The following is a 72089-nucleotide window of genomic DNA, read 5'->3' as shown; positions in this document are numbered from 1 at the left end:
AGGAAAAAGGAGGTGACTTAATACCACGCATCTTGTGCTGTTGGGATTGAGACAAGACAAACTTTAAATTTCAACAGCTTTGATGTGGAAAGAACATTTCAGCTTGAAAATACCAAGTTGAAGCAAGGTAATTTCAGTTCTGCAGACCTCTTTGACCATAAACAAAACAGCAAAGAGTGACATGGCATTGAAATTCTTTGCAAGTCCATGGGGAGGAGCGAATGCCACCTGAACACGTCGTGGTCTGATCAACCACGGCTGGGTCGCCTGGGTGAGGGTGTCTGATGTTGAAAGCCCCGAAACACCCAATGACCCCAGGTTACATCATTGATGATGTGTTCAGGAGCATCTATAGATGTATTTGTATCAAAAATGGACAATCGAGTCTAACTTCCATTGTTACCCAGATCTGGAAAAGGGAGACATAAAGAACTACAGATGCTGGTTTACAAAAAAAATACGGAGCGCTGGAGGAACTCAGTGGGTGCAGGACATGGATTGGTGATGTCGGGACCCTTCTTCAGACCGATGATAAGTGATGTTTTGGGTCGGGACCTTACTTCGGACTGAATAAAGGGCCCTGACCCAAATCATCACCTATCCATGTCCTCCAGAGATGCTGCCTGACCCGCTGAGATTTCCAGCATGTTGTGGGGGGGTTTCTGAAACCTAGACGATCTTACCAATAATTGAATACATTTTGTACCAGCCATTCTGGAGATTCTACTTTGAATAAATTCTACGCTAATAAATTCTACTTTGAATATTGGCATTGGATATTTTTACACACAATGCATCTGACAATCTGACACTGGGCGGCACAGTGGTGCAGCGATAGATTACAGCACCAGATCCCCAGGTTCGATCCTGAGTATGGGTGCTGTATATATGGAGTTTGTATGTTCTCCCTGTGACCACATGGGTTTTCTCTGGATGCTCTGGTTTCCTCCCACATTTCAAAGACGTGCCGGTTTGTAGGTTAATTGATTTCTGTAAATTGTCCCCAGTGTGTTGGATAGAACTAGTGTGTGGATGATTGCTGGTTGGCATAGACTCAGTGGGCCGTGGGACCTGTTTCCATGCTGTATCTCTAAAGTAAACTAAACTTATAACTTAACTAAAACCTTAAACCTCTATTGCATTACACAGACAGGTCACCCAATATTCATCCTGTCCTATCGTCTAAAGAAAGGTCAAGACCTGAAACATCACCTATCCATGTTCTCCAGAGATGCTGCCTGACCTGTTGAGTTACTCCACCACTTTGTGCCCTTTTGTGCATTAACCAGCATCTGCAGATCTTTGTTTCTGCATTCATCCTGAGATGTCCGGAAATAAGGTTCAGGCCTCAAGCTCCTGCCATCCCTTATTTTGGCCTGAGTATGGTATTACCATGCAATACATTTCTTACATCCTAGGAACCACTTTAATTCTGTCAAATACTGAACCCTCTGTAGAATGGATAGTGATGACAATATCTGAGTCAGCATTGTAAAATGAGTCAGTGAAATCACATTGTCGAGTTACAGTAATGCTATTAACTTAAAAGCCATTTGGCAACAAACAAATCCTGATAGATTGTAAGAAATACACAATACATTTGCAGCAGTGACTTGTACACGGCTTCTGAAATTTAGTTCCATTGAAACCAAGGCTCTCAGTCAAGATTAATATGTCAGATATTGATAAGGGAATCAAGGGGTCAGAGTATCAGGCAGCAAACGTTTTTTTTAATTGAAGAATGAAGCAGATTAGAGAAGTCACAACTGGATGTCCTTGCTGGCTGATGCTGCTACCTCTATAAACAGCAAGCTGCCACTGGACAAATGGCCACAACCTCTGGGTTGCCATGGCCAGGGCGTGGTGGCCACGCATAACGATCGTCGGTTGGCTGGACCGGGAACCTGCCCGAAGGCTCGTTGGGGCCGACCCAAAGATCATCGGTGGCGTAACCGAGTACATCGAGTGCGTGGGCCGACCGGGCTTTGGACTTTGAATAATGACGCCAAAACTTGTGTAATACATGCAAAATGAATTTCACTGTACAGTTGCATATGTGACAAATAAAGCACCATTGCACGATTGAACAGCTTTACTATAAATATATGTATGAGAGCAATGGAGTGATTTTCTATCATTCTATCTTACGCTTGATAGGAAGCAATGCACTGCTTTTCACATATTTTCCTATATCTAGCCCTCTTAATCAAACCCAAAGTTAATTTCCAAAGCATTTTCCCCCTTAAACAATCTTCCCATCATAAAATCTAATTGCTTCCCATTGTTTCTTTAGTTATTCCCATTGACTAACTCAGTGTTTCAATGGAATAATTTGATTGAGAGGAAAAAAGATGTTTTCACAATGGTGCTGCACATTTTGCCTCCTCACAGAACCTGAGGCTATGTTGAGCCTCAGCCAGGGCCGGATTTACCTATAAGCTTCACAAGCTTAAGCTTAGGGCCTCGAGATCTAGGGGGGCCTCGGCAGGGCCGGATTTACCTACAGGCCTCATAGGTTGAAGCCTAGGGCCTCAAAATCTAGGGGCCTCTGGACAAGGAGTTAAAAAAATTCTGAGAAAAAAAAAATTGGAGCACTATAAGCGTTTCCACTTTGACGGAAATTACCCGAAATTCTGGTTCCGGCCACTGGATGTTTTGGGGGAAAAAATTGCGATCATCCGCGCCTGCGAAGTTGGGGGAAGCTGGTGACGCAGCAGCAACGCAAAATGATGCTGTCTCTCCGCGTGTGCGCAGTGGGCCCAGGCAGGTTCAGATCTCCATTTGCACTCCACACAATCACCTCGATGCCTCGTATCTACTCCAGGTAAGTAGTGGAAAATTGTGTTGCGGGAGTGCACGTTTCTCTGGGCCGGGGGGGGCTGCGGTGTCTGCGGCGCGGAGTCGGAGCCTCGCTGTGTGGGAGGGAGAGAGAGGGGGGGGATCTGAGAGGGGGAAACGGGGGGTTGAGACAGAGGGGGGGAGAGAGAGGGAGGGGACGGGGAGAGAGAGAGGGAGGTGGAGGGGGGGAGAGAGAGGAGAAGGGGGGGAGGGGGAGAGAGAGGTGGGGAGGGTGAGAGAGGTAGAGGGAGAGGGAGGGGGAAGGAGGAGGGGGAGAGGGAAAGGGGGGTTCTCTTAAGTGAGATTGCAAAATTAAGGTAGGTTTTAGAGCAATTATATTTTCTCCTCCATATGAATAATAAGCAATTGGAACAGTTTTCTTTTCCTTGATAACAATACTTAAAAATATGAATTCCATAATTTGCGACTTTCATTTTGCATCATATTTTTAATGTGCACACACAATAATACCGTCGAACAGTAACAAGCAATCAAATCAACACACGAAACATTTTCTAAAAAAAGGTTTTATTTACTGCAAAAACTTACAGTATTTTATTTGCAGTGTTTGCATGCTCCTTTATAACATTTTACATAACATTTTACAGTACAACTTGATTATTAAAACAAGAACAGCTTCAATTCTTGATTTTATAAAATGTATACAACAATGATCCCAATCATCCCATTCCAACCACTCATTAGTCTTGACTCAACCAAAATTATTTCTGAAATATTGGTCATAAATTTGGTGCAAAAATGCTCCAAAATAAGACTCAGAATGCACCAGAGAGTATCTAAAACCCCGGCCGCAAGGGTCTTTCAGCTTCGCGCTTGTGATATGCGCTGTGTGCACTTATTTCGCATAAAAGTTTTGTAATCCTGCCATGCCAACCCCCTTATTGAAAAGCTTCATACGGGCCTGGTGTATAATATTTTTGACACGGTCATAGGTCTTTCTTACATATGCTGTCACAAAGCACTGTAGTCTCTAAACAACAATTCAGTAATTTTCCTTGCTGAACAATATTTCAGAATAATAGTGTTTTAAGCTGATAACTCGACACTAGCACTGGCAATAAATAAAAAGCGCAGCTTTCCAGTCCTTATCTCATTGGCCACACTCGGCTGCACATCGGTGTCAATCTGGTGGACTCTTCCATCTTCCTCTCATCGTGGGGGTGGCGGATTAGGAGGGGCCTCACAAGTGGAAAAGCCTAGGGCCTCTCTTCATCTAAATCCGGCCCTGGCCTCAGTAGCGATTGACGTCTTTGCCTGTGGCAAGCAATGGGATCTTTTCAACAAGGATCCATAAAGTTTAGGCTGCAAGGAAAATTGATGGGGGAAAGGAGATTGCTCTGTGAGTTTGCATAGACTTGAGGTGCTCCAGGCAACTGTGATCCTCACTCTCCCATGTTTCTAAGACCTGGAATAACTACCACAGATAATTCAAAGCATTGGAAAAGTACCACAAATCTGTCTCTGTAAAAATCTCTATACTTACTGACGGGCCAAGTGAACCAATGTCACTGTCCTGTGTCCAGCCAATATCCCCAGCAATAAATTATTAATCACACTCAGTTGTTCAGTCTACAGTACATCTGTTCTTTGCCCTTGGGTGTTTTGGTGTGCTGGAGGAAATGTGCATGTCCTGATGATCAGCGAATGCTGCCTCTCCTTTCTAAATATCTTTTTTTTTTTAAGTCTCCGGTTTTATTTTGGACAGTCTTCAGGGCCACAATGGTGCAGCTGGTAGGGTTACTATCTTGCAGCATCAGAGACCCAGGTTCTATCCTGAACTCAGGTGCTGTCTGCGTGGAGTTTGCACGTTCTCCCTGTCATCGCGTGGCTTTCCTCTGAGTGCTCCGGTTTCCCCCCAGATCCTACATCTGGGTGTGGGTTTGTAGGTTAATTGGTGCTGTAAATTTCTCCTAGAGTGTAAGGTGTGGATACGAATGAGGGATAACATATAACTAGTGTGAATGGGCGATCGATGGTCTGCATGGACTCGGTGTGCCTTAGGGTCTGTTTCAATGCTCTATCTTTCAAAAAATTCTATCAATCAAAACTACAAACACAAAGCATTGATGACTTAGAGGTCCCATTGCACCTCAAGGAAATGAAATAACTTATGTGCCCCTGAAGACAGGTCCAAAGAAAAACCTGAAACAAAAAAATAAATGATACTTAGAAAGGAGAGGCAGGACATGCACATTTTCATCAGCACTAGACCCAAACACCCAAGGGCAAAGAACAGATGTAGACTTATCATGGACAGCAATGGAGGCAGCATCTGCTGGAAGGAACACATCAAAGAATTCCCCAAACACTGAGCTCTGTCCCTGATATGAGCGCCCTTGTTTCCACAGCAAACTCTGCTACCAATCTCATCAGCGCCCCAACCGATATGATGATGAAAAGTCCAGTAGCCGCAATGAATTAGCTTGGGAGATCAGGACTTCACTCTTGGCTTCGCCCTTTTAAGAGGTTTTTGGATAGACATATAGATATTCACGGAGCGGTGGGACATGGATTATGCACAGGTAGATAAGAGATGGTCTTGGAATCATGTTCGTTGCAGACATTGGAGGACGAAGGGCCTGTTCTTGTGCTGTACTGTTTTCTGTTCTATCCGTTCAGTAATCTGATAACAGTGGAAGAGGGACCTCTCTTGTCTCAGGACTGAGATTCGAACCTTCGGGGGAAGAATCCACAAGAGGAAAACTGCCTATACCTCAAGTCACAGATGGAATGGTCAAGGTGACCTCTTTCTGTACTGCCAGGTTGAAAGTTGTTCCATTAGGCCCATTAGGTCTGTCAAAATATTGCAGCGCAATGAATTTAGAGAAGTAGGAACTATAAAGGCATGTACAGTTGGTTAACACATCAGTTCACTGACACAGCAGTTAATGCTGCTGCCACATGTCTCAAGGGACCTGAGTTGAATTCTGACCTACTGTCTGTGTGGTGTTCACATGTTCTCCCTGTGAATCGCATAGGTTCCCCTCGGGGTGCTTTGGTTTCCTCCCACACCCTGAAGATGAGCAGACTGGTAGGTTAACTGACCACTGTAAAATACCCATGATGAGGGTGGAAGGCAAGAGAATGGGGGAATGGGGGGGTTGGTGGCCCTGTGAGAAAGAAAAGATCACAGGGAAATAAGTAGAGGAATCTGAGAGCCAGCGTAGTCTCAGTGAACAGAGCTGCCTCCCTTCACATAACCTGAGGTGGGAAGTTAATAGAAAGTAATAGTTGTTTTTTGTCATTAAATTAAATGCCTGTTTCATGTTTGACATTTGCTCTTCAGGAGTAGCCAACAAAAATAAATGTATCATTACATTTAATGAGTGTCGTGCACATATCAGAACCTCTCAAATCTCTTCACATGAGTTTTTAAGTGCTGTCACTGAGACTGAGCTTTTCATTAGCCTTTCATTTCATATGGGGCTTTTGAGCAAATACAATGCTAGGGATGTAATGCTGAGGCTTAATAAGACACTGGTCAGACAGCCAAGTTAGTAGATATTTTTAAGGCGAAGATTGACAGATTCTTGATTAGTGCGGGTGCGGGTGCCAGGGGTTATGAGGAGAAGGTAGGCGAATGGGGTTGAGAGGGAAAGATAGATCAGCCATGACCGAATGGTGGAGGAGACTTGATGGGCTTAATGACCTAATTGTGCTCCTGTAACTTATGAACTTATGAACTTTCATCCTCGAAAACAAACAGCTTCGACATAATTCTAAAGATTTAGGTAAGAATACACAAAATCTACACAATTTAAATCCAGAAAATTGTTTTCAATTTAATTTTAGGACAGGATCAAGCTAGTAAAAGGAAAACTTAAGAGTTCACATTAAAAAATAATAATTTCTCAGCCAACTGATGATCTGTGCAGAGATCTGTCCAGGTAAAACAAAGGTCTTAGTCCTGGCATCATTCCAAAGTCAAATGAATGTTGTAAAATGGTCACGCAAAGGTATTTTTAGTTGGATGAACCAATGTGGGTCAAGAAACTGTAGATTTATTAAGAACTATATCATCCTGCCTTATGGAATGGTGGCTGATACAGCCAAATGCCTTAACAAGTCCAACCAATGCCTTAAACAGCAAGAACATCAATCTTATTGATTGTTAGTTTAAGTAAGACATTTGTCTTACTTAGAAAAGTCACAGCCTGCTGTTACCCTGATAGATCATAAAATAAAAGGTCTGTGGACTGAGTGTTTTGTAAACCATTCAGGTCCAGAATCTGATGGAATCCTAAACGTTGCAATCTTTAGGACGTCAACACTTGGTATAATTGTTGCTAAATAATATATTGAAGATAAATGTTTCAGATGACACTGTGATTAGAGAGAAACTAAATACATGCATAATTTAGCTTGGTAGATCTATTTAAATCCTTGACCATAGGATGACAACTGTTTTAGTTAAATAGAAATACTGCCAGAAGGATGTTTTGTGCACAGAATCATTGTTCCTTGAGCAGTCTGCATATCAGAGGCAGTTGATGTGTTAAATTTCTTTCATATTTTCAGCTAAAAAAATCTCCACGCTTTGTGATTTCAAGACCGTAACAAAATCTTAGGCCACATCGGTCCCCTTGGAGTGAGATACTGTACATAATCCCATGACAGCAGGGGAGTTGTCACCATGTCTGCCACACCCCCTATTTCACATCCAATTTGACTGAAACAGATTAGCAGATTATTGTAGGTGGAAGTTACTTTTGCAGAAAACTGCTGCTTCATTTTCTACTCTACAACAGCAATTTTTGGATGTCTTGAGTTTGTTAAAAGCATCGCTTAAGTGCATTTTGCATTTTTATAAGGCTAACCTGTAAGTCTGAAATAAAAAATAAAATTCTGGAAATATTTTGCAGGCCAGGTGGCATCATTAGGTTAGTTTTGATGAGAGATACAGCATGACAACAGGTCCTTCGGCCCACCAAGTCCACGCCAACCAACGATCACCAGTATACCAGTTACATGTTATCACAGTTTTGCATCCTACACACTAGGGGCAATATATAGAGGCCAATTAGCCAACAAACCTACATGTCTTTGTAATGTGGGAGAAAACCGGCGCACCTGGAGAATCATTCTGACTTGGATAAAATATTGAACCCGTCAGCATTGAGAATTGGCATGAGAATTTGTCGCTCTATGAACTCTGTTGACTCTAATACAACAATAGACCTTTTACCCTCTATAGACACAAAATGCTGGAGTAACTCAGCGGGACAGACTGAAGAAGGGTTTCGACCCAAAACGTCACCCATTCCTTCTCTCCAGAGATGCTGCCTGTCTCGCTGAGTTACTCCAGCACTTTATGTCTATCTTTGATTTAAACCAGCATCTGCGGTTCTTTCCTACGACCTATTACCCTCTTCCTTGCTGATTTACATTGGCCTCCATTAAAACATTACCTTGATATTAAAGTTCTGAGTCTTATATACAAATTTCATTTCTTGTTTTCATTATGACCTCCAACAGCTCTAATGACTTCTGTGCAGCCCTCGTTTATGGTCTCTTGTCCATCCAGAATTTAAACTTTCTACCTTATCTCCAACTGTTTTATTCAAGCTGTGAATTTCCTTCCCAAAACCTTTCCACTCCCCCAATTCTCTCTTGGCTTTGAAAAGCTCCCTTAAATATACACCTTTATCAAAGCTTTTGGGCCCGAAAGCTCTTCTAGCTTCAGCCCTTCGAGACAGCCATTCAATATGATCATGGCTGATCATCCAAAATCTATACCTTGTTCCTGCTGTTTCCCCATATCCCTTGATTCCATTCGCACTAAGAGCTGAATCTAACTCCCTCTTGAAAACATCCAGTGAATTGGCCTCCACTGCCTTCTGTGGCAGAGAATTCCACCGGCAGATAATGGCAGAGAATGTTCTCCAGAGATGCTGCCTAACCTGTTGAGTTAATCCAGCATTTTCAATTGATAATCTTCTCAGACATTTTGCATCATTGCTGGTCTAAATAAATGGAAAAAGTTGCAGAAGACAGACACAAAAAGCTGGAGAAAGTCAGTGGGTCAGGCAGCATCACTGGAGAAAAGGAGCAGGTGCCGTTTCAGGTCGGAACCCTTCTTCAAACTGAAAGTCAAAAAGTCAGAAAGTAGAAAAAGTTGCTGTTGTTTTGATATTTTGGTTAAGCAATATGCATCTCATTTCCCTTCTAAATATCACAGCTTCAATCTGAGGACATAAGATTAGAAACAGGCCCTTCAGTCCAACAAGTCTTAGCCAAGAAAGGACACAAAGTGCTGGAGTGACTCAATAGGTCAGGCAGCATCTCTGGAGAATGTGGATAGGTGTTAGGTCCAGGGCAGAAAGGTCAGTATGAGAATGGGAAGGGGAATTAACATAGTTATCAACCAGGAGATCCATCAGGCCTTGGCAGACTGAGCACGTTCATTTTAACTCCCCCTTCCCTTTCCCATACTGTCCTTTTAGTCCTAGGCTTCCTCCATTGCTAGAGTGAAGCCCCATGAAATTGGAGGAACAGCACCTCATATTCCACTTGATTAGCTTACAACCTAGTGGTATGAACATTGAATTCTCTGATTTTAGGTAACTAACCAACAAAATAATGCCCCTTTTCCCCACCCCGTCTCCCTTCCCCCCTTCTCCCCTTCTCCCCCCAATCATTCAAAAGGATCACAACCCAAAACGACACATATAATTATTCTCCAGACATGTTTCGTGTGTTTGCTTTTAGATGCCTTGAATTTGGATCATGCAGTTCACAATTTTGCGTGCCATAAAAAATAAAACATAACAGAAAACCGGTGATATTCACAATCTGCAATCCTCAATATGCTGACAGTGAATTCCAAACACATATACAATAGGAGTCCATCAGTATGTAATACAAGTACTGACATTACATTCATGAGCCATAGCTTTTCAGGTACCTCGGTACACGTGACATTAAACTAAAGTTCTGGTGTGCATAGATTTGTGGGTTACCCGTGCAAAAACCTCTGACACACTTGCTTCTACACAACATATAGGTTTCCCGGGCCACAGCTAGGCTTCTGACAGATAGATCCTCTATCACCATATGAACTTAATTGGTTCTCCCTTGTGTTTCCTCCTGCCACCAACATTCTAAAATCATTCAATAGTTTCCCAACACCACCAAGCTGCCCCTTCCCCCAGATAAGAATCAACCCCCCAGTGCTCACTCACAAGTCTTCCGAATAGATTCAACCTCACCTGACATCCTTCCTCAATACCAACTACTTCCAGCCACTCTCTTCAATCAATACTCACCTCCCCACACTGATCACTAATTGCATTCCACAACCACTGCAAACTCTCACCCTGAGCCGTCTGCTGACTGCCTTGATCCATGACCCGTCACTCCCGCCCTAGGTCTCCCTCCCCTCAGACCCGCCAGAGCGAGCTCTGCCCCAGGGCTCCTGATTTCCTCTTCACTGGTGGGATTGTCAAGCAAAGACCTCCACATTCAACACAAGCTCTTGTGCAAGCCCACCAAGCAGTGACCGATCAAACCACTTTTACAGCTGCCAACCAGAAATCTAAGTCCCAAATGCCGTACGCTTGTCAGATATGAGACTGATTTCCTTGGGGACAAAGATACTTGCATGTGAAGTTAAGAAAATAAACATAATGTGAGATTTTATGGAGTTATTTAACTCTCTGAGTATTACAGGAATTTAGATCCAAGAAACCTGTGGCAGGCACAAGATTGGAGTATTAGGAGATAGTTTAAAGCTAAAACAAATAGTTAGGATAGTCAGACCAAAGGGTGTGTGTGTGTTCATGCACGTGCTTGCATTTGTGTCACAGACGTATGCATTGCAGAAACAGGCCATTTGGCCCTCCATGTCCATGCTAACCATCATACCTCTCTACACTAACCCAACAGAGACACAGAGAGAAAGGGAGAGAAAAATATAGAGAAAAAGAGGTGAGAGAGAAAAATATAGAGGAGAAAGAGAGAGAGAAAAATATAGAGGAGAAAGAGAGAGAGAAAAATATAGAGAAAGAGAGAGAGAAGAGGAGAGAGAGAGAGAGAGAGAGAGAGAGAGAGAGAGAGAGAGAGAGAGAGAGAGAGGGAGAGAGAGAGAAGAGGAGAGAAGAGGAGAGAAGAGGAGAGAAGAGGAGAGAAGAGGAGAGAAGAGAGAGAAGAGAGAGAGGGAGAGGGAGAGGGAGAGGGAGAGGGAGAGGGAGAGGGAGAGGGAGAGGGAGAGGGAGAGGGAGAGGGAGAGGGAGAGGGAGAGGGAGGGGGAGAGGGAGAGGGAGAGGGAGAGGGAGAGGGAGAGTGAGAGGGAGGGGGAGAGAGAGAGAGAGTGAGAGAGAGAGTGAGAGAGAGAGAGAGAGAGAGAGAGAGAGAGAGAGAGAGAGAGAGAGACTGGTATTTTAGTTCTTAGTTTATTATATATTTTTTAAGATTATTATGTATTATCTGTGTGTATCACGTTTACAGGCCTGTTACGCTGTTGCAAGTAAAATTTTCATTGTTTTGTTGTCATTGTATATGACAATTAAATACTCTTGACTCATCCTTGATCCCAATGGAATGCCTGTGGAATTCTTTGCAAGAGAAATCACACAGCATGCTATCAGGCTGAAAATAATTATTCTGGAGTGCTGGTCATTGTTAAAACATTCATCATTGCAGCAACATGCAGTTTGACTGGTGAATTCAAACACAATTTAAAAACCTTCACTCATCTAAGGTGCTGCTTAAGCTATTGACAGGGCCTTTCGGATGATTCACCTCATTTGAAGAAACCTTGACCTTCTTTCTCCACAACTTATCAAGGTGTTCCTGGTAAAAGTTGTCAAAAATTACATTTCCAGGATGGCATATCATGAACAGTCCCTTAAGAGATGCATCTTGTGAATTAATTTTCCTTTGAAGAATCACATTTATGTAAAACATGAACAAAAAAGGTGCTGTAAAAACAGAGCACGTCAGGCAGCATCTGTCAAAAGAGAAACAGAGTTAATGTTTCAGCTTGAAGACCCTTCATTAGAACAAACAATTTCTGCTTTTCTTTGACATTTTCAGCATCTGCCTTTTTTTGATTTTCAATTAGGCTTTTATACATTTCTCTTTTACCGTACCAAAAACACAACTAAATTGATCTTAAAATGGGACGCGTTGGAGAGAGAAACAATGTTAATCTTTCAGGTTTGATGAAGGATTATTGACCTGTAATTTAACTCTGCTTTTCTCTCAACAGATGCTGCCAAACCTGCTGAATATTCCAAGCATTACTATTATAATTTCAGATGTCCATCATCTGCAGTTTTTTTTCGGTTAAACTAATTTAAAACACCCCATATTCCACTTTCATTGCCGACAACCCAATGGCATGAATATTGACAATAGACAATGGACAATAGGTGCAGGAGTAGGCCGTTCGGCCCTTCGCGCCAGCACCGCCATTCAATGTGACCATGGCTGATCATCCACAATCAGTACCCCGTTCCTGCCTTCTCCCCATATCCCCTGACTCCGCTATCTTTAAGAGCCCTATCTAGTTCTCTCTTGAAAGTATCCAGAGAACTGGCTTCCACCGCCCTCTGAGGCAGAGAATTCCACAGACTCACAACTCTCTGTGTGAAAAAGTGTTTCCTCATCTCCGTTCTAAATGGCTTACACCTTATTCTTAAACTGTGGCCCCTGGTTCTGGACTCCCCCAACATCGGGAACATGTTTCCTGCCTCTAGCATGTCCAAACACTTAATAATCTTATATGTTTCAATAAGATCCTCTCTCATCCTTCTAAATTCCAGAGTATACAAGCCCAGCCGCTCCATTCTCTCAGCATATGACAGTCCCGCCATCCCGGAAATTAATCTTGTGAACCTACGCTGCACTCCCTCAATAGTAAGAATGTCCTTCCTCAAATTTGGAGACCAAAACTGCACACAATACTCCAGGTGTGGTCTCACTAGGGCCCTGTACAACTGCAGAAAGACCCCTTTGCTCCTATACTCAACTCCTCTTGTTATGAAGGCCAACATGCCATTTGCTTTCTTCACTGCCTGCTGTACCTGCTTGCTTACTTTCATTGACTGACGAACAAGGACTCCCTAAATCCCGTTGTACCTCCCCTTTTCCCAATATGACACCATTTAGATAATAATCTGCCTTCATGTTTTTGCTACCAAAGTGGATAACCTCACATTTATCCACATTAAACTGCATCTGCCATGCATTTGCCCACTTACCCAACCTGTCCAAGTCATCCTGCGTTCTCATAGAATCCTCCTCACAGTTCACACTGCCACCCAACTTTGTGTCATCTGCAAATTTGCTAATTTTACTTTGAATCCATTCATCTAAATCATTGATGTATATTATAAATAGCTGCGGTCCCAGCACCGAGCCTTGTGGTACCCCACTAGTCACTGCCTGCCATTCTGAAAGGGACCCATTAATCCCTACTCTTTGTTTCCTGTCTGCCAACCAATTTTCTATCCATGTCAGCACTCTACCCCCAATACCATGTGCACTAATGTTGCTCACTAATCTCCTGTGTGGGACCTTATCAAATGCTTTCTGAAAGTCCAGGTACACTGCATCCACTGGCCCTCCCTTGTCCATTTTCCTAGTTACATCCTCAAAAAATTCCAGAAGATTAGTCAAGCATGATTTCCCCTTCGTAAATCCATGCTGACTCGGACCGATCCTGTTACTGCTATCCAAATGGGGAGGAGGCGGGTGTCCCCCCTTTAATTGATACGGGGCTTTTGCATTTTTCAGCTTGAAATTGTGCAATCTGATGCATACTGTAGCGAGTCTTTTAACTTACATTTGAATGCAATATTTATGCTTTAAATTGGATTAGCTATGAATAAGGTTAGGCTAATTTACATTCCTAATTACATTCCACAGTAGAGCCAGACAGTGATCAACAGGTGCATCAAATGAATGATCTTAGTGTATTCATGTATGGAAATCAGATTATAATCTGATGTTGACCAACCTGGGTCTCACTGCACACCTGGTACTACTCCTGACCCTGACTCCAGTTACATACCTTCTCTCATTCCTGACCCTGAGTTCAGCCTTACACCTGGCCCCCTATTCTACCCTGATCGTAGCTGCTTACCTGCTTAGGTTCCCAGTGCTGAACACTCCCATTGTCCCAGCTTTGACTGCACACCTAGTACTATTCCAGACCTTGACTCTGGATGCACACTTGGCCTTGCTCCTAGCCACTCTGCACTGACAATATATCTGGCCCACACATAAAGCCCCATATCTGACCCACTGGACTTAACCTATTACGTTCAAGTCCACAGGTGCTTATCTAATGCGGTAATCCTTTATGGAGCACTTTACGGACCAAATTTTGTATGAAAAAATTTGCTGCATCCATTGGCTTCCTTGTTATCTAACATGCTAGTTACTTTGTCAAAGACATCATCAATTGGTTGAACACAATTTCTCATCCATAAGATTATACACACTCAGCTGTATAAGTATTCTGTTACCATTTCCTTCATTTTCCGAGCAAACTGGCCTGAAGTCATATTCACCCTCAATATTATTTGCTGTATTCCTCTCAACTGGGACCTTTCCGAAATGCAAAGTCCAATAACTATATATTTAAGCAATAATATTCTATTTAATGTGATCTTGAGAGTACACAATATTTTCTGTGGTATTCATAACACAACAATGATAAAAATATCTTTGTTTTGATTGTACCTACCAACATGCATACATTATTATATTACAGTTAATATGTACTGAGGGCAAATTTTTGTTCCAATGCTCCCCATTCCCAATTACTTTTACATTGAAGTGATTTAAATCCAAGTGAAGTTTAAATGGCATCAGGAAAATAAAACCTCCGGAATGGATGATATTCATTACGTGGTTGGTTGGAGTCAGTATCAGCACAGTTACTATATTAAACTTTGAATCTTCAGATGTCCTGGTTCAAGCTAAAGCTAAATACAAATAATGACCTCCTCACACATTTCCCTGCAAGTATCTCTGTCACTCCTTTAAAATATGCCCCTTCTTTGAACAAGCACTTAAACATCGCATCTGAATCAGTTTCCATCTGATTACACTCCTTGAGGATGTTCATTTACGTGTTCAATTAATAAAGCAATGAGATTGGGGACATTTCTATTCAACTTGTCAAACGAATTTGGGGGGGGGGGGGGGGGGGGGGGGTTAGAAATAGTCAGTGAGGTAAACAAACATAATAGTTGAGTGGCAAATGACAATAGTGCTACTTTCCCAATATTTATCTGAAGGAAATAATGGGTTATCAGTATGTTGTGACAGAGCTTGAAACCTTGAATGTAATTTTAATATTACACTTATCCCATCCCCCTGGATATTCCGGATTAATAAATTAAGATGTGTCAACTAATTACAAATCAGGCTAATTACAAATCAATTACATTAGCCAACTCCGAAACACAAAGTACTGAGCATTGGGATCCAGACATCACGGACAACTGGCCTCAGTCCCCCGCTCACATCTGGCAGTGCTCTCTGTCTGAACCAGGGGCCACAGGGCGTTTTTGAAAGTGGGTAGGCTGAGCGATCACTGATCATTGGCCTTGAGGGTACCCGGCGAGGGAGTGGAGCAACTGAATGGGGGGAGGGTGTATGGACTTTTTGAAATTTGATGTGTTAAAATCATGCTTTTGTGCATTGTAGAAGTCTGATTTCAATGTTTTTGTTTGAAGTATTTTTAAGAGGTAACTTTTTACGGGTGACTTTTTCCACACAAAGGGTGGCGGGTGTATGGAACAAGCTGCCAGAGGAGGTAGTTGAGGCAGGGACTATCCCAACATTTGAGAAACAGTTAGACTGATACATAGATAGGACAGGTTTGGAGGGATATGGACCAAAAGCAGGCAGTGTAGCTGGGACATGTTGGCGGGTGTGGGCAAGTTGGGCTGATGGACCTGTTTTCACACTGTATCACTCTATGACTACATTATACCTCCACCATGCATGAACGCTTCAAAATCAAGTGGTCGAGTTTTATTGCCATATACTCAAGCATAGAAACATAGAAAATAGGTGCAGGAATATGCCATTTGGCCCTTCGAGCCAGCACTGCCATTCAATATGATCATGGCTGTTCTTCTAAAATCAGTACCTATTTCCTGTTTTTCCCCCATACCCCTTGATTTCGCTAGCCCCAAGAGCTAAATGTAACTCCTTCTTGAAAACATCCAGTGAAAAGGCCTCCACTGCCTTCTGTGGCAAAGAATTCCACAGATTCACAACTTTATGGGTGAAGAAAGTTTGTCCTCATCTCAGTAATAATAATAATAATAATGGATGGGATTTATATAGCGCCTTTCTAATACTCAAGGCGCTTTACATCGCATTATTCATTCACTCCTCAGTCACACTCGGTGGTGGTGAGCTACTTCTGTAGCCACAGCTGCCCTGGGGCAGACTGACGGAAGCGTGGCTGCCATTCTGCGCCTACGGCCCCTCCGACCACCACCAATCACTCACACACATTCACACACATTCACACACAGGCAAAGGTGGGTGAAGTGTCTTGCCCAAGGACACAACGACAGTATGCACTCCAAGCGGGATTCGAACCGGCTACCTTCCGGTCGCCAGCCGAACACTTAGCCCATTGTGCCATCTGTCGTCCCAAGCGATCACTGATCCAGTACTAAATGGCCTACCCCTTATTCTCGAACTGTGTGACCGCTGGTTCTGAACTTCCTCAACATCGGGAACATTTTTCCTGCAGTTACAGTAAGTGAAAATCTAGCAGGCAAGCAGGATGCTTTCTCCAACCACCCCCACTATCTTCCATCGCTTCTACCTAGTGCTTGGTACCTATTTCCAGCAGCCACTGATTGTCCTCCAGGATACCCCGAACCACAGTCTGGTCCATACCAGTCACCAGGGTGAATTTGGCACAGAGACTCTCACAGCAGCTGCGCAACACTTCCGACGAACGCCCGGGACTCTTGCACTGAGGCTGCTCCATGGTCGGAGCTGCAGCGAGCGACTCGCCAGCCCCGCAAACACTCGCCAGCCCTGGCTCCCCGTCCGCATTGCCCCCCGCCGCTCCATCCCTCCCTCTGCCCCGGCTCTCCAACACCCGCGGTCCCTGCACTTGATATTAGTTTTGAAATTCTCGTTGATCACAGAATTTCTCACGACAGAGCGTGAGAAATTTGTGATCCGTGTGAGAGCGTGAGAATATGACGAAATGTGTGAGAGTTGTCAGCTCTGTAGGTACATGGATAGGACAGGTTTGGAGGGATATGGGCCAAACACAGGCAGATGGGACATGTTGGTCGGTGTGGGCAAGTTGGGTCAAAGGGCCTGTTTCCAGTGGCGGACTGGCCATGGTGTCAGCTTGCCCGATGGCAAGTGGGCCCCTGATGAAGTGGGCCCCCTTTGTCTCCTGGCAACCAATATTTTTAGACCCAGTCCGCCACTGCCTGTTTCCACGGTGTATGGCTCTACGTCTTGCCTCAACTACATCCACTGGCAACACATTCCATGTACCCACCATGTTGCAGAGTTTGATGGTTAACGCCAATCATGACAAGACCTTGGAATAGACTTGGTTGTGCAGTTTGTGGCCTGTAACCATGGTAACCAGTGGGCGGGAGTGCGTGGGGTGAGAGGTGAGTGCGTGGGGTGAGAGGTGAGAGGTGATCTCATCGCCGCTCGCAGCCGCTTCTCGCCAAAGATACCAGGGCTCTGCTCCATAATCTTCGCTTCTCGCCATGACCAGCGACTTCCGACAGCGGGAGTCGGGCACCGAGGTGAGGGGGGCCCGAGGGGAAGATGGCTCGGGGAACCGGGGGGAGGCGGGGGGGGGGGACGAGAGGGGAACAAACGCGGCCCCGGGGACGAGAGCCCGATGGGTCGGGTATTAGTGAGAGAGGATCCGGGGGGGGGGTCAGCCGGACTGGGCGAGGGGCGGTGGGGGAGAGGGTTTAGAGATGGTCTTGGGGGCTAGGTTGGAGTGGGGGAGAGTTGGAGTGCAAGAGAAGGGGAAGGTGGGCAAGAGAGAGTCGTAGTGGAGCCTGAGAGGTGGTCGTGGGGGGTGGGACAGGGGGAAGAGGGAAGGGGGGTGTTGGTTGCTGGAGCAGATCTTTGGGTGAGCAAGAGATGGGGTCGCGGGAGGGGGGGACAGATGAGGCTGAAAGGGAAGAGAGATGGTGCCACAGAGGGCGAGGGATGGGGCCACAGAGAGCGGGGGGGGGGGGGGGGGGGGGGCGTGTGGAATACAAATGGGGATCTTGGGGTGACAAGAGGGGGCTAATGCAAGCAGGAAGGGGGGAGGAGAGAGGACCAATTGAAGTAATCCATGTCTGTGTGCAGCAAGACAAACAACACTCAGGCATTGGGTTTTTCAGTGGCAAATGCACCTGACAGAAATGCCATGGCAATGATTATCCACAATGAACTAGTGTATCCATCTACATATTCAATGTCATTGCCAAGTTACTTGATATCAAATTGCTGGGAGGTAATAATGACCATAAACTCAGCTGAACCAGCCACATAATACCATTGTTACAAGGTACACAAAAATGCTGGAGAAACTCAGCGGGTGCAGCAGCATTTATGGAGCCGAAACCCTTCTTCAGACCAGATTAGGTTGGAGACCGAGTGCCCTGTGGTGACTGATTCACTGTCTGACACCGCAAAGCTTTTCTGTCATCAACAAGTTGAGACTGTGGTAGAATTTCTTCATCTGCTTGGATAGTGTGGTGTTCAACAATTCTCAATATATAACTCCCTCCAGGAGAAAGAACACTGCTTGCTGCATATCCTGACCATTCACTCGCTTTCCCATTGGCGTATTGTAGTTTGCAGTATTGCCGTCTATAAAATGTACTGCAGTTATTCACCTTGACGACAATAGCGCCTCCCAAATCTGCAACCTCTAGCATCAAGAATGACAGGGGTTTCAGGGTCTTAAACTAACTGACCATAATGATATTCGATATGTTGGTTTTCATTGTCAAACTGCCCTTGGTTAGGCGACGGTTCCATTAGATTGGGGATTGAAACTGTAACACCTTTTTTCAGAAAGGGATTGAGGTTTAAAGCATGGAACTATAACACAGTTAGTTTCAAGATTAATGCATATTTACTTGTCATTTTCACTGGATAGGAGCCAGAAAAAATGAAATTCTTACTTTCTGTAGTTTTATAGCCACATTAGATGCAATAACATTAAGGAATAAACTGTCGTTATAAATATGCCATGGTAATGCAAAAAAAATGTATACAGAGCAACCATTGTAGTGCAAAGTCTGTAGTTGTTCAGTGCTGATATAGGGTTGTGATTAGGTTGTGCAGGTAGTTCAAAACTCTGATGGTTGAGAGGAGATGTTCTTGAAGCTGGAGGTATCGCTTCTCAGGCTCCTGTTACCTCTTCCTGATGGTAATAGCGAGAAGAGAGCATGGCTGGTACCTTCTTCCTGTAGGCAGAGGTGAAATGAGTGTGTGGCCAGGGTGGTGTGGGTCTCTGATGATGCTGGGTGCCTTTTTGAGGTAGCGAAAATCCCTTGGATGGTGGGGTGGTGAGAACACCATTTTCTATATGTCTTTGGTCTTGAGTATTGATTATCTAAAAGAGGCCGCAATGAATTTCTAAATGAGGCAGCATTCTCTCTACTGTACACCTGCTGTACCACTAAAACTTCTGAGGAAGTAGAGGCGTTGGTGAGCTTACATTTGTGATTGCATCAACGTGCTGGGCTCAGGACAGTCGCTACTGCCATCTTGCCAATTAGATCAGGTGCATAGTCCCTTGGCTTCTCCTTTCTGAAGTCAGCAATCAGTTCCTAGGTCTTGTTAATGTTGAGAGCAAGATTGTTGTCCTGGTATCACTCAGCCAGATTGTTGATCTCCTTCCTATACTCTGACCCATCATCCATTATTTGACCGACGCTGGTGGTGTCATCGGCGAATTTAAAGATGATGTTAGAGCTGTATATGCAGTCATGGGTATAAAGAAAGTAGAGGAGGGGCCTGAGCATACAGCCGTGTGATGGGCAGCAAGGAGGAAGTAGTGTTGCCAATTTGTATTGATTGAGGTTTGCTGATGAGGAAGTTGACCCAGCTGCGCTGGGAGGAGCAGGGACCCATTTCCCTGAGTTTGACAATACATTTGGAAAGTATGATGGTGTTGAATGCCCTGCCGTAGTCGACAAACAACACTGACATCCAAGTCTGAAGAAGAGTCCTGACCCAAAACGTCACCTTGCCATGTTCTCCAGAGATGCTGTCTGACCCGCTGAGTTACTCCAGCACTTTATCTTATTTTGTAAACCAACATCATCTTGTATCTAGTCTGACATACCTGTTCCTATTGTCGAAGTAGTTCAGTGCAGAGTGAGGAGCTAATGAGATTTCATCCTCTGTCAATCTGTTGCGATGATAGGCAAATTGAAGTGGGTCCAGGTCATTGCTGAGGAAGGAGTTGATTTATGACATAACCAACGTCTCGAAACACTTCATCGCATTGAGGCTTGTCATCTTGTTCTTGTCCTTTTATAGCAGCAGGTTGGGACCTCAGCCCATTGAAGATGTCCATGAAAACACCTGCCGGTTGGTCTATGCAGGTTTTGAGAACACAGCCAGGTTTATCACCACAGCTCTCCAGTGGTTTTACGCTGGAGAAGGATTTTCTGACATCAGCCTCGAAGATTGAGATCACAAACTGAGACTGTGGAAGCCCGTGAAGATGCATCATCACTTTCCCCTTTAAAACGAGCAAAGAATTCATTTGTTTGTCTGGAAGTGATATTATTTGATCTCCTCGGTTTCACCTTGTAGGAGGTGATAGCAGGCCCAGCCACAGTTGCTGAGTGTCCTAGCGAGATTCCAGTTTAGTCTAGAAATATCTCTTCGTAATATCGATGGGCTTCTGGAGGTCGTACCTGGACTTCTTGTATGATTGTGGATCGTCTTGCTTGATGTCACACATCTGATCTGGTCCTCAGTTAATTACTCTTGCTTCATCCAAGGCTTCTGGTTAGGGAACAGTCAGATGGTCTTGATAGGAACACACTCTCACTCCCCACCCTCACATTTCCTCATGTGGTCAGTTACGACCTTGGTCCACTGCTGGAGTCATTGAACATCGCACAATCTGCTGAGTCTAAACAGTCACAAAGCTGCTTCTCTGCCTCCTTTAACCAGCTCTACACAACTCTTTTCATCAGAGCTGTAGTCTTCAGTCACTACCTATATTTGGGAAGGAGGAGTATGGCCAGGTGGTCTGCTTTTCCAAAGTGTGGGTGAGGGATGGAGCGGTAGACGCCTCTGGAGGAGCAGAGGTCCTCCGTAGCAGAGAACAATGATGAGCTAGAGTACAAGAAGGAGATAGAGAACTTAGTCATTTCAGGACAACACCTCTCCCGTGTCAGGAAGACGAAGGATCTAGTTATCTACTTAAGTGTGGTGGAGTACATGCACCAATCAACATAAACGATGCTAAAGTGGAAATGTTGAGAGCTTCAAGTACCTTGGCATAAATATTACCAACAATCTCAAAGGACCAACCACATTGAAACGTCAGCCAAGAAGGTGCACTGACACCTCTACTTCCTTCAGTAACTGAGAAAATTTGGCATGTCTCCAATGACTCTTACAAACTTCTACAGATGCATCTTAGAAAGCATGCTGCTGGATTGCATCACAGCTTGGTTTTGGAACAGCAATGCCCAAGGAGGAGATGAAACTGGTGCAGAAAGACCTGAAGGCAAGACTGAGACAGGGCAAGGAAGACTACAGGAGGAAGCTGGAGCTGAAACTTCAGCAGAACAACATGAGGGATGTGTGGACGGTATGAAACTCATTATAGGCTACAAGAAGACTAGTGGTCTGGACTCAAGCAATCAGGACTCGGCCAACGAGCTAAACCTGTTTTTAAACAGATTTGATGGAGGGGCCTCTGCCCCCCCCCCCCCCCCTGCTCCCCATCAGACTCTCCCCCTCAATCGCCCTGGCCCACTTCTGCCCTTTTTTTTGCCAACAAACTTATCACGAAGGCTGGCTCTGTCCTGGGGCTTCCCTTTCTGTCGTGGGGTAGACTGATGCCCCTCCCCAAATCTTTGCACATCCCCAATCCTTTCCACACGTCACATTTAATTTCATGTTTCATGTATCTTGTGTTTTATGACCGTTGGTTGGTACATGTGACAATAATACACCTAAACCTAAAGTATCTTCTCCAAGCTAGCCTTGTTGAACTCCTTGGTAATGATGGACAATGATGAAGAGAGAATCAGGGTACAAGCCTGGGGTTTGTTAACCACGGCGTATAGTGCTACTTCGTTCAGCTCCTTTGCTCTAGTCATTGATCATCAGCCAGTCTACTGAGTCTTAAGCAGTCACAATGTCACTCTTCTGCCTCTTATGGGATGTTGATTCTATTCATGACGATAATGTTGAATTCCCCTGGAGGTAGAAGGGATGACATTTCACTGCGAATTATTTGTACTACATATTTTGTAAGGTTTATTGTACTGGTATGGCTATTAATGTATTGAATTTTTGATTATGTATATCTATGTGTATTGCATTAACCGGTCTGTTACATATAACAATGGAATACTCTTGATTCTTGACTTGAAATCCACTTTGTTATTTGAAAGGGAAATCGCAACTGGTAGACTTGCTGCCTCACAGCCCCAGAGACTCGGGTCCAATCCTGACCTTGGATGCTGTCTGTGTGGTGTTTACACGTTCTCCCTGTGACCATGTGGGTCTCCTTAAGGTATAGGGAGTTGATGAGAAAATGCGATAACATAGGAATACTGCACACGGATGATCAATAGATGGCAGACTCTGAGCCAAAGGGCCTGTTTCCTTACTGTATCCCTAAACAAAACTAAGTATTTGACAAATTCATTGAAGTTCTTTGCACAAGTAACCTGCAGTGAATAAACTGGAACCATTGGATGTACCATGCTCACATTTCCAAATGGCATTTGATTAAGTGCTGCATCAAGAATTATTGCAAAACTTAAATGCTGTTATGTAGCAGGTAAATATAAAAAACAACAATGCTGTAAATCTGAAATAAAAATTAAATGCTGCAAGGATTCAGCCCAATAAAGAAAGGCATCTCGTGTGAAAGCTGGAAAGGGAAAGAGTCAAAACTTTCATCTGAACTGTAAGAATGATATAACAGTTGGTTTCAAGTTGAAAATCTGGAGAGGAATGAAGAGAGCAAAGGAAATCTCTTTGAGTAATGTCTGGGCTGCCATAATATTATGTTGTTTACCTGGCCAGCTGGTTGATGGTTGTTAGGAAAACAAACAAAGGGGCATGTAAAGACTGAAATGCAGGTTATAGCTGATACGGAAAACTGAAACCAAAAAGAATGTTGGAAATGGCCAGAAGCCCAGATAGTATCTTTGGAGAAAGAAAACCTGAGAAAATATTACAATCGGGAGCCTTAGAAGAACTGGCAAGAGCTGAGGGAAAAAAACACAAAGCAATTTTAATATTGAGTCCTATAGGAGTTAGATTAATGGACTGGAAAGGAAGATTAAAGTGACAAGCATTTGGAAAGAAAATAGTTTTGGAAAAAATACATTTTAAATAGCTGGTAGTCTGGTTGTGTGGTAAACCTATCCCTTGAGACAAAGATAGGAACGGGATCCAGAAAGGTAAGAGAGAAGTTGGAGATGGATACGTTGAAGGCGAGAGCAGGGTGGAAATTGGCAACAAAAGTAGTGGAATTTTCAAGTTTCATATGAGTGCAGGGAGCAGAAAACCGATGTATTGGAAGAAAAATTGAGGTAATGCTCCTAATGAGGACTAAAATATATATCCATCAGAAAACTTGTGAGTTGCATCTCTGTTCTGGAAACAGTGAGTAGTATTGAGGAAGAAATTATTCAGTGTGAAAATGAGTGCAACCAGACACACACGTATATTAGTGGAGGGGGGTTGGTTTGCCCTTTGTTCAAGCAATAAGGGGAGAGCTCTCAGAACATGGTATGGAATGGAGGTGTTGCAGAATTGCGCATCCATGGTGAAGATGAGCTGGTTGGAACCAGAAAATTGGACACTCTGGGAGATGTAATATACTAGCGTAGATAGAATATTGGTATTGTTTATTATGGCACGTATACCAAGATACAATGAAAAGCTTTTTTGCATGTGTCCAGGCAAATCATTCAACAGGTATGCAGCAAGCAAGTTCAAGAAGTAGTGGCAAAAGGCAAAGGCAGTGAAGGAGCTTAATTGAGTTCAGTGGTCTGGGACTTCTCCATGGGCTAATGCTCTTCAAATCTTACTCTGCAACCTTCTTCATATCACTGCATTTCCTAGAAGCCACAGTGATTATTTACTGCTCTTTGCCATATTTTTTCCAACAAGCCACAATGGTGGAAGGCTTTATTTCAAAAAAATATTCTTTAATCTTCTTTATATCATCTATAGTGGCTTAATCCTTACAGTACCAAGTCGCTGTTAAACGTGGATTACACTTGTGGCAAAAGATGTCGCAGGTAAAGTCAGCTTTGTAAAAGTTCTGATGATGTCTTGGAGGAGGAACTGGAGGAAGGATGTGTTTGGTGACAGAAAGAAACCCTGCACATTGGGTGATTTTCAAGGTGACCCAGAGAAATATTAAAAAGTGTAGGACCATAAATACCAATTCTATTGATGCCAAGTGGCATTCCACCTCTTGCACAAAGCAATCATGAAATAAGTCCATAAAAACGACTGAGATAAACCAACTCATTGTTACCATGGGATGGAGTCCGGCCTAAGTCATAGTCATAAAGGTTATGGAGGTCAGGGTAGCAGTATGCTTGTCCTGCATTATGTGGGAGATGGGGGACTTTTTTAGACTTCAGTGATATAATGTGGATACAGGCCCTTTGGTCCACCAAGTCTGCGTCCGCCAGCGATCATCCCGTACACTAACACTATCCTACACACTAGGAACAATTTACCGTTTTTATGGAGGCCAATTAACCTGTATTTCTTTGGAGTGTGGGAGGAAACCTGACCGCCTGGGGAATACCCACACGGTTACAGAGAGAATGTACAAACATCGTACAGACAGCACCCATAGTCAGGATCGAACTTGGGTCTCTGCTGCTGTAAGGCAACATCTTTACCATTACGCCACAGTGCCGCCCTTAGAGAGATACGGCGTGGAAACACCAAATCCATGCTGACTTACGCTCATTCCAATGACTACACCTGCAGGAAGTGTGTCAAGCTGCAGCTCCTGGCAGTCCGTCTAGAGCACTTGGAGCAGCGGAGGAACTTGCTGTGAAACATCAGGGATGCAGACAATGTAGCTGACAGTTAATGAGCTGGTCACTCCTCAGGTACAGAAAGAGATGAGAGGGGGACACCTGGAAGAGCAGCCAGGGTGAGTAAAGCACATTCCCCTTGCCAGTAAGTATCCCATGACAGATACTGTTGGGGAAATGTTCTCACCCCCTTTTTCTATCCTCATCCTGAATTCTTATTGGTTGTTTTTGTAAATTATGTTGGTCTATTTGGATTCCCCCAATCCCTGTGTTCTGATTTGCTGCTGCACAACACTAATTTTATTCCACGCTACACCGGGATCCAATTGAAAGCAAATTTCACAGAAATCACTGAAAATGAATACCCGGAGAATGTAAAATGACCAGAGAACCCTTTTGGAGAGATTTATGGGGTTTCAGAAAAATATAAGAACATATGGTGGAAATAGAAACTCATCAGATGGAAAAATAGCAAAATCAGCCTGTGATTCAATTACTTTGCAAAGGATGTATCTTAACTCTGCCTCATTTGGTTATTCCAATATTGTTCTTTAATATTCTGTTGCACTACAGTGATTTTGCACTGTAATCTTCTGCCGTTCTGTTGTTTTTGCACTCGTTATTTATATTATCACTAACGTATTTATACTGTTTACTCTGAACTTCATGTGAACAAAGAATTTTATGACACTCTGGTGTATATGTAAACTAATATGAATCTATCTTACAGTTTTGATCAGGACCAGGGAAGAGAGTTGTTGCAGAAGAGGTTCGTGTGAAATTGGTTAAGTGGACATTTATGATTGCTAAAAAACGTATTTTCATTTTTTGATAGCTGCTTGCTCGACTCAAAGGAAGAAGATCTCTGAAGCATCTTGAGCCACGGCTTTTTACTGAGGAAGGGTTGCTAAACCATGGTAAGAGGAACAATAATGTTGTGACGAGTTGTATTAGCAAGTTCATCCTGTTTTTTCTTCTTTAAAGTTTTCTTCCAATAGTACTCTATGCCAGGAAAAGTAGAATCCTTTTCACTCTTTATGGTGAGTGGCTAAGTGAAATTTAAGCTGCTTTATTTTCATCTCTCGCCAGGAAAGCTGACAAAGAATTGCCTCTATGGTAATTTTTTTTTATGATTGGGAAGCTTTTTGCATTGATTAAACTGGGCAAAATTTTGCAGTTCCAATGACAGCGGAACTAGCAGTTTTACTCATTAACTGGCAGTTTTAAGGCTTCCACATAAATGGTTTGGTTCTTAAGCCATTGTTTTGCAACTATCTCTACCATCAACAAAGGAAATGGAATTGGTGAAAATGTCATCAATTTACACATCAACTTCAAAACCTTATGCTTTGCAGCACAAGCTATAAGTTTGATGGTGCACAGCTAAAGTTATTCTTTAGCGAACTCAGGCACTAAAAATAAAGCCTCTCCACAACACCTCCAACCTTGGTTGCTTTCACCAACCTTTTTATTCCCACCTGACTGTACCCTCCTAACCTGGATCCACATATCATTTCCCATTTCTTATCCCACCACTTCCCCTCGCCTCTTTCTGCTGTCTCCCCTTTACTCTATCAGACTGAAGAAGGATTTACACTTGAAATGTCGCCTGCCCGTTTCCATCCTCGAATGCTGCCTGATCTGCTGAGTTCCTCCAGCAGTTGTTTTTTTTGGGGTTTTTTCGCTTCTATGATCATACAGTGCCCTACATATTGTTTGGGACAAAGACCAGTCATTTATTTATTTGCCTCTGTGCTCCATAATTTGAGATTTGTAATAGAAAAAAATCACATGTGGTTCAAGTACACATTGTCAGATTTTAATAAAGGCCATTTTTATACATTTTGGTTTCACCATGTAGAAATTACAGCAGTGTTTATACATAGTCCTCACATTTCAGGGCACCATAATGTTTTGGACACAGCAATGTCATGTAAATGAAAGTAGTCATGTTTAGTATTTTGTTGCATATCCATTGCATGGAATGACTGCTTGAAGTCTGCGATTCATGGACATCACCAGTTGCTGGGCGTCTTCTCTGGTGATGCTCTGCCAGGCCTGTATTGCACCCATCTTTAGCTTATGCTTGTTTTGGGGCTTGTCCCCTTCAGTTTTCTCTTCAGCATATAAAAGGCATGCTCAATTGGGTTCAGATCGGGTGATTGACTTGACCACTCAAGAATTGACATTTTTTAGCTTTGAAAAACTCCTTTGTTGCTTAAGCAGTATGTTTGGGATCATCGTCTTGCTGTAGAATAAACTGCCGCCCAACAAATTTTGAGGTATTTGTTTGAACTTGAGCAGATAGGATGTGTCTATACACTTCAGAATTCATTATGCTACCACCATCAGCAGTTGTATCATCAATGAAGATAAGTGAGCCAGTACCTTCAGCAGCCATACATGCCCAGGCCATAACAACCCCACCACAGTGTTTCACAAATGAGGTAGTATGCTTTGGATCTTGGGCAGTTCCTTCTCTCCTCCATACTTTGCTCTTGCCATCACTCTGATATGTTAATCGTCGCATCTGTCCAAAAGACCTTTTCCAGAACTGTGGTTGCTCTTTTAAGTTCTTGGCAAACTGTAGCCTGGCCATCCTATTTTTGCGGCTAACCAGTAGTTTGCATCTTGCATTGTAGCCTCTGTATTTCTGTTCATGAAGTCTTCTGCGGACAGTGGTTATTGACAAATTCACACCTGACTCATGCAGTGTGTTTCTGATGTTGGACAGGTATCTGGGGATTTTTCTTTATTATAGAGAGAATTCAGCTGTGGAGGTCTTCTTGGCCTGCCAGTCCCTTTGCGATTAGTAAGCTCACCAGCGCTATCTTTCTTCTTAATAATGTACCAAACAGTTGATTTTGGTAAGCCTAAAATTTGGCTGATGTCTCTAACAGTTTTATTCTTGGTTCTCAGTCTCATAATGGCTTCTTTGACTTTCATTGGCACAACCTTGGTCCTCATGTTGATAAACAGCAATAAAAGTTTCCAAAGGTGATGGAAAGACTGGAGGAAAGACTAGGTGCTGAGAGTTCTCTTATACCTGCATGAAGGAGGCAATTAAATACACCTGAGCAATTACAAACACCTGTGAAGCCATGTGTCCCAAACATTATGGTGCCCTGAAATGAGGAACTATGTATAAACACTGCTGTAATTTCTACATGGTGAAAGCAAAATGTATAAAAATGGCCTTTATTCAAATCTGACAATGTACATTTTAACCACATGTGATTTTTTTCTATTAAATTGTGGAGTACAGAGGCAAATAAATAATGATGGGCCTTTGTCCCAAACATTATGGAGGGCACTGTATATGCTTTGATATTTACCGTACTGCTTATAAATTTGTTGAAATACACAGGAACAAAATTGAACAATTTTTCCCTTGTTTTGCTGTGCCAGAATTTTTCAATACACTTGACTGCTCAGCCAGGTTGATGGCATCATTGTTGCTATGCATCAGTGATCCCACTGAACTGACACCTAGCAACAATCGAGGTTGGAGAATGAAAAGTCCACGGCGCAGAGATTGTTACGCCATGCACACGCCATGCTTCAAGGTCAACGTGGAGTGCATTGCTTCACCACTTCTGGTTGCATTATACCCCTGCACTCGCTCCATAAATGGAGTGGTGGTAGGAGGGACAGTTGAGGAAGCATAATTGGGAGGACACATATGGTGTATTGCAAGCACTACATTTCCTTGCCTTTGGTTGGGCGTGCACAATCTTCTGTTCTTGAGGAATGTAACTGTGAGGTTCTCTTTGTTAATCTTGGTCCCTAGTTCCACTTCCAAGCATTGGGAGGGGGAAAGTGCCAGAAAATAAGATTCAGTAACAGAATGTCACATTTACACTTCAAAACCCGAACAGTAAATAAGGTAGGCATGTCAACTGACAGGGCTGCCTTATAATGGGAAGTTCGAAATAAAGTTTGGCTTGTGTCTTTCAACCTTTAATACCATTGATGGATTCTATTCAATGGGATTCGTTTAACATGGAAGAGATTGAAAGTTGTTGGCACATTATCTGACAGCTCTTATCTGGTTCACTTCGGAGCCAAAGAGAGGCGATGGTTATACCCAGTGCAGACTTAACCTCAACATGGAATGCTTTGGAAGATTTTTCTTTTGGTGGTTGAGACAAATTTAAGTAAATGCGAGACATGGTTGCTTTATTCATCTTGCTTTTCCTCAACTATCCCTCCATTTAGGGAGTGAGTGTGGGGGCATAATGCAAACAGAAGAGGTGAAGCAATGCACTCACTGTTGACCTTGAAACAAGCTTGCTTTTGAACCTAGCCTGGTATTTTCAGACTGTCCATGGTCTCCAAAATTATTCTCTCTTTAATGGTTGTTTAAGAAGAGTGGGTTGGACACATCAGAGCAATGTATGTCTTTTCAATGAGCTCAATGAATTTGCCAGTCTTTTGATTATATTCACCCTTTTCCACGATGATTGGTGGTGTTGAACTATTTGACTGTTTTTTCAAAGTGTTGCTGAATGCGTAGAAATTCAGAACATTTGTATTTGAATGCCATTCTTCAGGACTTTGCAGCAAAAACACATAAGAAGTTATTTTTTTCTATGATCAAAGCAAAGTTCTGCGTATTTCAGTGACGAAATATAGTAACATAACAAAGTTGTGTAAAATACAGATGTAGCTGCAAGTCTGAAACAATAGTAGAAAATGTGGGATATACTCAATAGATCAGTGGAGGAAGAAACATGTGCTGTTCAGCTGACCTGCTGAATGTTCCCGCATTTGTTACTTTTCAGGTGCTGGTCTTTTATAAGATTTTGCCTGATAAACAGAAATCTGGGTTTTATTTGAGCCACGTATACATCAAACACCTAGATCTGGTACAGGGTAGAAGTAACATAGAGAAATTGGATAGTGTCCTAACACTGGACATAAGCTACTGACATCGTGCTATCTGCTTGTCTCCCTCTGTCTTTTTGTTAAGGCTTTTGTTGAATAACTGTCAGATTTGTTCCCTGTACTCAACAGCAGTGAAGTAAGCTAACTGAATCTCATTTTTGTATGTGAGGATTTTTTTAAACAGAATGAACTGAATTCAAATTCATGTCTTAAAATCCTACGTCATTCAATCCCTGGAGCTCATTCAGAAGTATTTTCTTTTGGCCCACTGCATAATTTATTCTGTTGGTGCTGTCCAAAACCTTGCTTATATTATCAAATGAAAGCTGAAACAACACATATTTCAGCTCTTGTTTGCCATTGTAAATAATGCAACTACACAAAATCCAACACATTAGTGAGTTTCCAAAAATTGATGGCACAAGATGTGAGCTCAACTTTATATATGTTTCCCCAATGAGCTATAAAGCAGCTGGGGTGGTGATGGTCTTGTCAGTGCTGCTGATGTATGCCCAGGGCCAGGCTGATTGCTTCCTGCTTGTCACAACTTTGTTTTTTGATCACTTGCTGGTTTCACTGTCTCAAATTCTGAAACAGATAGTTGTTACATTTCCAAATTCTGGCATATGCCACTTAAGAACTGTTTGAGAAACTACAGTTGTGCCAGAGAGCTTGTATTGAATAGTGCAAGATTTTGTGACAGTTTTATTTTCTTTCTGCTGCTACTTTTTGTCCTCCAAAATCCGCAGATTTAATCAGAATCGCTTTTTCTACTTTTTACAAAGAAGGTGCAGGTAGCAAAAATAAAAATAATCATAATATTTTGCCCTTCCTCTCATCTAGTCTTCTCCCTCCCCCTCCCCCTCCCTCTCCACCAACCCCCCCCCCCCCCCCCCCCAAGACAATCAGTCTGAAGAAGGGTCCCATCCCAGTGTAGGATGGGGACCCATAGTCCCGTTTATATCAACAGGTCAATGGTGGAGAGGGCAAGAGCTTCAAATTCCTGGGCGTGCATATCTTTGAAGATCTCTCCTGGTCCGAGAACACTGATGCAATTATAAAGAAAGCACATCAGCGCCTCTATTTCCTGAGAAGATAACGGAGAGTCGGTTTGACAAGGAGGACTCTCTCAAACTTCTACAGGTGCACAGTAGAGAGCATGCTGACCGGTGGCATCGTGGCTTGCTTCGGCAACTTGAGCGCCCAGGAGCGGAAAAGACTGCAAAAAGTTGTAAACACTGCCCAGTCCATCATCGGCTCTGATCTCCCTACCATCGAGGGGATCTATCGCAGTCGCTGCCTCAAAAAGGCTGCCAGCATCATCAAGGATCCACACCATCCTGGCCATTCACTCATCTCCGCACTGCCTTCATGTAGAAGGTACAGGAGCCTGAAATCTGCAACAGCCAGGTTCAGGAATAGCTACTTCCCCACAGCCATCAGGCTATTAAACTCAACTCAATCAAAACTCTGAACATTAATAGCCCATTGCATTTTATCTGATTATTTATGTGTATATATTTAATCAATAGTATATGGTCACACTGATCTGTTCTGTATTTATTTATGCCTACTATATTCTGTTGTGCTGAATCAAAGCAAGAATTTCATTGTCCTATCTGGGACACATGACAATAAATTCTCTTGAATCTTGACCCAAAACATAATTTATCCATGTTCTCCAGAGACGCTGCCTGACTCGCTGAACTCCAGTGCTTTTTATCTTTTTTAGCTCGTATCCATATACCTTGTATCCATGTAGAAACAAGGAACTGAAGATGCTGGTTTACAAAAAATGACACAGAGTGCTGGGGTATGCTTATTTACACTAAAGATAGACACAAAATGCTGGATAAACTCAGCAGGACATGCAGCATCTCTGGATAGAAGGAATGGGTGACGTTTTGGGTTGAGACCCTTCTTCAGACAATGCTAGAGTAACTCAGCAGGTCAGGCAGCATCCGTGGAGAGTAGGGTCCAGACTCAAAACATAATCTATCCATGTCCTCCAGGGATGCTGCCTGACCCGTGGAATAGAACACACGCAAGCATGGTCGAGGGCGGCACCTGCTGTGGGTTGGAGGCACTCCGGCCGTGGGTCGGGACAGTGGGGCCCGCAGGCGCAGTCGACGCTCCGGCTGTTAGCCATCCCGGCCGTATGTCGAGGGGTGCATGGAGACCAACGCAAAAGCCTCCAGATGGACGAGACACAGTCACATCTCCTCGACCAGCAGGGGATCGTGTCCTGAGAAATACGGCACCCAGCAACAGCTGGGAGACGTCGGCAACAATGCAAACAAAGAAGAAAATAAATAAATACATAAATAAATAAATAAATAAATAAATAGATAAATAAATAAATGGATATATAAATGAGCTGATTGCTAAACCAGGCGTGGTGTGGCAGTAGGACGCGGCGGCCATTTTGGCAGCCGGCTGAGGTGGCCTTCAAAGGCAATTCAAGATCCGTGCGGAGCGGCTGGCATCGACGGGCCTCGCCCTACCACTGCAGGAAGGGACTCCACTCGCCGGTGCCGATGGAGACCGGCTGTGCTGCCGCGCCCTCGGCAAAGGATGGAAGCTGCCAGGGAGTCCATCGTGGGAACGCCGACTCATGACTGGCCAAGGCTCCACCCCACTGTTGGGTCGCATGGGCAGCCAGCGCCCAGGGAACTGGGTGAGGAGCAGAAGGCCGTCGTCGGGCAGCCGCCCCAGGTAGTCCCGCCCTATCGGGAGGCTAGACCTTGAGCAGCGGCCGGCGGGGTAATGGGCGTGCCCGCTCTCTCCCAGGGCCGTCGGGTGGGCGTCGGTGATGCTGGGGGCGGGGGGGCTGCTACACTCCCAGCTCCTGCAGCAGCTGGTGGGGGGCGGTGGCTGTTGGGGGAGCTACGGCAGTCGTGGCCTCTCAGCCCCGGTGGTCGGCTCCAGGCAGGTCATTCGGGAGAGATTGGCAGCCGTCACACAAAGACCGGACTGCGCCCATCGACCCGGGCGGCCTTCGGCATACCTTACAGTAGGGTCGGGTTGGCGGCAGCAACGTTGAGCTGGGCTGCGCTGTTGGCTGCAGACATCAGGTCTCCCGAGGCTGCATGTATCGTGAGAAATCCAAAATCCCAATTTGGATCGTTGGGGTCACCAATGTAGCGGCACCATACGTGGTGAATAAACAGTTGCTTTATTCAGTGAGACAATAGGTTCGAAATACAGTTTGGTCCACTAACAATAATTGTCATTGCTGCTGCAGCTGAGCGAGGATGTTGTCTCGAGCTCAGCTATCTGTAGACAGGGTTGATCTAAAGGTGAGATATGCATAGTAGCAGGACACTCCCCTTAACCCATGACGTCACGTGACAGCCCTCGTAACCACTGACGAGGGTTCGACCATAAGTGGTCTGTCTATCAGCTGATGCCACACTGCCTCTTTAAATAACTCTGGGGACCGAGCCTCCACAAACTTTGGGGTAGGTAATTCCAGTGATTCACCACAGAGGGAAGAATTCCTCAGTTTTAAATGATTGTCCCCTTGGAGAGGGGATGCCTGTGATAAAGTTGAGAACATGTTGGAACTGTGAAATGCAGAACAAAAGCAGTTGATGGAAATCTGTGAATCTCGATTCACAGCAGAAGTCAGTAGAGGCCAATTCACTTCGTTTATCTCGGCATTGTTCCTGTGCTGTATTGTTTCATGTAAGGAGAATGCTGAAATTGCCCAGCAGATCAGGCAGCCTCCATGGAGGGAGGAAAGGTTGAGATCATTTTACATATAAATGACCTGTCAGAACTGTCCAGTTATGACGTAAATAGGAAAGGCTGGATTAAAATTCGAAATTACCTCTTGCAGTCAAACATATTGGAATAAACCAGCATTCAACAGTGGTGCTTTCGTGATCTCAGACAGGGATAAGTCAGGCAACCTATAAACGAATAATCTGAGTGAAAAATGTAAGCTTAAATTAGAGTCTGATTCAATATGCTCAGCAGTGGATTGATTTCTAGCATGCAATGAGTAGACATGGCACGTGCCATATTAGACCCTTGGGCACCTGATGTTGCCTCTAAATTGATTACAGTGCAATTGAAATTCTAAGCCACGACCTTGTCACTTCAATATTGTTTTTATGGGAACTTAATGTGTGCAAATTGGACCTCGTGTTTCTCTAAATCACAGTAGTGACTATTCTTCAACAATATTTCATTGATGTAAAGCTCACTGGGGCATCCTGACATCATAGAAACATAGAAAATAGGTGCAGTAGGAGGCCATTTGGCCCTTCGAGCCTGCACAGCCATTCATTGTGATCATGGCTGATCATCCACAATCAGTAACCCGTGCCTGCCTTCTCCCCATATACCTTGATTCCACTAGCCCCTAGAGCTCTATTTAACTCTCTTTTAAATTCATCCAGTGAATTGGCCTCTACTGCCTTCTGCGGCAGAGAATTCCACAAATTCACAACTCTTTGGATGAAAATGTTTTTTCTCATCTCAGTTTTAAATGGCCTCCCCTTTATTCTTAGACTGTGGCCCCTGGTTCTGGACTCCCCCAACATTGGGATCGTTTTTCCTGCATCTAGCTTGTCCAGTCCTTTTATAATTTTATATATTTTTATAAGATCAATACAATACATACAATTCAATTTATTGTCATTTGGACCCCTTGAGGTCCAAACGAAATGCCGTTTCTGCAGCCATACATGACAAACAAATAGACCCAAGACACAACATAATTTACATAAACATCCATCACATTGCTGTGATGGAAGGCCAAAAAACTTATCTCGCCCCGGCACTCCCCCCCCCCCCCCCCCGATGTCAGAGTCAAAGTCAAAGCCCCCGGCGGGCGATGGCGATTGTCCCGTGGCCATTAAAGCCACGCCGGGTGATGCAAGGTCGCACACCGGGTCTTGGTGTTAGAGCCCCCGGCGTGCGCTCGCAGTCCCGCAACCATTCCAAGCCGCGCGGGGCGGTGCTGTAAGGCCCCGCTCCAGGAGCTCTTCAACCCCGCAACTCGGGCGGGAGAAGTCGCCGTTGCGGAAGCCCCGAAAAGCGGTCTCCCTCCAGGGACCCGCAGATATCCTCTCATCCTTCTAAATTCCAGTGAATACAAGCCCAGTCTTTCCAATCTTTCCTCATATAACAGTCCCGCCATCCCGGGGATTAACCTTGTGATCCTACGCTGCATTGCCTCAATAGCAAGGATGTCTTTTCTCAAATTACAACTGCAGAATGACCTCTTTACTCCTATACTGAAATCCACTCATTATGAAGGCCAACATGCCATTAGCTTTCTCCACTGCCTACTGTACCTGCATATTTACTTTCAGTGACTGGTGTACAAGGACACGCAGGACTCGTTGCACTTCCCTTTTTCCTAATCCAACACCATTGAGACATTAATCTGTCTCCTTGTTCTTGCTGCCAAAGTGGATAACCTCACATTTATCTACATTATACTGCATCTGCCACGCATCTGCCCACTCACTCAACCTGTCCAAGTCACCCTGCAACCTCCTATCATCCTCTTCGCAGTTCACACTGCCACCCAGCTTTGTGTCATCTGCAAATTTGCTAGTGTAACTTTTAATCCCATCGTCTAAATCATTAATATATATTGTAAATAGTTGCAGCCCCAGCACCGAGCCTTGCGGCACTCCACTCGCCACTGCCTGCCATTCTGATAGGGACCCGTTTATTCCTACTCTTTGTTTCCTGGCTGCCAACCAATTCTCCATCCATGTCAATACCCTACCCCCAATACCATGTGCTCTAATTTTGATCACTAATCCCCAGTGTGGGACCTTATCAAAGGCATTCTGAAAGTCCAGTCCACTACATCCACTGGCTCTCCTTCATCCATTTTACTTATCACATCCTCAAAACATTCCAGAAGATTAGTCAAACAGGATTTCCCATTCGGAAATCCATGCTGACTTGGACCAATCCTTTTACTGCTTTTCAAATGCACCATTATTACTTCTTTAATAATTGACTCCAGCAATAATTGACTCCCACCACCGATATCAGGCGAACTGGTCTATAATTCCCCGTTTTCTCTCACCCTCCTTTCTTGAAAAGTGGGATAACATTAGCTACCCTCCCATCTACAGGAACTGATCCTGAATCTATAGAACATTGGAAAATGATCACCAATGTGTTCCATGATTTCTTGAGCCACCTCCTTGAGTACCCTGGGATGCAGACCATCAGGCCCTGGGGATTTATCAGCCTTCAGTCCCATCAATCTACCCAATACTATATCTCGCTTAATGCAAATTTCTTTCAGTTCCTCTGTCTCCCTAGATCCTCTGTCCTCTGGTACATCTGGGAGATTGTTTGTGTCTTCCTTAGTAAAGACAGAACCAACGTACCTGTTCAACTCTTCTGCCATTTCCTTGTTTCGCATAATAATTTCACCTGTTTCTGCCTTCAAGGGACCCACATTTGTCTTTACTAATCTTTTTCTCTTAACATACCTAAAGAAGCTTTTACTATTCTTCTTTATATTCTTGGCCAGCTTACCCTGGTACTTAATCTTTTCACCACGCATTGCGCTTTTTGTTACCTTCTGTAGTCTTTTGAAAGTTTCCCAACCCTCTGGCCGCCCGCTACTCTTTGCTATGTTATACACCTTTTCTTTTAGTTATATTCCATCCCTAACTTCCCTTGTCAGCCTCCCCTTAGAATCTTTCTTCCTCTTTGCAATGAAATGATCCTGCATCTTCTGGATTATGCCCAGAAATTCCTGCCATTGCTGTTTCACCGTCATTCCTGCTGGTTTTCCAGTCGACCTTGGCCAGCTCCTCTCTCATGCCTTCATTTTGTTCACTTTGTTCAACTGCAACACTGACACTTCTGATTTAACCTTCTCCCTCTCAAATTGCAGATTAAAACTTATCATATTATGGTCACTACCTCCTTGCGGTTCCTTTACCTTGCGTTCCCTTACTAAATCTGGTTCATTAGACAACACTAAATCCAGAATTGCCCTCTCTCTGGTAGGCTCCAGTACAAGCTGCTCTAAGAATCCATCTCGGAGGCACTCTACAAACTCCCTTTCTTGGGGTCCAGAACCAACCTGATTTTCCCAGTCTAGCTGCATTTTGAAATCTCCCATAACCACAGTGGCATTACCTTTGTTACATGCCAATTTAAACTCCTGCTGCAATTTGCACCCTATATCCAGGCTACTGTTTGTAGATAACTCCCATTAGTCTTCTTACCTTTACAATTCCTCAATTCTACCCACAGCGACTCTACATCGTCAGTCCCTATGTCACCCCTCGCAAGAGACTGAATTTCATCCCTCACCAACAGAGCTACCCTACCATCATAAAATATCCCATTTTACTGCCTTCAATTTATATTGACTTTGACTAGTACAAATATCTGACGTGCTTGGCAGCCCAAGCTAAGAGACAGTGGGGAGTTTAGTCCCTATGTCTAGTGCTGTGCTGTGAAATAGGGTAAGTTTATGTGTGATGACTTCACTCAGACCATTCATTCTTGGATTATCTTGATTTACCTGCATTCATGGTCATCTGAGTGGAACATTTTTGAATGTTGGAATATTCCATGGTCGGAGTCATACAGCGTGGAAACAAGCCCAACTTGACCACTCTCTCCAACATGTCCCCGCTACACTAGTCCAACCTGCCTGCATTTGGCCCATATCCCTCTGAACCTATCCTATCCATGTACTCTCCCCCCCCCCCCCCCTCATCTTAAACCTATGCCCGCTGGCTGCTCAACCACTCCCTTTGCTCAGGCCCTTGAGTCCGGGCAACATCCTCAGAAATCTTCTCTGCATCCTTTCTAGCTTGTCAACATCTTTCTGATAACATGGTGCCCAAAACTGAACGCAATACTCTAAATGTGGCCTCACCAACGTATTATAACAGTAACTTGACCCCCCCCTTCTATATGTAGCAATGTTACAAAATTTTGAGATTTTAAAAATCAAGTCTGTAATTTATCCCATCAGATAAAGCATAAAAATAAGTTTAATTTAACACCTAATTCACTTTCATATCTCAAGTATGTAAAAAGTTATGGCCATTTTCATACTCGGAAATGAGCATCTTGTTCCCTATTGATTTTCTATGGACATAACAAAAAAGCTGTGATCGTGAACAGTCAGCCCATAACTTTCTTAAAAATTAAGAGAACTGAATGAAATTTTCAGTTATCATAGATTGCAGCATTCTGAAACAAATATAAAATAATCTTACTTGGATGACCTGAAATTAAAGCATATAATTAGTTAGTTACCTAATTGTAGCTAATTTCAGACTTCAATTACTAGATCTAAACATCTATCCATTTCTTAATAAATGATTAACATTTTTAAATAGCCTAAATGTCCAAATAATATTCACAAATAATTCACAATAAAACATGATTTTAAAATCTCTTTTACATTAATTTATAGGCCAAATGGAAGGAATTTAGTGTTTAATTGCTGTAAATTAAAGTCCATTTAAATCAGCTTTCTAGTGGGATCCTGTGGAACGCGCTGGTTTAGAACGTTCACATTGCGGTAGATTTGTGCCCTCAAATGCCGAGAAAAATACTGCGGGATATAATGGGCCCAAAATGAGCTACTCGCAATATTAAACTTTGTATAAAGGGATCTTTAGAAGCCCTTTTTAATGTAAAAATATACAGCATACCTTCAGCTGTCTGCTTTATGAGACCCTGCGGTTGCTGGCGGTCGCGGGTTTAGAGATTGATTTTTAAACTACCATAACTATTATACGAGGCCTTTAAAACTAATAATAGCTTTTGCGACGGGGTCTTCCAGCGATTTTTCGTTAATAATTAACTAGGCTGAACATCTTCGATTTGAACAGCCTAGAGAAAATCGCGTTTTAAACCCGCCCCCCTCTAAACGGCGCCAAAATCGCGCACACCCGCACCGGCAGATTTTCAACGACGCTTCAGGTAGGCTTTGCAACATACCTACTATATGTAATAATCTGACTGACGAAGGCCGAAAGCCTTTTTGGCCATCCAATCTGCCTGCAATGCCAGTTTCAACAATCTCTGTACCTGCACTCCTAGATTCCTCTGCTCAACAACACTCCCCAGACCTTTACCATTCACTGTGTAGGTATTGTGTTCGATTTCAAGTGGCAGAACTCATCCTTTATAAGATCAGCAAAAGAAAAGAAAGGCTTGCATTTTCACAGCATCTTTCAAAATTGTTTCAGAGCATCTGTAAGCGTTTCACATCTAGTGGACATCTAATGTCGGAAATGCAGCTGCAAATTTGCACACAGATAGCTTATATATATATAATATGGTGATCAGGTAATCTAGCGTTGATTGGGGAATCATAATTGGCCAGCTCGTCAACTTGATTATCTTATTTGAAGCAATGCCTTAGTTTTATATCCTGTTGAAAGTGCTGATGACACCTTGAGTTTAGCATGTCCTCAAATGGATGATTCGTTTGACAGTGCAGCCGTCCAATACTGAGCAGAGGCCATGTCTAGATGCTGCACAAAAAAACAAATTGATGGAGGAATTCATTAGATCAGGCCTCTGTGGAGTGAAATGCACAGACGGTGTTTCAGATGAGACGGTGTTTCAGATGGAGACCCTCCACAAATGCTGCTTGAGTTCCTCCAGTACTTTGGCTTTGCTCAAAATTTTGCATCTCAGTCTTTCTCTCTAGTCTAGATGCTGATGTTTATCTCTGTAGCTACAGTGATACTTGAACCCACATATACTGATACTGATATACCTGCGAATGGGCATCTTGGCCAGGCCCAGGAGCAAACCGACAGGGAGATTCGCCCCCCCCACCAGTTTGGCCCTCCCCACTCCCAGCCTTGTGTCCAAACACCAGGATCGTGGGACTACAATGCAACCAGAACTTGAGGAGCAGCCCCTTCAGATATTCGTACAGGAGCAGCAACCTCACACACTCCATATACACGTGGAATACGATCTCTACCTCGTCGCAGAAAATACAGGAGGCCGACGAGCCCATGAACTGGCCCTGTGCAACACTGTCCATCCCCCCCTCCCTCCCTCCCTCCCTCCCTCCCTCTATGGCAACCTTATCAGGCCCTCTCATAGATGAACTGAGGCCCAGGCCAATTTCAATTTTAGCGGCCCCAAAACCAAGATCAAGCAGAGGCCCCTCAATTTTAGAGACCCCCAAAGCAAGATCCCTTTGAAGCAGACAGGCATGAGGCTCATGGCAAATGGCACTCGTTACCCCCCCCTCTGAAAGGGCCTGCCTTTGGCAACCTCTCCTCCTGCTGCAGTTACCGTTGGCAACGTCCCATTGTGATGTCATTGTGGCACTCGGCAGCTTGAGAGCCCATTGTGATAGGTGCACTGTGAGTGGCATTGTGACATCATCAGTTGGAGCTGCTGGAAAAGGGCTCTGTGAGAAGCGGTTTTTGGCTTTTTTTTTAACTTTAATCGCGAATAACCTTTGAAATCATGAAATCTGAACTGAACTTGGTGAGGTCATGGAGGGGAAAAATGTGAGTGAGAATATGTAAAAATTTAAGAGTTAGCACATAGCGTTTTGAGGAAGATACAATGAATACAGACGGACAGGCACGCACACATTACACACACACACACAAGATCAGACTTTTATAGGTGTAGAGAAGATGTGTGGAGCAAGTTTTTTTACACAAAGGATTGTGATGGCCTGGAACACGTTGCGGGGGTGGTGATTGAGGCTGGTGCGAAAGTGCCTCAAGAGATTTTTAGATAGGCACGGATATGCAGTGATATGGATTATGTGCAGGTAGATAAGAGACGCGTGGCATCATGTTCGACACCAGCATTACGGGCCAAAGGGCCTATTCTTATACTGCATTGTTCTGTGTTTGATGATGATAATACAAAATGAATCTTGTCATTCAACCAAGTTACATCTGGTACCAGTACAAAGAAGGAAGGTTTGCAAAATGGAATGACAGCTGATTTGGACGACTGACCTTGAATTGTCCAGGCAACTGCTTTGCCAGAAATCTTTTAATTACTTTTAAACTTGAGATAAAAATGCAGGTGAATGTTAAAGTAAGCAAGCAAGTTTATTTATATAGCACATTTCAGCAACAAAGCAATTCAAAGTGCTTTACATAAAAAAGCAATTAAAAACCATCATTAAAAAGAATAGAAAATAAAACAAGCTAAAATAGAATAAGACAAGTATAAAATACACGAATAAAAGTTACAGTGTAAGAAATTATTAATTATTTAATTTCATTAAAAGCAGCATCAAGCAGAAAGGTCTTCAGCCCCGATTTAAAAGAACTGAGAGTTGGAGCGGACCTGCATTTTTCTGGAAGTTTGTTCCATATATGTGGTGCATAAAAACTAAATGCTGCTTCTCCATGTTTAGTTCTAACTCTGGGGACAGAAAGCAGACCTGTCCCAGACGACCTCAGAGGTCTGGATGGTTCATAATGTTCAGAAGAACAGAAATATATTTTGGCCCTTCAGTGCTTTATAAAACAGCAATAATATTTAGCATCCTGTAGAAGAAAACAAAAGGAACATGGATACGCAGGGAATTGAGAGATATAGTTCAAGTACAGGCAGATGAGATTAGTTTAACTCGGTATAGACATTGTGGGCCGAAGAGCCTGTTCCTATGTTAAAAGGAACATTTTTATCTTGCCCTATTAGAGGTAAAAATGCTGTGTGAGATGCTAACCTTCTGCATGTTGTTTCTCTACTTCTCTGCTGTCACCTAGTTGTTGACTCTCTATTGGATATTTGTGCATAGGTGCATGATGCAACCAGAATTCCCATAGTGGCTAACCTTCACATGACACTGAAGGCATCACAAACCCACCAGGTCCACTCCTTTGTCAATATTATTTCATATGCACAATCTGTGGAGGCTTCTAAAGCAGGATCTCTGCATAAAGCTCACATGGGGGCACAGGTATATTGCAGCACATGTATTGTGAGTTTGGTTGCACTGCTTTGTCGTAGCAGACTAGTGCTAAAATCTTACTTTTACCATTTTGCAGCTTATGTCTCAACAAGCAGTAACAATGGGAATGTTAAATTTAAACAGATTTAAATATATTTTACCATGTGAATGACTGCGAAACCAGTAAGAACCTGGTAGTGTAGTATTTTGTACAATTAATCTTTGCTGCAAGTGATTAACTATTTTACAAATTATCACATCTGCCAAAGGTTATCTTGATTGCAGCATATGCACGGACTCTTCAAAGTGATTTTGCTTTGATTTTTCTTGCTGCGTTCTAATAATTACTGCAAAATCTGTTAACTGGGTCAAATATTGCTTGAGGAATTTTGGAAATATATAATACTTCTTTTGTCTGGTGCTAACTTTCCCTTCTGTGCCTTACAGGAAATACGGTTGAGTTCCATGGCCCAGAAGGAGCAGGGAAGACAGAAATGCTTTATCACCTGGTGGCATCCTGTATCCTCCCCGAATCGAAGGGTGGGCTCCAGGTTGAGGTGGTCTTTGTTGACACAGAATGTCATTTTGACATGCTTCGCCTCGTCACCGTTCTGGAGCATTGTTTAGCGCAGAACACGGAGGAGTCAGTTAAACAGTGCCTGGGCCGCCTGTTCATCGTCCACTGCAGCAGCAGCACCCAGCTCCTGCTGCTCTTCCAGTCGCTGGAGAGCATGGTCTGCAGCCATCCTGCTCTCTGCCTGCTGATTGTGGACAGCATGTCTGCCTTCTACTGGATTGACAGACTGAGCGGTGGGGAGAGCTTCAGCCAGCAGGAAGCTAACCTCCGGCGCTGCGTCGAGTGCCTGGAGAATCTGCTGAGCGAGTACCAGCTAGTGTTAATCGCAACCACACAGGCCCTGATGCGCGGGCGAGATCCTGAGGCAGCCAGGCCAGATGGAGCTGCTGCAGCTCGGCAGCCACTGATGGCAGAATTTAAACCGTATCTGTGTAAATCATGGCAAAAACTTGTCAAGCATAGGTTTGTTTTCTCAAAAAACACCACGGTGGACAACAAGCAAGAATTTGCTGCTGTTTCTCTCCAGCCAAGAAGCAGCATTGTGAACAGGTGCTCCTTTATTATTACAGATGGTGGGGTCCAGTTTCTTTAACCCTTCGGCATTCATTCCCTAATCGACGACCACTGGAGACCCACGTGATTGTACACGTGAGAAAGTGCCTCCCTTTTTGCTCACTGCTAATTGTTCTGGTTAACTGAAGTCTATTTATTGGCGAGCACTGGTGGGCATAATCTGATTAACCCTTCAACTGTGATTTGACCCTAAACGAGGTCAGACGGAGGTTTAGCCACCTTCATGTGCACATTGTTGAAGGTTTCATTGCAAATTCTCCAGCTGGTTTTGGCCTGATCTGCAGGTGAATGGAGCCAATCCAGGCACTTTATTCAAAGCTCCTTTTCTGGATGTATGTCCTCTTTGTGCATGTAGGCAAGTCCAGGACATGCCCTTAATTTGATTCCAGGCACGTGGGTTAAAGCAGAATACCAGAAATACTTGAGTACATTTTTTTATGATGGCAGCCAAACTGAACCTCTTAAATAAGATTTTAATAATTGTGTGGAAACATTTAATATTATTTACCTTTCTCCATATATTTATGACCTGTTCTGCAGGACGTTTTATAGGCAGAGTTCAATTTAATAAAAAGCTTCAGCTGCAAGTGTGACCTGTCCCTTTCCATTGTTGAAACTTGGTTTAGCAGTACTGTTTAATATGTGATTGAAAGTAGGGAGGAGGGGTTTATCGGGTGTGAATTGAATTTGGTGCACAATGTTAGCAAATGTGTTACGTTTAAGTGGACAATTTGATCCATGTTCCTACGTTAATGCTGTAATGCAGAGAAGAGTGGGGCCAAGACCAGAAACGGAGCGATTGTAGAATTTACACCCACCGCTAATCTTTAAGGTGCACACAGGAATGAATAGAATGTTTTAACTTGAAAATGTGAATTTTAAAGCATGTAGCACACATTATTTTGAAGTTGAAGCTAGTTAATTCTCCTTCTAGACTCATAGCGCTCAGAAGGCAGCCACTGTTTCGGTATTAACTCTTTGATGTTCCTCTCTAATTCTCGTGCTCTTTCCCCATTGTCTGCGTTCTCCAGCAGTGACATCTTTCAATTATTTTTCTGTCTACAAACTAAGACTTGGGAGTTGAAAATTATAACTAATGAAACATCTGAATGCCATTCAGCGGTAGCACAGAATTATGTCATAATTATAAGCTGGTTATGAATAAATACAATATGGAATTTAGAACAATTTTTTTCCCCTGATTTGAGCGTATGGAATATGCTACCATGAGAATTAATTGAGTTATTATGTTGGAGAAGCTACCTAAGAAGGAAGGGTCGACGAATAGGTTGTCATAATGGGATTGGATAAAAGTTAGTAGATGAATCATGAAGCACCTAAACACTGCTGGGACAATTTAGACCATCGGTGTTTTAAATTCTGTGCTGCTGTGTCTGATGAGTGGGAGGGCATTGCAGTTGCTAGCAATGTTGGGGCAGTGTACAGGCAAAGAGTATGGGTTTGGGGAAGGACCGGGTGTGTACAGGTTTGTAGGTTATTTGGCCTCTATAAAATTAGAACTAGTGAACAGGTTGCAGATGGTTGGCGTGAACTCGGTGGGCAAAAGGGCTTGTTTCCATATTGTATCCAAATTAAACTAAAGTATTTATGGAGTGAGGGGAGAGTTGGACAACCACAGAGAAGGAATAGAGGCACCAGATTAAAATATGGTTCATAAAAGCAAAATCTTGCAATTTTTGCAAATCTGATATCCTTGGGCCTGGCAGGACCTCCAGAGAAAAATCGAGACCCGAGAGTGCATTGAAGCATTAAAGCAGAGGTACTTATGTGTGATGGGTGACTTTTATACCTTATTACAGTTACCAACTGAGCTTTATACATTATAACAGCAATGGCACTTTGCATTGGTGACGATGAATATCCTGTGGTTGTTTAAAGACGATATAAATAGAAGACTTTTGATTTGTTTGGGATGACAATTGAAACATTTGCAACCCAAACTTAATTATAAAAATCCCTGCATTTGACTTGGGTTTCCACCTGCCTGTCTTTTTTAATGGGAGATAGACACAAAATGCTGGAATAACTCAGCGGGTCAGGCAGCATCTCCAGAGAAAAGGAATAGGTGATGTTTTGGGTGGAGACCCATCTTCAGACCTGAAAAATCGTCTATTCCTTTTTTCCAGAGACATTGCCTGACCCGCTAAGTTACTCCAGCATTCGGTGTCCATCGTCGATGTAAAATAGCATATGCAGTTCCTTCCTACACACTTTTTAATGGGAGTGCTGGCTTCCACAATGTTGTCCTGTATGTTCAGGTTTTCATAGTCTTCGCAGTTTTCATTGCTACACTCAGAATGATGGGTGTAAAATATTTTCATAGAATCAAGGAATGATTGCAGCATAGAAGGAGGGCATTTGACCAGTTGAGTCCATTGTGGTTCGAAGCACAATCCAACTAATACCTCTCCCTTCTGTTCCTGCAGTTTATTTCCATGCAAGTAGTTCTCCAATTCCTCTTTGAACCTAAGTGAAGCTGCTGCCAATACTACACCTGGAGAACATGGATAGGTAACGTTTCGGGTCGAGACCTTTCTTCAGACTGATTGAGAGGGAGAGAGAGAGAGAGAGAGAGATAGAGAGAAGAAAGCTGGAAGAGGCAGCCTCGACCCGACAAGTTACCTATCCATGTTCTCCAGAGATCCTGGCTGAACTGCAGTTATTCCAGCACTTTGTGTCCTTTTGTGTATGAACCAGCATCTTTGTTTCTCTTATACTACCCCTATTACTACCCCTTTCTGTGGTGTGGCGGCGCCTAACGGCAGCGGCTCGACTGCAGTCCGTCTGTCTTTTTTTTTATTTTTGTCTCGTTAAATGTATGTTTTGATTCTAGTTGTTATTATTTTTTTAGCTGTGTATATGTGGGGGGTGGGGGGGAGGTGGGGAAAACTGCTTAATCTCTTCCCTTTAAGGGGGACCCGACTTTTTCCCTGTCGGGTCTCCGATGTCGTTGGGCCTAACATCGTGGAGCTGGCGGCAGCTTCAGAGGCTCCGGTTGCAGGCCCTGTGGACGGTAACATCGGGAGCTCGCAGGTCCCTGGTGGGAGACCGCTTTTCGGAGCTCCCGCAACGGCAACTTCTCCCGCCGGAATCGCGGGGTGAAATGACTTGGAGCGGGGACTAACATCGCCCGGCATGGCTTAACGGCCGCAGGACTTACCATCGCCCGCCGGGGGCTTTAACATTGTGAGCCCCAGTCGCCTCAATTATGCAGTTGGACTGCTGGACCGCGGGAGAAGAACAAAGGGAAGAGATAAGACTTTTGCCTTCCATCACAGTGAGGAGGTGTTGGAGATTCACTGTGATAGATGTTTGTGTAAACTGTGTTAAGTGTAGGTCTTGGTTTTATTTGTAATGTTAAGACTAGAAAATGCAATTTCGTTCAAACCAAGCTGTTTGAATGACAATAAAAGGCATTCTATTCTATTCTATTCTATAAGTACATTCCAGACCCTGACCACTTGCTGTGTAAAAACATGTTACTTTCATCTACAGCCTTTCAATACTTCAGATCCAATTTAACCAGTGATTTGTATAGAAACATAGAAAATAGGTGCAGGAGTAGGCCATTCGGCCCTTCGAGCCTGCACCCCCAATACCGTGTGTTTTAAGTTTGTATACTAATCTCTTATGTGGGACCTTGTCGAAAGCCTTCTGAAAGTCCAGATATAACACATCCACTGGTTCTCCCTTATCCCCTCTACTAGTTACATCCTCGAAAAATTCTATAAGATTCGTCAGACATGATTTACCCTTCATAAATCCATGCTGACTTTGTCCAATGATTTCACCACTGTCCAAATGTGCTGCTATCCCATCTTTAATAACTGATTCTAGCAGTTTCCCCAATACCGACGTTAGAGACTAACTGGTCTGTAATTCCCTGTTTTCTCTCTCCCTCCCTTTTTAAAAAGTGGTGTTACATTAGCTACGCTCCAATCCTCAGGAACTACTCCAGAATCTAAAGAGTTTTGAAAAATTATCACTAATGCATCCACTATTTCTGGGGCTACTTCCTTAAGTACTCTGGGATGCAGCCTATCTGGCCCTGGGGATTTATCGGCCTTTAATCCATTCAATTTACCTAACACCACTTCCCGGCTAACCTGGATTTCACTCAGTCCTCCATCTCATTTGACCCCCGGTCCCCTGCTATTTCCGGCAGATTATTTATGTCTTCCTTAGTGAAGACAGAACCAAAGTAGTTATTCAATTGGTCTGCCATGTCCTTGTTCCCCATGATCAATTCACCCGTTTCTGACTGCAAGGGACCTACATTTGTTTTAACTAATCTTTTTCTCTTCACATAGCTATAAAAGCTTTTGCAGTCAGTTTTTATGTTCCCTGCCAGTTTTCTTTCATAATCTATTTTCCCTTTCCTAATTAAGCCCTTTGTCCTCCTCTGCTGGTCTCTGAATTTCTCCCAGTCCTCTGGTAGGCTGCTTTTTCTGGCTAATTTGTACGCTTCATCTTTTGTTTTGATACTATCCCTGATTTCCCTTGTTATCCACGGATGCACTACCTTCCCTGATTTATTTTTTTGCCAAACTGGGATGAACAATTGTTGTAGTTCATCCATGCAGTCTTTAAATGCCTTCCATTGCATATCCACCGTCAACCCATTAAGAATCAATCTCCAGTCTATCTTGGCCAATTCACGTCTCATACCCTCAAAGTTACCTTTCTTTAAGTTCAGGACCCTTGTTTCTGAATTAACGATGTCACTCTCCATCCTAATGAAGAACTCAACCATATTATGGTCACTCTTGCCCAAGGGGCCACGCACAACAAGACTGCTAACTAACCCTTCCTCATTACTCAATACCCAGTCTAGAATAGCCTGCTCTCTCGTTGGTTCCTCTACATGTTGGTTTAGAAAACTATCCCGCATACATTCCAAGAAATCCTCTTCCTCAGCACCCTTGCCAATTTGATTCACCCAATCTATATGTAGATTGAAGTCACCCATTATAACGGTTTTGCCTTTGTCGCACGCATTTCTAATTTCCTGTTTGATGCCATCCCCAACTCCACTACTACTGTTAGGTGGCCTGTACACAACTCCCACTAGCGTTTTCTGCCCCTTTGTGTTTCGCAGCTCTACCCATATCGATTCCACATCCTCAAAGCTAATGTCCTTCCTTTCTATTGCGTTAATCTGCTCTCTAACCAGCAACGCTACCCCACCTCCTTTCTCTTTCTGTCTATCCCTCCTGATTATTGAATATCCCTGGATGTTCAGCTCCCAGCCTTGGTCACCCTGGAGCCATGTCTCTGTGATCCCAACTATATCATAGTCATTAATAGCTATCTGCACATTCAACTCATCCACCTTATTACGAATGCTCCTTGCATTGAGACACAAAGCCTTCAGGCTTGTTTTTACAACACTCTTACCCCTTATACTATTATGCTGAAAAGTGTCCCTTTTTGATTTTTGCCCTGGATTTGCCGGCCTGCCACTTTTACTTTTCACCTTGCTACCTATTGCTTCTACCCTCATTTTACACCCCTCTGTCTCTACGCTCACACATTTAAGAAACCCTTTCCCTTTAACTCCATCCCCCACTATCCCATTCGACACCCCACCCCCCTTATTCAGGAGATCAAGTGCCACGATTTATCCCATAAACATAAAAATAGTAGTTATTAATCCCTTTGTGCATGCTTGGTAATAATCTTTGAGCCTGCTTTGAACATGAAACAATATAGTGCTAGAACATGCCCTTCAGCCCATGAGGTACATACCGACTATGATGCCATATTAAATTAACTGGGATGTTGGAGGAAACCCCAGTGCACACACAGAGAATATATAAACTCCACACGTGTCACTGGAACTCTGGTTGCTGAGATGTGAGGCAGTATTAATGCTGCCTGAAGTAGTCACAAGATCAGATTTTCCAAAAAAAGCATCTGAATAAATTTCACAACCCTATTTTAAGTTAGGATTGCGTACAACTTGAAGAAGATGATTGGGGTCATATTGCGTAAGGGAAATTGGTAGTCAGATCAACTGAATCTCGCTGATCAAAGTTAGGATCAACTTGTCTTCCGACTGAAATTTATTTTCCTTTTCCAGTTCTGATGAAGTGTCCCAAGCCTGAAATGTTAACTCTGGTTCTCTTTCCACAGGTACTTCCTGAATTACTATTTCCTGCATTGTCTGTTATTTCAGATTACAGGGCTATTTGACGGAAATTGATCATAGCCAGTAATTGAGAAGTCATAAGCATGAGACTAAATACAAGTTAATTTAAAACGGAGCGAAAGAGAGAGACACAGTTTTGTGATTAAAATTCAACAATATATCTGATACAATTTGGATATCCAGCAATCTAAATTATGCTAATCAATTTAGATTACTGCATACAAGAAAACGTATTGAAGATACGTTGGGTATTAAACTTAATGGGAAAGTTCATAGACTGGGCCAAGGAATCTGCTTTTGCTTCTATACATTTATGCAATTGGCTGATGTCTTGTGTTTTGTATTAGGTTTTATATTATGCAATTGTAATCACTTTTCCTTTAACTGGTACAATACAAACTCATGTATTTTGCACAAAGAATACAGAACACAATAAAGTGGTTGAACCCATGGGTATTGGCAACTGATGCCAAAGAAACTCGGGTAGTAGTTCTCCCTTTAATGTAACCTCATTGAAGTTGTCATCTGCCAAATCTACTCTAATGTGGACTTCTCTCAGTTCCTTTTGCATCACACAAATACATAGTGACAGATACTGTATATCTCTCCAAGTTCTTTGCGCTTTTTCTAACTCTGCATAATAATCAAGTCACGTCCATTTATTTAGCCCCCAGGCAAGTGTTCACAGAACCCTTTGATGTCATGTACCCGATGAATTGCAGATTTCCATTTCATCTTTTGCCGCATTGTCGGTGCTCTTGTGACTGGAGCTGGGCTGCAGTTGGTTTCCCGATTGGAAAAGAATGATGGACTAATTACAATTGGTGATATACATATATGTGTAGCTTTGGATATGTCCCAGATGTCCAATGGATACAGTATAGGAAAATACCATCTCCTTCAAGATGTAGGAATAAGGGACCGCAAGTGCTTGTTTACCAAAAGAAAAAGACACAAAATGCTGGAGTAACTCAGCTGGTCAGACAGCCTCTCTGGAGACCACTGATAGGTGACATTTCAGCACAGCACCCTTCGTCAGACTGATTGTAGTAGGAGGAAGAAAGCTGGAAGAGGGGTGGAAGCCTCTCCCCTTCCGAACGTACAGCCCTCCGCTCACACTGCAACAACCCCGACATCCATTCATATATCCCTTCGTTGTCACCTCTTCCACAGCCAACAATGGACCGTTGTGAGCTCTGTTTCCTTTGTTATCGATGCCGGCTCTGATTTGTTCTGAAGCTTTTTATGTCTCTAATTTCCCTCTGCCCTGACTCTTAGTCTCAAGAAGAGTCTTGACCAGAAATGTCACCTATTCCTTTTCTTCAGAGATGCTGCCTGACCCGCTGATTTGCTCCAGCATTTTGTGTCTCTGGGGGAGGGACAAAGCCTGGCAAGTGATAGATGGATGTGCACGAGGGGAGGGGGAGTTTGTGATTGGCAGATAGTTCAACAAAGGCCAGAGATGAAAAGAGGAAAAAAGTAGGAGATAAGGACAGAATAAGTGTGAAGTGTGAAGCCACAAGAAAGGATATAGGTGGAAGGGGACGGGGAAAGGGAGAAATGGGTGTGCAACCATCTCCTTCAAGTTGCACACAATCTTGCCTTTGAAGTATATAGGCATAACTGCATTCTCCTCGAGTCTGCCTACTGGGAGTTTACCTCAACTGACTTCATCAATGCAGGGATAACTTGCCACAACTTAAGAACATACAGGCTGGACGCATCCTGCAAATTAATGAGCTTAATTTGGAAAAGGAAATGTTGGCACAAATCAAATCAAATAAACATGCACTTTAAACTATACGTTTCACAATATACTTGTACGTGTTGCAGATGATAATATATATCTCATTTTAGTAATAGAGAGAAATTACAATTATTTTATTCATTCACAGGATGTGGGCATTGCAGATAATGCCAGCAATTAGTCAATCCCTAATTGCCCTTGGACTGAGTGGCTTCCTTGGTGACTTCAGCAAAGAGGTAACCACATAGCTGTGCGCTTAGAATCACCTATGAACCAAATATCCTTCCTTTAAGTGAACTGATTGAGTTTTTTAACAATACCCTAATAGTTGTATAGTATGCTCCAAAGACTACTCTAACCAGACTAGAATTAACTTGTTTAAATTGCCACAAATCCCCCACTGTGGTTCACTACTCCTAATTTCGGGACCAGTTGATTAACCATGATGCCATTGTACCTCAACTTTTCTGCAACCTGCTGATGGTGGGAACCATGCCCGCAAACTGATGCCAAATGAGGGACCCATTTTGTTTGGTGGATCTGTGCCCGCTTAGAATATTGCCCGCTTCCCAAACTCATTTCACTTAGGGTCCTTACTCTAGCAGACAGAGGACGTCCTTGTCATATCAGGAAAGAGCCCCTTTAATCTGTAATCACAAAGCACTTTGTCCACAAGGACATCCAGCTGCAAAAACGGCTTCATCTTCACATAAAGAGAGGCTGTTTGGAAAACCTGCAAGTGCTTTCAGGAGAGGAAGAGATGACACAAAGAGGAAGGGAAGCTTCACTACAAAAATTAATGATTTTATGCTGACAATAGCTGAGAAAATGCAATTGGCAGACTGTCCCACTGCTTCAACAGAAACATCAAGAATGAAAAAAAAAGCAATGAACTATAAGTCATTGAAGTGAGTAAAATAAGGCTTTTCTGTGTAAATTTTAAAAGGAAAAATGTGTTGGATCTTACAGCTAAAACAAACAAGCGTTGATACTTACAAAATGATTAATGCAACTTGTCATTGTTTAAATGCTTCACTGGAGCAACAGCTTCTTTAAGTGGATACTGAGGAAAACAGGCACTGCTCAAAATATTACTGGATTAATTATGTTTGGATGAATTGACTCCTCAGATTTTGTTGCTTGTCCCACATATCTATTTTTAAGAAAAAAATTGTGTACGTTAAAAAGCCAAATGTTACCCATCCAGGGAATAGCATTTTGTTTGAGAGAAGTAACATATTAATTGCACCATTATTAATGTACACGTTGGCAGGCAAATTCATGAGATTAAGTGAAATACCACAGAGAGCAAATCTCCAGAATACAGTGACTGCCCCACCATTGTTTGAGCACAACCAGCATCTCTCTTTCGGGTTCTCTGCTGTTGCTGGATTTGCAGTTTTACTGCCACTGAAACTCAGGGGAGAAGATCATCTTGCTCTGCCAAATCTTTGCTAGAAATGTAGTGGAAACTCCACAGTGGTGAGTAAACAAGGCTTTTTCTAATCTGTGGCTAAAAACCCAGAGGTCCTAACAGAGCAATTCTAAGGGAGGACCTGAGATCATGGGGAGGGTAAAGCAGGGCCTGAGGAAGGAGGGGGAGAAGTTCACATTATAGGAGTAGAATTAGGCCATTTGACCCATCGAGTCTACGCTGCCATTCAATCTCTGCCTCCTAATCCCATGTTCTTGCATTCTGCCCATAACCCTTGACACCTGTTCTCATCACAAATTTGTCTATCTCTGCCTTAATATCCGCTGACTCTGTGGCAATGGGTTACTCAAAACTAGATAAATCAGTGCTCATACCAGTGGGTTGTAAACTGCCCAATCAAAATATGAGGTGTTGTTCCTCCAATTTGCATATGGCCTCACTCTGACGGTGATTTGCGGATGCATCATGGCTCGATTTGGATGAGAGTAGGGGGGGACAGTAAATGTAAGGGGAGGGTGAAAAATGCCAGCAGGAAAGATGAACAAAGATGAACCATAAACAGTGGGGGTTTAAGCAGCCATTCACCAGTGGTTCATGGTGCAAGTGGAGTTAGGAATGGTGCAGTGGAATTTGGCAGCAGTAGGCTACATGTGGGATATATTTGTCTGAGTTGCAAAATGTCTCTCTTTGTGCTCCAGGACTGGACCCTTTGGGTGGCTGGCACATTTGTATCCTTTGTTCATTCTAATGGTCAGGAAAGGAATTGTGCTGTGTATAGGTATGTTACAATACTTACCTTCAGCGGAGCTGCAATTCTTCCACTGGCCGTGTGCGCGATTTTGGCGCGTTTGAAGGGGGGGGGGGGGGGGGGGGCGGGGTTAAAACGCGTTTTATTTCCGACCTGGTCCAGGATTATATTTGTTGGAGTGCAAGATTTTGCTAAAGAATCGTTCCGACGGCCGTTCTGTGTGTTTTTAAAAAAAAATTCGCCCGACAAGTTAATCGCTGGAGTGATTTTAAAATCAGCTTCTGAAGCCGTCAATGCCGACAACGGGGCCGCATTTTCTGTAGGGGACAGGTAAAAGAAAGTAGTTTATTTTTATGTATAAAAGTGTTTCTTAAGATGCATTTAATTCACATTTTAAGTTGCGAAACGGTGATTTTTTCCCTCGAAGAACCGGCAGTGTATTTGCTGCAGATATGGGGACTCAATCACCGCAACCGCAACGTTCCAAATGGTCGCGTTCCAGAAAATTCCACTCGCAAGTTGATTTAAATGGCCATTAATTTACAGGTATTAAACATTAAATTCCTTCCATTTGGCCTATAAACCTATGACAATGAGATTTAAAAAATATGTTATATTCTGAATTCTTGTGTGAATATTATTTGGACACTTAGGCTATTTAAAAATGTTAATCTATTCTTAAGAAATTGATAGCTGTTTAGATCTAGTAATTGAATTTTGTAATTAGCTACAATTAGGTAACTAACTAATTATATGCTTTAAATTCAAGTGTTCTAAGTAAGATTGTTTCATATTTGTTTCAGAATGCTTCAATCTATAATAACTGAAAATTTATTTCAGTTCTCTTAAATTTTAAGAAAGTTATGGGCTTTTAAATGTTCTCGATCACAGCTTTTGTGTTACGTCAATGAAAAAGCAATAGGGAACAAGATGCCAATTTCCGAGTATGAAAATGGCCATAACTTTTTTAATACTGAAGATATGAAAGTGAATTAGGTGTCAAATTAAACTTCTTTTTATGCTTTATCTGATGGGATAAATTAAAGACTTGATTTTTAAAATCTCAACATTTTGTAACATTGCTACTGTGTATCTTATCCTCAACTTTCCACATGGTTTCACCTGCAAACCAACTGATGTGATCCCAGATCATCAGCAGAATGATTGAAGTGGAACATGGCACATGTGTGATTTTAAGAACTCTGTACCATGTTGTAGTAAGTTTATACACTGTTGTATCAGTGGATTGGCATTTGGTTGAGGGACACTGCCCTTTACCAGTGGATGTTTTGACAAGAGATCTGTTTATTTCCTCATGTTTCCTCAACACAAATGAGCCTCCAGAGACTGCATTAGAATGGAATTTGGGATGTTGCTACTCGAGGAGCGCCAAGACAATAATCGAGTTCAAAAAAACAACAGGGTTCCTTGGATAGAGCAGCGATGCTGGCTGGCAGTGAACATGTCCAATTGTAGGGTGGCTTTGAGATGGGAGCCTAGGTGGTCTCTTGCCTGTACCCCAGGTTGTTCCCAAGGTTACGGCAGGGTTCCATTCCTGAGAACAGTTCAAAAGCAGTAATGAGGCCTCAAACTGAGTTCTCACATGACAGAAGATGCCCGCAGCAGCCAGCAAATCACTCCCACCATTTTTCATGTGTACGGGCTTTATGTAAATCAGGCGTTTCTAAGCTGAGGAGGACCTATATGTGAGTACAAATATTTCTTAAGATGAACAATGTGGTCAATGTCACTCGAGGAAGTCACAGGATGGAGAAACAACAATATTGAGGAAGAGGGAGTCCATATTGCTGCTGTTGGTGAAGTCGAAGACGTGAAAATCTGGTGACACAATCTAGAAATAAAGGACATGATAAATTTGCGAATTCCTTGAATGGAATGATGCAGATCATATAGGATCTTCATTGTCACGCCCTTGCTCCTGCATCATGGAAAGATAAGTTAAGGCAGCAGAAACCAACCGGTATATATAAAAGAAAATGCATAAGCACATCATACTGCAGCTTCAGTACCCAAGTAAATTGCTGCAATAGAACCAAATCCATAACATGATCACTTGGCAGCTCAATTCTCCACATTGTCCATAACTGTTGGATATCATGCCTGCTTCATTTCCAGCGGATTCAATCAAACTAGATTTACTCATTTTATAGACTACAGATTTTACCACGGCCAAGGTAAGATCACTTCACTCAAAACTTTTTTTCTTTTCCCTTCTTCACATTTGCAAATGCATTGGTTTTCCTAAGAACCATTGCTGAAGGTTACCCGTATAGGGGAGGAAGCCGAGGTCAAAGATTTAAAGCCTCATTCATTGCATCATCTGCATGACTGCAAAGACTGGTGTGGGAATAATGGGTTTGGTTTCTTGGGCCACTGGCACCAGTACTGGGACAGGGGGGATCTGTTCTGTAAGGACGGACTTCACCTGAACGGTGCTGGGACTGGGGTCCTGGCAAATCATATAACTAGGGCAGTAGAGAGGTCTTTAAACTAAGTAGCGGGGGGGAGGTATCAAGGGGGGTAATAACGGCAGGGGTAGAGGATATAGAGCAGGGTATCAGTGGGGAAGCGGAAAGTCAAAATGTGACAGGAGACAGAATGTGTGAAGATAAAGCTCTAGATGTAAAAGGGGCAAAAACGGAAAGGAAGGGTAGTAAAAATCATCTGAAAGTGCTTTATCTAAATGCACGGAGTATTCGTAATAAGATAAATGAATTAACGGTGCAATTAAGTATATATAGTTAGGATATCGTGGCCATTACGGAGACATGGCTGCAAGGGGATCAGGACTGGGAGTTAAATATAGAGGGGTACTCGACAATTAGGAAAGATAGACAGGAAAGAAAGGGAGGAGGGGTGGCCCTTTTAATAAGGGAGGGAATAACGGCAATAGAGAGGAAGGATATTGCGTTGAAGGATCAGGATAGTGAAACAGCTTGGGTACAGATAGAGAATAATAAGGGGAAAAAAACACTAGTGGGTGTAATTTATAGACCTCCAAATAGCTGTGACGCTGTTAGTCAGAACATAAATCTGCAAATAGTTGACGCATGTAAAAAGGGAACTGCTGTAATCATGGGGGACTTCAATTTTCATATTAATTGGGCAAACCAAACTGGGCAGGGTAGACTAGAGGAAGAATTTATAGAATGTATTAGAGACGGGTTCCTAGAACAGTATGTCACAGAACCGACAAGGGGGGAGGCAATCTTGGATCTGGTCCTGTGTAATGAAGCAGGATTAATTAAAAATGTCATAGTTAGGGACTCGTTGGGAACAAGTGACCACAATATGGTCGAATTCCATATTCAAATAGAAGGGGAGCAGGTTGAAACTCAGGCTAGGGTGCTTAGTCTAAATAAGGGGGATTATGAAGGTATGAGGACTGAGCTGATCAAAGTTGACTGGGATAGCAGACTCAAGAATAAGACGGTACATGAGCAGTGGTGTACGTTTAAGGGTCTACTGTATAACCTTCAAGAAAAATTTATTCCTATGAAGAAAAAAAGGGGTAAGGGTAAGAACAGTCAGCCATGGCTCAGTAAAACTATAAAGGATAGTATTCGGCTGAAGGCAAGGGCATATAAGGTAGCCAGAGATAGTGGGAGGGTAGAGGATTGGGAAGCATTTAAAGGTCAGCAAAAAATAACTAAGAGATTAATTAAGACGGGGAAAATAGACTATGAAAGGAATTTAGCAAACAACATAAAAACTAATAGTAAGAGTTTTTATAGCTATATAAAAAGAAAAAGGGTGGCTAAGGTGAACGTTGGTCCATTGGAGGGTGAGACTGGAGAGTTGTTGGTGGGGAACATGGAAATGGCAAAGGCATTAAACGAGTATTTTGTATCAGTCTTCACCATAGAAGACACAAAAAATATTCCAACGTTGGATAAACAGGGGGCGGTAGGAATGGAGGAGCTAAATACTATTAAGATCACCAAGGAGGTGGTATTAGGGAAATTAATGAGACTGAAGGAGGATAAATCCCCTGGGCCTGATGGATTACATCCAAGGGTCTTGAGGGAGTTGGCAGTGGGGATTGTGGATGCATTGGTGATAATTTTCCAAAACTCCCTGGAGGCAGGAACGGTCCCAGTGGATTGGAAAATGGCCAATGTAACACCTATATTTAAAAAAGGAAGTAAACAGAAAGCGGGTAACTATAGACCGGTTAGTCTAACATCGGTGGTGGGTAAAATGTTAGAGACAATTATTAAAGAAACACTAACGGGGCACTTGGATAAACATGACTTCATCGGACAGAACCAGCATGGTTTTGTGAAGGGGAAGTCCTGTTTAACGAATCTGCTCGAATTCTTTGAGGAAGTAACAACCCGGGTGGATAAAGGGGAACCGGTGGATGTGGTATACTTGGACTTCCAAAAGGCTTTTGACAAGGTGCCACATAAGAGACTATTGCTAAAAATAAAAAATTATGGAATTGGGGGTAATATATTATCATGGGTAGAGGATTGGCTAACAAATAGGAAGCAGAGAGTGGGGATAAATGGTTCATACTCGGGATGGCAACCGGTAACTAGCGGGGTTCCGCAAGGGTCGGTGCTGGGACCCCAGTTGTTCACAATTTATATAAATGATTTGGAGGAGGGAACCAAGTGTAATATATCAAAATTTGCGGACGATACAAAAATGGGAGGAAAAGTAGGGGATGAGGAGGATAGGAAGAGTCTGCAAAAGGATATAGATAAGCTAGGTGAGTGGGCAACAACTTGGCAGATGAAGTTTAATACTAATAAATGTGAAGTCATTCACTTTGGGAAAAAAAATGATAGGGCAAGTTATTTTCTAAATGAGGAGAAGCTGCGTTGTAATGCAACGCAAAGGGATCTAGGGGTATTAGTACATGAATCACTAAAAGTTAGTATGCAGGTGCAGCAAGCAATCAGGAAGGCCAATGGAGTTTTGGCCTTTATTGCTAGGGGGATTGAGTATAAAAACACGGAGGTCTTGCTGCAGCTGTACACAGTATTAGTGAGACCACATTTGGAATACTGTGTACAGTTCTGGGGTCCATACTTAAGAAAGGATGTACTAGCCCTGGAGGCAGTGCAGCGAAGGTTTACAAGATTAATTCCTGCAATGAGGGGATTGACATATGAGGAAAGGTTAAGTAGGCTGGAACTCTACTCTTTGGAGTTTAGAAGAATGAGAGGCGATCTCATTGAAACATATAAGATCGTGAGGGGCCTTGATCGGGTGGATGCACCGAGGATGTTCCCAATGATCGGGGAAACTAGAACTAGGGGACATAGTTGCAGAATAAGGGGGGGCTCTTTTAAAACTGAGATGAGGAAGAACTTCTTCACCCAGAGGGTGGTTAATTTATGGAATTCACTGCCCCAGGGAGCAGTGGAAGCAGAAACTTTAAATATATTTAAGACTAAAATAGATGGTTTTTTAGCTGCCAAGGGGATAAGGGGCTACGGGGAGAGGGCAGGGATATGGACCTAGGTATGGTTAGTATAGTAAGACCTGAGTGATCTCCTGGACAAGTGTCGATCGCCTAGATTGGGGTCGGAGAGGAATTTCCCGGATTTTTTTCCCGAATTGGACCTGGGTTTTTATCCGGTTTTTTGCCTCCCCCAGGAGATCACGAGGTTTTTGGGGTGGAGAGGGGTGATAGCGGTATAAAGGGAAGGGTAGTGTCTTGTGTTCTGTGTCTTGTGTCTACTGTTTGTGGGTAAGTGTGTCTGTTTAGTGTTCAGCCATGAGCGAATGGCGGTGCGGGCTCGACGGACCTGGTGGTCTACTCTCGCACCTACTTTCTATGTTTCTATGACCCCAAGAAAAAGACAGAATGTCAGCAAGGTGTCATTATAGGGAGCGAAGGTCATGTGGCTGTAAAGCAGTGTCATCTGGAAACCATTTGCAATATACAGTGCCCGCCATAATGTTTGGGACAAAGACCCATCATTTATTTATTTACCTTGGTACTCTGCAATTTGAGATTTATAATAGAAAAAAAATCACATGTGGGTAAAGTGCACATTGTCAGATTTTATTAAAGGGCATTTTTATACATTTTGGTTTCACCATGTAGACATTACAGCTGTGTTTATACATAGTCCCCCCATTTCAGGGCACCATAATGTTTGGGACACATGGCTTCACAGGTGTTTGTAATTGCTCAGGTGTGTTTAATTGACCCTGAAGAGTGTTTCTGATCTGTCGGACAGGTCTTTGGGGATTTATCTTTATTATAGAGAGAATTCTTCTGTCATCAGCTGTGGAGGTCTTCCTTTGCGATTGGTAAGCTCACCAGTGTTCTCTTTCTTCTTAATGATGTTCCAAACAGTTGATTTTGGTCAGTTTGGCTGATGTCTCTAACAGTTTTATTCTTGTTTCTCAGTCTCCTGGCTTCTTTGACTTTCATTGGCACAACTTTGTTCCTCATGTTGATAAACAGCAATAAAAGTTTCCAAAGGTGGAAAGACTAGGTCTCAGAGCTCTCTTATACCTGCATTAAGGAGGCAATTAAACACACCTGAGCAATGACAAACACCTGTGAAGCCATGTGTCCCAAACATTATGGTGCCCTGAAATGGGGGGACTATGTATAAACACAGCTGTAATTTCTGCATGGTGAAACCAAAATGTATAAAAATGGCCTTTATTAAAATCTGACAATGTGCACTTTAACCACATGTGATTTTTTTTCTATTACAAATCTCAAATTGTAGAGTACAGAGGCAAATAAATAAACGATGGGTCTTTGTCCCAAACATTATGGAGGACACTGTAAGCTTTACCTCCCACTGAATACCAATGTGTGCAAATAAAAATCGCTGGGAGTAGGACTCGTTTAAAAGCATGAGCAGTTTGATGACTATCTCATCAGCACCCGATCCCATATGGAGTCAGATCACAACCAAATATACTCCCTCTTAGGTGTGAGAAGAGCTGGGTGCATTTGCACCATGGATGTAACATTACAGGATGTGACTCATGGAAGTTCTTGCACTTATTTCCATTTATTTGATTTTTGGATGCCATGCAACAAATTCTAATCTTTTATCTGCTAAACAAATCTGGTGAAACAGCAAATGTTCAGAAATTTTCTGAGTCATGAAGTCAAGAGTATTTTGTTGTCATGTGTACCAAGGACGGAACAGTGAGATTCTTACTTGCAGCAGCTTAACAGGCCTGTAAATGCAATACATGGATTTAAAAAAAAAAAAAAATCAATAGTTTTTATGGCACAGCGGTAGAATCGCTGCCTTACAGCGCCAGAGACCCGGGTTTGATCCTGCCTATGTGTGCTGTTTGTGCGGAGTTTGTACGTTCTCCCTGCAACCGTGTAGGTTTTCCCCAGGTGCTCTGGCTTCCTCCTACACTCCAAAGACGTACGTGTTTGTAATGAATGGCTTTGGTACAAATTGTCCCAAGTGTGTAGAATAGTGCAAGTGTATAGGCTGATCGCTGGTGGGTGGGCTGAAGGGCCTATTTCTGCAATGTATCTCTAAATTAAATTAAACGGAAAGTACTGTAATACCAATGTGAAAACCAGTCTTTGATGCAACCTGAGACAGTCCATCGAAGTTCATAGTTGCTGAGGTTCATGTGTAGTGTCGAATGGTTGTTGGGAAGAAGCAGTTGTGAACCTGACGCTCACGCTCTTCAGGCTCCTGTCCCATCTTCTTATCACCCAGGTGGTGGGGGTCTTAAATATTTTTGGCCTTTTTGAAGCACTGCCTCCTTCAGATCCCTTTGTGGGGAGATCTGCACCTGTGATGGAACAACCTATCACTCTCTGTACTTTCCTTCGTTCCTGGGCTTTTGAATTGCCCAACCAGGCAGTGATGCAGCCAGCCAGTATGCTCTCTACTGTACATCTGTAAAGGTTCAATAGAATATCTGTCGGCATACTGAGTCTCTCAATCTTCCAAGGAAACTGAGGCATTGATGAGCTAGCTATGTGATTGCATCAATGTGCCAAGCCCAGCACAGATCTTCAGAAATATGCATTCCCAGGAACTAGAAGTTGTTGACTCTTCACTGCTGTCCCATTGATGAAGACAGGTTTGTACATCTTTGGCTTTCCACGACTGAAGTCAACCATCAGTGACTTAGGTTTGCTATCGTTGAGAGCAAGATTGTTGTTCTGGCACCATTCAATCAGACTCAATTTCTTCCCTACCATCTGACATATCATTAGAATGCTCAGTAGATCTATACAGGGATAAATACAAGAGTCGGGCAATGAATAGCTGTACCTGGTCAATCATTGAGATCTTATCATATAATAACAAGGAGGAGCAGATGCTGGTTTACACCAAAGAAAGACACAAAATGCTGGAGAAATTCAGCAGAGATTCTGTCTGAAGAACGGTCCCAACCCGAAACATCACCTATTCATGTTCTCTGGAGATGCTGTCAGACCTGCTGAGTTACTCCAGCATTTTGTATCTTTCAGTCATTAAGGTCAATAGTGCTGCCTTTGTTTTAAAAAAATATTTTGCCCATGTATTTCTGGAAAAGTGGTCTCATAACAGATATTGGGATTGGGATTCATTGGTCACCAACATCAGGTGAAGAAGAGATTCATTATGTGTGACATATTGGAATAATATGCTGCCTCTGCCACCACTGACCCTTCCCCTTCACTGGATCTCTCAAACCACCACCTCCTCCCTACTTACCTGGCACTTCCTGGATGCAAACTATCTGAGTTCCTATAGGGTTTCTATAGGTATGCATTGAACAATGTGCTCATGTATAATGCAAATCCAACTCTTTTGGCCCCAAAGTTGAATCGTTCGAATGGCTGAATCCTTCGCTGCTTGCAATAATTTCTTCGTGCTGTTTAAAACTTGTTAACCTTTTGCGAATCCCATCTTCTCTCTCCCTATCTCTGCTTCTTTTTCCAGGCATGACTGAATACCAAAGCCTAGTTGATCGTACTTCTATATCACACCCTCTAAATTACATTCCTTCAGGAGAAAGACCAATTGTATGCAAATGTCCCAGAAGCCCTGTCACCCTTGCTGCACCATTATCAGATTACACTTCCAGAAGCTTGCAGTGCAAATATTTTTTGAAAAGAACAGCGCATGCCACAAGTCTCCTGGCTCCCACAAGATTTGGGTAATTAGATTCTGCAATTTACTCTCTGTGGCTTGAGTTCATTCAAGCTGAATAGCGGCCCTTGGTTATTCTTGATAGAAGTGCCAGTCCTGATATAAAGAGATAGCCAAACCTTTGGAGTATGTGCATGAATTAAAATTTACCTTACATTGGACATTTGCATCTTTAGAGTTATGGGGTGAATGTATACAGGTGCCCTTTACCTTGTTTTTATTTTTTGGACAAAAACGCCCCTGCACATCCACAGAGAGAGAGTGTGCAATGGTCATTGCCTGTCCTTACTTGCTCTTCACCAGATGAGCTTTGCCACTTATGGTGTAATTTTAATGCAGTCTTGACCTAAATCGTTGACATTTCCTTTCACCCCAGAGATGGTGCTCGATGCACTGTTCCTCTAGCAGTTTGCTTATTTATTGCAGTTTTGAGTAAATTCAATAGGTATCTAAATGGCATCAAGTTGGCTAAAGGGGGAGTACAACGGGATCTGGGGGTCCTTGTACATCAATCTATGAAAGTAAGCATGCAGGTACAGCAGGCAGTGAAGAAAGCGAATGGCATGTTGGCCTTTATAACAAGAAGAATTGAATATAGGAGCAAAGAGGTCCTGCAGTTGTACAGAGCCCTAGTGAGACTACACATGGAGTATTGTGTGCAATTTTGGTCCCCTCATTTGAGGAAGGACATTCTTGCTATTGAGGGAGTGCAGCATAGGTTTACAAGGTTAATTCCCGGGATGGCGGAACTGTCATATGCTGAGAGAATGGAGCAGCTGGGCTTGTACACTCCTGAGTTTAGAAGGATGAGAGGATATCTCATTGAAACATATAAGATTGTTAAGGGCTTGGACACGCTAGAGGCAGGAAACATGTTCCCGATGTTGGGGGAGTCCAGAACCAGGGGCCACAGTTTAAGAATAAGGAGCAAGCCATTCAGAACGGAGACGAGGAAACACTTTTTCTCATAGAGAGTGGTGAGTCTGTGGAATTCTCTGCCTCAGAGGGCTGTGGAGGCAGGTTCTCTGGATGCTTTCAAGAGAGAGCTAGATAGGGCTCTTAAAAATAGCGGAGTCAGGGGATATGGGGAGAAGGCAGGAACAGGGTACTGATTGAGGTTGATCAGCCATGATCACATTGAATGGCGGTGCTGGCTCGAAGGGCCAAATGGCCTGCTCCTGCACCTATTGTCTATTTTATATGCTTAAGTATATTATCGTGACATGAACAGAGGTACAGTAAAAGCTTTGCTTTGCATGCTATCAAATCAGATAGACGGCACAATGGCACAGCAGTAGTGCTGCTGCCTCACAGAACCAGAGACCCGGATTTGATCCTGATGATGGGTGCTAGCTGTGCAGAGTTTGTACTTTCTCCCTGTGACCCCTTGGGTTTTCTCTGGGTGCTCCGGTTTCCTCCCACATTTAAAAGGTGTGCATGTTTGTAGGTTAATTGACTTCTGTAAATTGTCCCAGGACCTAGAACTCATGTACTGGCGATCATTGGTCAGTGTAGACTCGATGTGCGGAAGGGCCTGTTTCACTAAACCAAATACCATTCATAAATACTTTCAAGTCAAACTTGAGTACAATAGGTAGAGGAAAGGTGAAGATAGCAAAATATTGTTCTTAGCACTGTAGTGCTCCAGTTCCATAGACAAAGTTCCATTGTCCCCAGCTTATGGAAGGATCATTCAGAAATCTGAAAAGAGGGGAAGATGCTGTATGGGCCAACAGCTGGCAGGTGGGACTAGTGTAGATGCAGCGTACTGATAGACATGGGCAAGTTGGACCGAAGGGCCCGTATCCATGCTGTTTACTCTATAAATTTGCTAGATTCATTGGAGGCATGCTGAATTTCCTGTCTCATGAGGAAGTTGAGGCATTGGTATGCCTTCTTGGCTGTTGCTTCAATGTGATTGGTCCGCAACAGATCGTTGGTAATATTAGTACAAAGGAACTTGAAGCTCTCAACAATTTCCATGTCCACACCATTGATGCTGATCGGGGCATATACTCCACTACGCTTCCTGAAGTTGATAACTCGCTCCTTCGTTGCTGAAGTTGAGGGAGATGTCCTGACACCATGTTACTAATTGGCATCATCTGCAAACATCTAGATGGACGTAGAGACAAATTTGGCCACTCAATCGTAAGTATATAAGTTGTATAGTAGGGGGCTCAGAACACTTCCTTGTGGGGCACCGATGTTGAGAATTATCGTGGAGGAGGTGTCAGTGATTGCCATATATTAGCAAATGATGGATGACAATACAAAAAGAACATCTCCATTTATTTGAGATCCAGGTTAAACATAAAACTAATTAATGGCTTGATTGGGAAAGGATGGAGGTTCATATTGATGTCAACAACTGTTTCAGTGATGTATAAATAGAAAAATTCTCAAAGGAACTATTATAAATCAGCTGGAGTAACTCAGTGGGTCAGGCAGCATCTGTGGAGAAAAAGGATGGGTGACATTTCGGGTCAGGACCTTTCTTCAGACAAAGTAGGGGCCAGACCCAAAATGTCACCCATCCTTTATCTCCACTGATGCTGCCTGACCAATTGAGTTACTCCAGCACTTTGTGTCTACATGCCAGCATCTGCAGTTCCTTTCTACATATTTTAAATCAGCTTTGGTATCTGATGGGTTGACTTGAGAGTAACAATGCCAAGGTTTCAACCCTTAAAACCTATGTCTTTGTCAATAGATTTTGTCACGTCCTGATATTTTCTTCCATCGTTTGGTGTCAGATAATGTTTTAGTAACATTGTTGTGAAGAAGTGTGGGGCATTTGTATAAAATAAACAGTACTAATAAATGCTGTGGAAAGAGCATTTGAAAACGATCATGCAAATCTCTAGCTACAGATTTTGAACAAATTTCAAGAGTGACATTGGAAGTCTGCAGTTCAGATTGCCCTCATCTTCTGCTGGAACATTGGCTGCTAATGTCCATTTTACCATTTTTAGAAGATGCTATTTTGGTTCTTCCAATAAACTTGTGTCTTTATTAACCAGAAATTTGGAGTCTGAGCACCTTCACAACTCTATAGAGGCAACACAGCTTTGCTGATGTTTGCCTACTTGCAAGCTTTATGGAATTTGTAGATTGAGTAATAGTCCTCCTCTCCCTGGCACGATTGGTTTCTTGGAAGCTATGCTTTTCATCTCCTTCCTGTTCTTCGGACCGAGCTGGAAAAAAAAGCTCAATGAGGGAAAGCGAAGCTGATTGATTCTCACAGCAGTAACTTGGCCTTGGCAACTGTTATTCAGACTTCCTGTCAATGGCAGTGAGTGCCCCACTTCTTCCACTTTCTATGTGACAGGCTCTCTTTTCACAGAAGCAAAGCAAACTACTCTTAGATCCCAACTTCTTTTGTCAGATAGCCTAGTTTTTGGCAAGGTTACCGATTCCCGGCCCTCACATCAGATATAGTGTTTTTCATTTGATAGTTCAGCTTATATAATGTTTTCTCTGTATCCCTCTCGCTTTCTTATTCGCACATAGACAGCACAAGTTAATTAATTGGCCAACACAGAAAAATATTTATTTTATTTTGAAGTTATTTATCCACAATAAATTCCATTCATAATTTTTCAGTTGCCATTAATATCCACTTTTACAAAGTCTGGTACTTACACTAGATTAGACTATAACCTAGCATATCAAATACACTTGGATGCTGTGATCTTCAAATTTTCACCAGGTTATCTTGGTACAGCTTTGCTAGTTGTGATCTAGGCAGTATCTTAACGTTCCTTGCCATTATTTTTGTTCAGTCTCTTTAAAAAGAATTAAGCTAATGGCCACACTGTAAATTCAACAGAATTAATCTGAATCTCTCTCTGTCTAAAGAGCAGAGGAAAAGAAAACAGAGTTCCTGAATGGTGTTTATGCCACGATTGAAGGGGAATGCACAAAGCAGTTTCCGGATTGGTAGGTCTTAAGTCACTTTGGGCAGTTGGCCAAATGGAGTGGGAATAAATTCCATTGAACCAGCTAACTTGCCAGTGATGTCACCAACCAACCACCTCAATGAAGCCTCTCAGTACTAATGAACACGATGGGTATTGGAAGGAGAGATGGTAAAGACACAAAGTTACGAAAGGACACAGAGGAAACCCTGTCTAGTGTACTGAAGCTGAATACATCTTACAATTCCAATACATTTTTGTGGACTAATGCTACCAGCTGCAAATTTCACCAGGTAGGCATCCTTATTGCTCATTATCTCAAATGTTTTATCCAAATAATCTACTCATTGATCAACACCTGTTGCTCAAATGCTGGCAAAAGAGAGTCAAACTCAGTTATGCACACACTGGAAGCACACAGAAGGAACCCCCCCCCCCCCCCCCCCGAAGAAAAAACATGTTTTTCCCACACTTTGGAGTGTGAGAAAACAGTTTCCTGGTAAGGATGTGTCACTCAAGGATGCCCAAAAACAGTGTGCATTTTAGAATCATAGTCATACAGCATGGAAACAGGCCCTTCGACCCAACTTACCCGCATTGGCAACACGTCCCATCTACACTCGTCCCATCTGCCTGCGTTTTACCCAAATCCCTCTAAACCGGTACTATCCACGTACCTGTCTAATTGTCTACCAGCTCGTACCATACACCCACCAACCTTTGTGTGAAGAAGTTATCCACCAGATTCCTATTAAATCTTTCCCACTTCACCTTAAACCCATGTCCTCTGGTTATCGATTCCCCTACTCTGGGCAAGAGACTCTGTGCGTCTACCTGATCTATTCCTCTCATGATTTTATACACCTCTATAAGATCTCCCCTCTTCCTCCTGCGCTCCAAGGAATAGAATCCCAGCCTGCTTAATATCAGATACTATTTAACTCGAGTTTCTTGGGAATTGATTAGAAGTTCTTGCAAAACAGAAGAAGACTACAATATGGATAATTAACGCCAGTAATGTTAGACAGGCAAGCACTGTAGCAATAGAAGAGCTTTGTTGACAGAGGTGGAACCCTGACAGCTAAAATGGAAGCAATGGGCATCCATAATTTGCTTTCCGGGGCATGAAATCATGAACATGAGTTGGTGAAGTCAGTTCCATTGAGAAATAAACATATTTTAAGTTTGATTAAAGCAAAGCAATTTCCACAGCAATTCCCCGATTTCTTTGCAATACAGCCATTGAGACTAAAATCTGATCACTTCTTAGACCACTGGGACCTTCCCCATCAGTCCCAAATTAAGCAAATTGCACAGTTTTGACAGCTAAGATCTTTCTAAATGAGGTCCCAGTTGTGAATGTGTTAATAGTTGCCTGGCTTTGCAGTGTGGGGATTGATTAATCACAGCTTCTGCACATGGAATAGATTTCCTTAAGGTTAACCTTTCATGCTAATTCGCCTTCAAACCACGAAGGCACAGAAGAAAGCATGTGCTCTCATCTTGTGAGCTTTATCATGCATGATCTCTTATTGTTGGCGCACCACATGACCATCTAAGCCCTTCTACAGGTTGCCCGCGGCGTTAGAGAAGTTCAGACTAGTGTGGGATACATGTTTGCTGAGGAAAACAAAGAAAATATTTGCCTTTAAATACTGCCAGGGGCATTCCAAAGTGCTTCACAATCAATGAAGGAATAGTCATCATTGCCACTTACAAAACAACTGTATGGTGGGTGTATGGAACCAGTTGCCAGACGATGTAGTTGCAGCAGATACTGTTGCAACCTTGAAGAAACATTTAGACAGACACATGGATAGGACAGGCCAAATACAGGCAGGAGGGACTAGTGTAGATGGGACATGTAGGCTGGTGAGGGCAAGTTGAACTGAAGGGCCTGTTTCCACGCTGTAAGACTCTCTGACTCTATCTAATTGGCCACTGTGAATTGGCACCAAATGTAGTTGGGTTGAACTTGGGGAACTGGGTCTCTGTGCATCCCTATGCACCTGAATCTTCAACTTCCTCATCGACAGACCACAATCAGTACCAATTGGCAACAGCATCTCCCCCTTGCTGAGATTTTGCACCAGGGCACTTCAAGGCTGCATGCTCAGTTCCCTGCTCTACTTTCTCTACCCATAACTGTGTAGCAATTACAACTCCAACGCCATCTTTAAATTTGCTCACAGTACCACCATTGTTCGAAGAATAACAGGTAACAATGAGTCAGAGTAATGGAAGGAGATCAACAGTCTGTTGAGCTGCGCCAGAATTGCAGTCTTAGTTTAGTTTAGAGATACAGTGCGGAAACCGGCCCTTCGGCCCACAGAGTCCACATCGACCAGCGATCCCCACACATTAACAGTACCCTACACACACATGGGACAATTTTACATTAATACCAAGGACCATGCACCAGTGACAGAATGGCACTGGAGGAAGTCAACAGCTTCAAGTTCCTGACCCGACACATGTCTGATGATCTGTCCTAGGCCCAGCACAATGATGCAATTACAGTAAACTTGCCAATATCTCCTCAGAAGATTGAGATGATTCGTCATTTTGTCAAAATTCTCGACAGGTGGGCAGCATACTGATTGGTTGCATCACAGCTTGTTTCATTCATTCAAAACTCGAGAATGAAGGAATGCCAAGTCCATCAGGGGTGTTGACCTCCCCACCATCAAAGGCATCTACAGAAACGGCTGCCTCAAGTAGGCAGCAATATCATCAAAGGCCCACACCACCCAAATCACGCTCTCCTCTCACTGCTACCATCAGGAAAAAAGTACAGATACCTAAGAAGTGAGTATTTTAAGTTTTCATAGAACAGTACTGCACTGGGACATGCCAAACAGCCCATGATGTCATTGCCAAACGATACCAAGTTAAATTCATCTTCTCTGCCTGCACATAATTCATATTCTTCCATTCCCTGTTTATTCATGTGCCAATTTAAAACCTTTTTAAACATCACTATTGTATCTGCTTCCACCATCACCCCTGGCAGTTTGTTCCAGGCACCCACCATTCTCTGTGTATGTAAAAAAAAAACTTGGCCCGCACATATCTTTTATCATTTTCCCCACCGACTCAAGGCTGTGCCTGTTACTTTTAGTCCTTTCTACCCAGGGATAAAGGTTCTGACCATCTACCCTATCTATTCCTCTTGCCATTTTATGTGCTTCTATCAGGTCTCTCCTCAGCCTCCAATGATCTAGAGAAAACAATCTAAGTTTGTCCAACCTCTCCTTATAGCTAATATCCCCAAGGCCAGGCAGAATCCTGGTAAACCTCTTCTGCACCTTCTCCAAACCCTCCACCATCCTGTAATGGGGCAACCAGAACAGCGCACAATACTCCAATTATGCCTAATCAAAAGTCTATAAAGTTGCAAATTGACTTCCTGATTCTGACACTCAATGCCCCGATCGATGAAGGCAAGCATACCATGCCTTCTTTACCAATATTTGCATTGCTACTTACATGGAACTATGGCCTTGGGCCCCAATATTCCTCTGTACATCAGTACTATTAAGGATCCTGCCATTTACTGCTTATTTAACTTTGTAGTTGACTTTCCAAAGTGCAACACCTCACACTTACACAGATTAAACACCATCTGCTATTTCTCCACCTGTATCTGAAACCAATCTGTATCCGGCTGTATCCTTTAACAGCTGCCTTCATTATCTGCAACTCCTCCATATTTTCTGTTCCCTGCAAAGTTACTGCAAACAACCAATCTACATTTTTGTCTAAGTCATATTTATATATGTCACAAATAACCAAAGTCCCAAATTGATCCCTGCAGAGCACCATTTTACCTGAAGGTGACAAACAGACAGCTAAAATAACACTCGCCACCGCCCTCTGTTTTGTATGAGTAAGGCAGTTCTCTGTAGAGAAGTTTCACCAGACTGATTCCTGGGATGTCAGTACTTTCATATGAAGAAAGACTGGATAGACTTGGCTTGTACTCTCTAGAATTTAGAAGATTGAGGGGGGATCTTATAGAAACTTACAAAATTCTTAAGGGGTTCGACAGGCTAGATGCTGGAAGATTGTTCCCGATGTTGGGGAAGTAGAAACATAGAAACATAGAAAATAGGTGCAGGAGTAGGCCATTCGGCCCTTCAGCCTGCACTGCCATTCGATATGATCATGGCTGATCATCCAACTCAGTATCCCATCCCTGCCTTCTCTCCATACCCCCTGATCCCTTTAGCCACAAGGGCCAGATCTAACTCCCTCTTAAATATAGCCAATGAACTGGCCTCAACACACTCTGTGGCAGAGAATTCCATAGATTCACCAATCTCGGTCCTAAAAGACTTCCCTCTTATCCTTAAACTGTGACCCCTAGTTCTGGACTTCCCCAACATCGGGAATAATCTTCCTGCATCTAGCCTGTCCAACCCCTTAAGAATTTTGTAAGTTTCTATAAGATCCCCCCTCAATCTTCTGAATTCCAGCGTGTACAAGCCGAGTCTATCAAATCTTTCTTCATATGAAAGTCCTGCCATCCCAGGAATCAGTCTGGTGAACCTTCTCTGTACTCCCTCTATGGCAAGAATGTCTTTCCTCAGATTAGGAGACCAAAACTGCACGCAATACTCCGGGTGTGGTCTCACCAAGACCCTGTACAACTGCAGTAGAACCTCCATGCTCTTATACTCAAATACTTTTGCTATGAATGCTAACATACCATTTGCTTTCTTAACTGCCTGCTGCACCTGCATGCCTACTACCTATTTTACCTGCATTCCTACTTTCTATTCCTATTTTACCTTGACTCCATCCTATCCCCCTTGGTCAAATCCCTTCCCACCTCTGTTCTAGACACCTCAGACACTCTCCGCCGCCTCCGCGCATTCCACTCTCTAGGCCCTCACCCCCTCATCTTCACCATGGACGTCCGGTCACTCTACACCTCCATCCCCCACCAGGATGGCCTCAAAGCCCTCCGGTTCTTCCTCGACCAGAGGAGCAACCTATACCCAGCCACTGACACTCTCCTCCGCTTAGCGGAGTTGGTCCTCACCCTCAACAACTTTACGTTTGACTCCTCCCATTTCCTCCAAACACAAGGCGTAGCTATGAGCACACGCATGGGCCCCAGCTACGCCTGCCTCTTTGTCGGGTACGTTGAACAATCCTTGTTCAATACGTACCAGGACCCCATCCCCGACCTCTACCTCCGTTACATTGACGATGCTTTGGGGCCACCTCCTGCACCCACACACAACTGACTGACTTCATCCACTTCACCACCAACTTCCATCCGGCACTCCAATACACCTGGACCATTTCCGACACTTCCCTACCATTCCTTGACCTCACCATCTCCATCGCAGGGGACAGACTTCTGACCGACATACACTACAAACCCACTGACTCACATGGCTATCTGGACTACACGTCTTCCCACCCTGCCCCCTGTAAAGACTCCATCCCCTACTCCCAATTCCTCCGCCTACGCCGCATCTGTTCCCAGGATGAGACGTTCCACACCAGGGCATCGGAAATGTCCTCGCTCTTCAGGGAACGGGGATTCCCCTCATCCACCATAGATGACGCTCGCACCAGGGTCTCTTCCATAACCCATAACACTGCTCTCTCTCCCCATCCCCGCACTCGCAACAAGGGCAGAGTCCCCCTAGTCCTCACCTTTCACCCCACCAGCCGGCAAATACAACAAATAATCCTCCGCCATTTCCGCCACCTCCAACGTGACCCCACCACTCGCCACATCTTCCCATCTCCCCCCATGTCTGCCTTCCGCAAAGACCGCTCCCTCCGCAACTCCCTTGTCAATTCTTCCCTTCCCTCCCGTACCACCCCCTCCCCGGGCACTTTCCGTTGCAACCGCAAGAAATGCAACACCTGTCCCTTCA

At 43.3% G+C, this 72089-nt stretch overlaps 1 protein-coding gene and 1 long non-coding RNA gene across 2 annotated transcripts; both read left to right on the top strand.

Moving 5' to 3' along the window:
* The first annotated feature begins 17489 nt into the window (after positions 1–17489).
* On the top strand, positions 17490–51863 carry xrcc2 (X-ray repair cross complementing 2). The gene is made up of 4 exons (XM_033044130.1): positions 17490–17618; positions 25933–26014; positions 42343–43021; positions 51113–51863. Exons 1-4 carry the CDS (start codon positions 17580–17582, stop codon positions 51210–51212), a joined length of 900 nt encoding a protein of 299 aa, XP_032900021.1. The 5' UTR covers positions 17490–17579; the 3' UTR covers positions 51213–51863.
* Positions 51864–56910: 5047 nt separating this feature from the next.
* Positions 56911–68708, top strand: LOC116987860. Its single transcript, XR_004415815.1, has 3 exons — positions 56911–56921; positions 58245–58249; positions 68599–68708. It is a non-coding gene; the product is annotated as an uncharacterized LOC116987860 (long non-coding RNA).
* Positions 68709–72089: the final 3381 nt, after the last annotated feature.

Source organism: Amblyraja radiata, chromosome 2, assembly GCF_010909765.2.
Source record: "Amblyraja radiata isolate CabotCenter1 chromosome 2, sAmbRad1.1.pri, whole genome shotgun sequence".
NCBI lineage: Eukaryota > Metazoa > Chordata > Chondrichthyes > Rajiformes > Rajidae > Amblyraja > Amblyraja radiata.
The sequence above is the reverse complement of the archived record's forward strand: the minus strand, read 5'-3'. Positions and strand labels throughout refer to the sequence as shown.

What these genes read in the sequence shown, in the direction of transcription:
- xrcc2 (XM_033044130.1), top strand. Translation starts at nt 17,580, where the DNA reads ATGACCAGCGACTTCCGACAGCGGGAGTCGGGCACCGAG. An exon ending in GGAAGGGTTGCTAAACCATG is followed by an intron (nt 26,015 to 42,342) that starts GTAAGAGGAACA and finishes TGTGCCTTACAG; the next exon opens with GAAATACGGTTGAGTTCCAT. An exon ending in AGAAGCAGCATTGTGAACAG is followed by an intron (nt 43,022 to 51,112) that starts GTGCTCCTTTAT and finishes ATTCATTCACAG; the next exon opens with GATGTGGGCATTGCAGATAA.